A 70,640-nucleotide genomic window follows, 5' to 3' on the forward strand; every position below is an offset into this window, starting at 1 on the left:
GAGGCTTGATGGAATCAAGTTGAGAGCGGAGCGCTAGGGCTTGCAGAGTTGAAGAGCTCGAGTGGCTAAGAATAGCCGGCGAGTTGTGATAACTCGAAGAAACTTTATGGAATCAAGTTGAGAGCAGAGCGCTAGGGCTCGCAGAGCTGAAGAGCTCGAGTGGCTATGAATAGCCGGTGAGTTGTGATAACTCAAAGAGACTTGATGGAATCAAGTCGAGAGTAGAGCGCTAGGGCACGTAGAGCTGGAGAGCTCTAGTGGAGGCAAAGATAGTGTTTGCTAAAGAACTTTATTGTTTAATAGACTGTGGGTGAAGACCCGAGTACATCAAGATATCTGGCTGACTAAACCAGTGTTGCACATCTTATTTCTTCCAGACTATCTAGGTCTAGGCATCTTGTTTCTTCTGATACTCCTTCATCATACTGCTCAACTGTGGGAGATTGCCACATAACGTTTGCAGAGAGGATGGCCTCTGACCCATATACGAGGAAGTAGGGAGAGTGCCCAGTAGCCTTGCATGGTTGAGTGCGTAGTCTCCAAAGAACATTGGGTAGTTCTTTGAGCCATTTGCCTCCTTTCGTGTTGTTGATGTCATGCAACCTTTTCTTGAGAGCTTCAAGTAATATGCCGTTGGCACGCTTGACTTGGCCATTAGCCCTTGGGTGAGCGACGGAGACGTGTTGTTCTCGCAGTATTCCCAAAAGTCGTGATTGTTGACGTTGGAGCCCAAATCAGTGATAATCTTGTTGGGGAAGCCGTAGCGATGTACGATCTCGTCCAGGAAGTCGAGGACTCAGTCTGCCTACGGGCAAGTGATGGGTTTGACTTCAATCCACTTGGTGAACTTGTCGATGGCTACGAGTACTCAATTGAACCCTCCTGGCGCAGTTGGGAGTGGACCGATCATGTCAAGCCCCCAGCATGCAAAGGGCCATGTTGGAGGTATTGTGATGAGCTTGTAGGTGGGGACATGCTGTTGCTTGGTGAAGAATTGGCAGCCTTGGCATCTGCGGACTAGCTGTTTTGCGTTGGCCAATGCCAGGGGCCAGTAGAAACCTACTCTAAAAGCTTTGCCAACAATCATTCACGAAGAGGCATGATTACCACAAATTTCTTTGTGTATTTCTTCCAAGATTTCTTGACCTTCTTCTCGGGTGACACATGTCATGAGTATCCCTGAAGATGCGCTCCTTCTGTAGAGCTTGTCTCCGATTAGAACATAGCTCTTTCCTCGTCGTGAGACTTGTTCAGCTTGGTTCTTGTCAGATGGTAGCTTTTGTTCTTTGATGTAGTCGATGAACGGTGATCTCCAGTCAACTTCGATCATCATGATCTCTCGGTTAGGTTCTAGAGGTTTGGTATTGTTAGTTGCTAGGGTAACCGTTCTGGTATAGAGGGCTTGTGAAGCTCGTGTACAAAAATGTCTGCTGGAACTTCTGCATGGGTTGAGCCCATTTTTGATAACACATCAGCAGCTATGTTGTTGTCGCAGACGACATGGTGAAACTCAAGGTATGAGAACTTGTTCTCTAGCTTGTGGACTTCCTTGCAGTAGGCGTCCATGTTTTCCTTGTTGCGATCCCACTCGTCATTGACTTGGTTAATGATGACTAGCGAGTCACCATATACTAGTAGTCGTTTGATACTAAGTGATATTGCGAGACGAAGGACATGTAGAAGTGCTTCGTACTCGGCTTCATTGTTTGAGACTTCCCAAAAGATCTGGAGAATGTATTTGAGTTGTTCACCTTTTGGAGAAATCAAGAGTACTCCTGCGCCGGTGCCATCAAGCTTGGGTCAACCGTTGAAGTACATAACCCAATGTTCGGGCCTTTCAACTGGTGGTGGTACTTGATTTTCCCTCCACTCTGCCATGAAGTCGACCAGAGCTTGGGATTTGATAGCTGTTTTGGTTTCAAGTCTAGAGATAGAGCTTCGAGTTCTACTGCCCACTTGGAGATTCTACCCGTTGCATCCTGGTTATGAAGTATTTCGCCGAGTAGGAAGTCGGTGATGACAGATATGTTGTGTTCTTGAAAGTAGTGTTGCAACTTTCGTAAGGTGAGCAGGATTGCGTAGAGTAGCTTCTGCACCGGTGGGTACCGAGTTTTGGAGTCCAAGAGTACCTCACTGATGAAGTAGACGGGTCTCTGGACTTGGTATACGTGACCTGGTTCAGACCTTTCGACTACTACTGTTGTGCTGAAAACATGAGTAGTAGAAGTTATGTATAGGAGCAAGTCCTTGTTTGGAGATGGAGCCGTGAGGATTGGTGGTTTTTACAGGAAGTCCTTGAGCTGCGTCAAGGCTTTGTCTGCCTCCTCTGTCCATTGAATCTTGTCTTGTCATTTGAGTAGCTTGAAGAAGGGTAATCTGTGTTCTCCAAGTCTTGAGATGAATCGATTGAGGGCTGCCATCCAGCCTATAAGCTTCTGCACATTCTTGATGCCAGCTGGAGCTTGCATATTTGTGATGGCATAGATTTTCTCCGGGTTGGCCTCAATGCCACAGTGACTAATGATGAATCCGAGGAGTTTTCCCAAGGGTACACCGAAACGCATTTCGTAGGGTTGAGCTTCCACCGGAATGCTCGTAGGCTTGCTAAGGTTTCTTCTAAGTCTGCGACTAGATCATCTGGATTTCTTATTTTGACGACTACGTCGTCTACATAAGCTTCTACATTGCGGTGTAGTTGCTTCTCGAAACACATCTGGATGGTGCGTTGATAGGTCGCACTTGCATTTTTTATCCCAAAGGACATTATTTTGTAGCAAAATGCTCCCAATGGGGTGATGAAAGCTGTTTTGACTTGATCTTCTTCTTTGAGAGCTATTTGATGATAGCCTAAGTAGCAGTCAAGAAACTAGAGCAATGCACACCCAGCTGTGGAGTCAACTACTTGGTCGATCCTAGGTAGTCCAAAGGGGTCCTTTGGGCAATGCTTGTTGAGGTCTGTGCAGTCGACGCACATCCTCCACTCATTGTTCTTCTTGCGAGTGAGTACAGGGTTGGCTAGCCAATCAAGGTGGAAAACCTCCTTGATAAACCTTGTTGCGAGTAGTTTGGCTAGCTCTATTTTGATTGCATTTCTTCTGTCTTCGATGAACCTTCATAGTCGTTGTCTTTTTGGGGTAGCTTTGGGGTTGATGTTTAATGAATGCTCGATCAACTCCTTGGGCACACCAGGCATGTCAGCTGGCTTCCAAGTGAAGATGTCATGGTTAGCCCGAAGGAAACTAATGAGCGTGCTTTCCTATTTAGGGTCTAGCCCTGTTCCAATCAGGGTTGTCTTGGATGAGTCACCAGTCTGGAGATCGACGGGTTTGACGTCCTTTTCGCTTGTTGGTTTCACCTTAGTCGATCCTGACTTGTTTTCTAGGATCTCGAGTTCTATGGGGCTGAGTTTCTTTGATGCTGTGAAAACTTGTTGCATGGGATTGGGTGCTTGAGAAGTAGCTGCGATTTTGCTAGTTTCTGTGTCGCACTCGTACGATCGCCTCAAGTCTCCATGTAGTGCCAACTTGCCCTTTGGTCCTGACATCTTGAGTACCAGGTACACGTAGTGTGGTATAGCCATAAACTTGGCTAGGGTTGGTCTTCCGAGTATGGCGTGGTAAGAAGTTTCGAAGTTGGCAACCTCAAACCTAATGTACTCGGTTCGGTAATGTTCCTTGGTGCCGAAAATGACTGGTAGGACAATTTGTCCAAAAGGTATGGTAGCATTGCCTGGGACAATTCCGTAAAATGGTGAGTCCGTTGGAGTAAGCACATATGTCACGTCGAGGCACATTTTCCTTAGTGTCTTGACGAAAATGACGTTGAGTCCGCTTCCGCCGTCGATGAGTACTTTGGTAAGTCCTGAGCCTGCGACGACAAGATCAAGTACCAGAGGGAATCAGCCTAGTTCTGAGAAACTTGTCCATTGGTCCTTTCTGCGGAAAGTTATGGGTACCTCACACCATTTGAGTGGTGTAGGAGCTGCTGGCTCAATAGCCATAATCTCTCTAAGTACTAGCTTATTGGACCGCTTGGACGCGGTACCCGGGATTCCACCAAAAATGACATTGATCGTCTTAGAGGTAGTTTGGAACTTGCCTTCACCTTCTTTAGCTTCGTCGACCTTGCCTTTGCCCTTGTCCTCTTCTGACCAATCTTTTCGGGAGGGGGTGGTGCAGGTAATTCTTGCATTACTCAGCGCATGCTGTAGCAATCAATCGCCGAGTGTTTGCTGTTTGGATGCCATGGGCATTGCTTCTTGAGTAACTCGGTGAAGGAGGGTCCATCATTGCGTTTGTGTGACCTTTTCTTGCCTGAGTTGGACATAGCCGCGACAGTGTTGTCCAGTTTGCGCTTGCAGTTCTGATTACCCGAGTAGTTGTTTTGAGTGTCATTGTTGTGGTTTCTATCTTGTTCATGATTGTTGTTATTGTTGTTGCAGCCGCGGTTGTGACGAGAGCCGAATCTCTCACGCTCTTTGTCTTGTTCATCTGCCCATTATTGCACCATGATTTTGAGATCTTTGATAGTGGTTGGACGACGTCTGCCAAAGTCTTAGTATGTTCAATGATCATAGAGGCCATTTTGAAAGCACTCAATGATGTCCGCTTCTAAAATATCGACTATTGTAGCCTTCTTTTTAAAGAAACGACATAGGTAGTCGTGAAGTGTCTCGCCTTCTTCCTGTTTGACTTGGCTCAGGTCAATTTTGTTGCCTGGGCGAGACATGGAGCCCGCGTAATTATTAGTGAAAGCCTTCGTCAAGTCTTCCCAGGAATCGATTGACTTGGGCTTGAGTGACTCGAGCCATGTTAATGGTGCAGGTTCCATGCATATGGGGAAGCCGATGAGCTTTGTATCATCATTACCCCCAGCTGCTTGAACTGCTAGTGAGTAGCATCGTAGCCATTGGACTAGATCTCGCTTGCCATCGTACTTGGTGATCCCTGTAGGCTTGAACTTCTCAGGCAGTTTAGTCTTCATTACCCGTGTGGTGAAGGTGGGGAAGTGATCATAAGCATTGGCTTCGCGTTCATGTTCACGGTGACGGTTGTTATTGAGTACCTCTCTTAGGTCGCTGAAGATTGAGGCTTCACGATCAGCTCTGCGGTGGCGAGGGCTTTTTGCTGAATTGGTGCAGCTAGCCTCTCCTGCATCCCTGTTTCGCCTTGGACCCTCGCGTTCATCTCTACTTTGCCTTCGGCTGTGTTGTCTTGGCTGGTTGACTACTTCGTTACTGTTTCTTGGAGCCTCGCGATTGCCACCGTGGACTGCAACGTCTTTGCTGCCATCCTGGTTCGGGTCGCTAGATCGCGTAATACCCTACGTCCTGTGTGTTGGTTGTATTGAACTTGTGTCGAGTTACACTTGTTGTTTGGAGGAGGTCCTGCTCGCACTTATATAGTCGGGGGAGTAGGGTTATAGGACAGGAGTCCTAGTTGAGTACATTACGGAGTCCTACTCTAACTGGGTAGAGTAGTTTCCTTTTGACCCAACTAGTCTTCGGGGAGTCCATGAAGCCTACGCGCCCTGCAAAGTAGTCTTCACGTGCGATTAGGTTTCGGGTATGTTCCCTTGAGAGGGTCCGTACAAGTCTTCTGGTGGGCCCAAGGGTGCTCAGTCGACACCCACTGCCTATGGAGCTTGGAGGATTCAACCGAGTACCCGTGGCGATCGACAAGTTTACCAAGTGGATCGAGGTGAAGCCAGTAGACTGCCCTAAAGCAGACAGAGTACTCAACTTTCTCGACGAAATTGTCCATCACTACAGCTTCCCCAATCGCATTATCACAGACCTAAGCTCCAATTTCGACAACCACGAGTTCTGGGAGTACTACGAGAACAGTGGGATCGACATCTGGTACATCTTTGTCGCTCATCTGGGGGCCAATGGCCAAGTCGAGCGCGCCAACGGGATGTTACTTGAGGCTCTCAAGAAGAGACTACACGATATTGGAAATATCAAAGGGGGCAAGTGGCTCAAAAGAGCTACCCAATGTCCTCTGGGGGCTTCGCACCCAGCCATGCAAGCCTACAGGGTACTCACCCTACTTCCGGATCTATGGATCCGAAGCTGTCTTCCCGCCGACGTCATGTGGAAATCTCTAGTAGTCGAGCAGTACGAGGAGGGCGCAGCAGAAGAAACAAGGCATCTAGACTTGGATAGCCTCGAAGAAGCTCACTGTGCAGCACTTGTCTAGTCAGCAAGGTACCTTGAAGGAATACGCCGCTATCACAATTGCAACGCCAAAGAACGTTCGTTCAACATAGGCGATATGGTTCTCAAGCGTATCCAAGACACCAAGGGACTGCACAAGCTGAATTTGCCATGGGAGGGTCCTTTCATCGTCTCCAAGGTCACTAGACTTGGGTCCTATAGGCTACAACATGTCTCTGGCGAAGACGTCAACAACTCGTGGAACATCGAGCACCTTTGTCGATTCTACCCTTTGTTTACATATTCATGTAAATCAGCCATCGACCGCAATTGTATAATTACAATTTAATAAAGTATAGTTATTTTTCATCGTAAAATGACTACTTCTGCATGATTATGACTTGCAAAAGTAAAGTTTGTAGAGCTATTCAGCTCCGTGGGTACTGTCGCCCAACTCGCAGCTTGTAGTCACAAGACTGCAAAAGATATTTCTGAGTTATTCAACTCGTTGGACGAAATTGTCCAAAAGCGACTTGCAAAGATAAGCCCTCACACAAATTCGTGAGCTAGTCAGCTCCTTGGACAAGTCTGTCCATCGACGGCTGTCAGAAAAGAAGTCATTAGTAGTCTCAGAGTTATTTAAAACTACTCGAGGCAATCTTATCTAGACAAGTTTGTTTAGTCCCAGCTTGTAATAACAAGTCTATAGTTCCAAGCTTTTTTGAGAAGCACAAGTATTTGAACAGCCTAGAGAGGTTGCGAATGTAGGCTCCAGTTACAAAAATCCTGAAGAGTCTACTTGTTTATGAAGTATGACTAACCAGATATCCTGAGTACTTGCACTCTGCCGAAAGAAGTCGCATCCTAAACGTACTATACACTGTGTATCTAAAGAGGCTCATAAGAGTAGCCTTGTGCACAGACACTCACGACTACCATACGAGCAATTATCAGGGTAGTTTAGGAGATGCACTAAACAAAAGATACACAAGTCGACACAATGAAATTTGTGATAAGACTTCAAATAATTTACATTTCCATTCATATCATGTTTATATTACAATGATCTGATGTCTACTTCTTTACATAAAATTACTCAAGGTCTATCTGACTGGCTACTTCCTTGGTGATAGGAGCCACCTCTTGAAGGTACTATTGAAACTGCTCATCAAAACATTCTTGTGCTATCACCTCCACAACTGGAGCCAGGTCCGCCTACGGATAGAAGGACTTCACAATAGCCAGCAGCTGCTCTGAGACCAACCCCTCTGTCATTTGGATGTAGCCAATGATCTTAGTAGGCACCTCCTTGAATACTTCTGACAGAGGGAAGGGCTCTACACCTTCAGCAGGGGGCTCCACCATATCAGCTATGGTCTGAGCGGCTTCAGTTAGCTCCTTCAGAGCAAGCTTGGTGGCCTCTAGCTCAGCCTTGCGCTCACGGAGGGTCTACATGGTGTTCACCAAGTCGACTTCTCCGTCGGCGCGTATTTTTTGCTCTTTCTCCAAGCGGTGCTCTAGATTCTCATACAGAGCGGATAACTTATCATGTTGCTCTGTCACTCTGTAGTAAGAGTTCTGCCAATCAGTGGCTCAGCCTTGGAGATCTTCTTTTATCTTCTCGAGCGCTGCAAGAACAACACAAGAAACGATTCAGTATCGTCAAGCACAATCAGTACTCGAAGACTAGATAGGGAAGACAAGTTACCTTTCAGTCGATGCTCCAACATCTTGTTGCACTTCCGGAGGCAATCTTTCTCTTCCGCGGCCTGCTGGACAAGGTTGTGGTACTTGGCGGCTTAGCCGTTGTACTTCATTAGCGACCGGGAGGAGTACACCCGCTCCTTGGCAAGCTCTTGCTCAAGTGCTTGAGCTCGCATCGTGGTGTCCCTGTAGCCTTGGAGCATCTCCGATTTTCAGCGGGAGTGCTTGATTAAATCCTGCAAAACGGAGCAAGTACTCGTGTAAGGACCGAGTAACGATTTCAAGTTATGGACAACACAGAAGGAAACTTACAACTGCGTATTCGCCTACACAGTGGTACTTTTCCATCATCATGGCCTCCCTCTCTATGGTGAAAAGTGGGTTCGCGATGAGTTGGATGTCTTCCAGGTTCACCCCCCCCCCAGCTATCCAGGGTTCCTCATGCTCTTCGGCGATTGGTGCACCAAGCGGAACCAAGGCGCGGCTGGATGACGGACCTACCTCGGAAGGTGAGACGGAGGCCAACACTTGAAGGACCCTAGAAGCTTCAGCCTCTACCTCTAGCTCGGGGGCTACAAGTGTAGCCATGACGCTAGAAGTAGTCACCTCTGCTGCTTCGATCTCTATCTCCGGCTCGAGGGCTACAAAAGTAGCCACAACACCGGAGGTAGTCGCCGCTATGGCTTCGGCTACTAGCAGCTCAGGGGCTGGCACTAAAGTGTCATTCAGTGATGATATTACATCGTGCATAAGTGCAGCAACAAGGGATACAACACTTCGAGTTATTTCCGGCGCAGGCTGCTCCTCCAGCGGCGGACTTGTAGGCACCGAGATGAGGTCTTGGGCCGAGTGGCTACTGCCATTGGTTGTAGACTCTCGAGCCTCCAATTTCCACACTGGCGGATTTCCTGAAAAAGATAAGTGTCAGAAGACATATTACAAGGCAATATCAAATCACAATTAGTACTCGAATGACATTCTAGTACTTACTTTGTGGACCTCTTTATTTTCAAAGAGGGATCCCCCGCCAAGCGCATGGGATTGATAGTTGGTGACGGCTTCTTCGACGCGGCATGTTGGATCGCAGTCTAATCCTCACCAGGCTTGGTCACTGTCTCCACCTCTCGGGTTGTTTGTGCGCCGACGGGGTTGACCCTAGAAATGGGAGGTTCTTTGTCATCCTCGATTTTGATGACCTCCTCGATCGCTGGCAGCTGTTGCTGCACGACTTCTGTAGTTGTTCTCTCCACCTCAGTTACCTCCCCGACTACCTGCAATCCACCAATGTTTTATTGAGTAGACATAGTGGTAAAGAATTCACTTACTACGACTTGATCCTCAGGATCTTGTCCTTCTTCGAAGGTAATTACCAGAGCTGGCACATCCTCAGCGGTGAGAGGCTTCTTCACCATGCGTTTCATGGCGATGGTGTGTTTCTTCTTCGACGACGGTGCTAGTACAGCCTCCAGATCATCCTACGCCGCTCGTTTGGATGACCCGGAGGAAAACCCATCTTTCTCTGATGGCCGGGCCTTGATTACAAACTCTTCAGTAGCCTCAAAGTCGGAGCTGCTGAAGGATAAGAACCCCTCTAATTCCTCCTCCTCGACTACCCCCTACACACTAGCAGTCATGTGTACGCGGGGGGCAGTGTCAGAGCCATCTAATCCAGGAGAAGAAGGAGTGGAGCAGAACAAGTGTACATCTTCCTGCATGCGAAGACAAGTCAGAACATTAACAGATACAAAAATCAGTACTCGGGGGCTACGGCCACGGGTACTTGCACTTGTTGGCAGGTTGGCGGCAAAAACTCCCGCACAATAGTCGGGATCTCACTCGCATGCTTGACAAGCGCCTCAATCGCGCCATGACTTCATCCACGGTCAGGTCTTCTGGTGATATCCGGGATGGATCGTTGAGGTCGAAGTAGTCATACCCCCACGTACACTACAGTTGTAGGGGTTGGATCCGCCTCTTCATGAAACTAAAAGCCACTCCTACTCCTGTAAGCCCTTGCTACTTGAGTATGGCTATCTTCTCCAGGAGATTGGGTAGCTGCAAGCTATCTCCATGGGTTGGCTCGTCCAACCACCTATTATTCCAGATAGGCAGTGGCCTGTCACCTTGGGAAGTTTGGGCTCATGGTTGCCGATATAGCACCACCTCTCCTTCTAGCCAGAATGCGAGTCAATTAACTCGTAATCCAAATACAAGCCCTTGGCTTTCTCCCTCATTTGAATCCCAGCCCCGCTGACTACTTATGTATGCTCCATTTTGGGCTAGGGCTTGACTCTGAAAATCTTGCGGAAAAGCTAAAAATTCGGCTGGATTCCAAGGAAGGCTTTGCAAAAATGAACAAAAATTGCAATATGCAAAATGGAGTTGGGATTGAGGTGAACCAATTCCAGCTTGTAGTACTCCAAGAGCCCGTGGAAGAAATCGGAAGTGGGCAAAGCCAAGCCGCGTTCAATAAAATGGGTGAAAATTACCGTCTCGCCAGCATATGTCTCTATGCGCCAGGGGTTGCCATGTGCAGCCCTCCAGTTGATGACGTCTTGGCCTTGGAGAAGATTTGTTGCCACCAGTTCCTTGATGTCCGCCTCCTTCAGCACTGACTTCTTCTAAGCACACGCAGGCAATGGCGGGGCCATCTGGCTAGTCTTGCCGTACTTAGGAGCTGGCAACTAGATCTCCTTATTTTTCTCTATCTTCTTCTTCCTGTCTTCCGCCGCATTGCTTGACATCACTTTATTCCCCATTCGTGCTGCCACGAGGGTCTTCTTGCGCATGCACTCGGGGGCTAAGCGGTGGGGGATGGTGGCACTCGAGCTTGAGAATCAGGCAGCGGCGATGCTAGGACTACAGTACGGAAGTTGAAAGAGCAGATGGCTTGGGTGAAATGGAAGGGATGATTTCCTTCATTATTTATAACCGCAGCACAGTTAAAACAGTGGCGAGATTAATGGGAATATTTCATTTTTAAAATGTTCGAGGATTTTGCCCTTGGCTGATAGTTTCTAATATTTTTGGAAGAGATAAGGTCACCGTTGGCGAACGGTCACGTTGACTAGTGGTTGACCCTTTTACCCAAACGGCTCGAGGGCTACGTGCCACGTGCCCATCGGCTAAAAAGTTTTTTATTTGGATTTCAAGGAAAGCGAGATGCAAAATTACAAATTGACCCTCAGCCTGATTCTTTGATTCAACCTAAGGCTTAGGGGATACTCCATATGGAGTGCGACTTTCGTCGCACTTCCATATAAAATTCAAGATTGAAGATTCAAGACCAAGTTAAATGAGGCTTAAGCACATTCTTACTGCATGGCAGTACTCGAGTACGTTTGAAGACTCAACCCAATGGAGTACTCGAAGAGCACCAAAAACTAGTTGGAGTCGCCTACAAAAGTACTCGGGACTGCTGCATTGACTAAAAGGTACTTGGGGGTTTGTCATACATACATCTATGGGCCCACCAGAAGGTACACCAGACAGTCCTAGATACATGGCTATACACCGGGACGCGTCAGACATGGAGACTACGGTGCAGGACGGCGTGGTCTACGTGGAGGATAGAAACTAGTCGAGGATTAGGAAACTACCCATAGCAATTAGAGTAGGACTCACTAGTTGAATCCGACTAGTATTCTTGTAAACAACCAACCTATAACTCTACCCCCGGCAATATAAAGCGAGGTAGGGACCTCCTCCAAAGCAATCCAATACAATCAATACACAGGACGTAGGGTATTACGCAATCTAGCGGTCCGAACCTGTCTAAATTGTGTGTTCGAGTTAACCTTCGAGTTCCTGATCTCGGCAAGCCCCACACACTAAGCACTACCTCGGGCACCCCCCTCGGTAGGTTGCCGGGTCTAAACACCGACAGGAGGGAGGCGGCATACTTATGTTGCTCAGCCACCACCACCGGTTGTGCCACCGCCGGATCTGAGGGAGAGGTGGCCACTACTACAAGATCCACGCGCTCCTTGCTCCGCCACGCCTGCCGACGCTCTATCGCCGCTCCTTGCTCTGCCACGCCCTGCTGACGCTCCGCCGCCTCGCCGCGCCCTCCCTTCTTGCTTCCGCCGCTCCTTGCGCCGCCACCGCTCCTCGCCACATGTAAGAGGTGAGGGGCGAGCTGAGGGGAGAGGAGAGGGACGGTGACGGGAGGGGCGGCGAGGGGATCGATCTGTGTGCGGGAGAAAGGGAGGGGATCGATCTGTGCGAGTGAGAGACCGGATGAGAGGGACAAGCGGATAAGTACGTGTGGAGAGGGGGCTGGGTGAGCGTGGGGTGAGAGAGAGAAGGGGGGCTGGCGCGTGAGGGGAGGTACCCCTTTAGTACCGGGTGGAGGCTTCACCTGGTACTAAAGGCCCTCAGGCATATTAGTACCGGTTGAAGCTAACCGGTACTAATGGATGACCTTTAGTACCGGGTGAAGCCTCCACCCGGTACTAAAGGGGGTTACGGGGGCTCCTCAGGGACTAGCTGTTAGGCCCGGTACTAATGCTCATATTAGTACTGGATCAAAATGCAACCGGTACCGAGCCTCGGGACGAATGCTGAGTTTTGCAGTAGTGTATTTTTTTCTTGTGGCAGTGGAATGAAACTTCGCAGTGATGTATAGTTTTATCTACTTTTATGCTTTTGGCAATGAGACCGTTATTTGCCTTTTGTCTGTCGGCATCATTTGACTAGCGTATATATACTCCTATATTTTTCCAACCCACTTGAATGATTCCATGTCTGGCCAATAATGTATCCTTGGATAGTTGCATGGCCTGGCTTTTTAGTTGTATTTTTCACGCACCAAGCTCTCTTCAAGTCAAATGTAAATTTCTCAAAACTTTTGCTTCAAGGCATTTGTTCGGCTTGTACCCCCTCCTACGCGTGGAGGATAAACGGTAGGCGCCGTGGCCTTTTTGAGGCTGCTTGCCTGGGCATCCTTTGCCGAGGTTCTGTGGCCAGCAAAAAGGCCACATTTCGGCTGAATAACGAACGAAATCCTTGGGTCTTTTCTGGGCAGTGGCGACGCCCATTCCTTTGTTATCTGCCGGCGCCAATTGGCAGATGCATATGCATATCGTGTCCGCGCCAGTACTTTTATCGCCATGGAACCTAGAGCACAACGCGAAAGTGGACTCGGAGGTAGCCGAGACGACGCCGGAAAGGCAGACACCTTTGTACTTGTTCGCTGTAGCATGTGTGCCTTTTCTGCGAGGAGACGAAGGTCTGGTTTGGTTCACTTGCTTATTTTTAATCACCCGTCACATCGATGTTTAGATACTAATTAGAAGTATTAAACATAGACTATTTACAAAACCCACTACATAAGCGGAGGCTAAACGGCGAGACGAATCTATTAAGCCTAATTAGTTCATAATTTGACAATGTGTTGCTACAGTAAATATTTGCTAATGATGGATTAATTAGGCTTAATTAGACTTAATAGATTCGTCTCGCCGTTTAGCCTCCACTTATGTAATGGGTTTTGTAAATAGTCTACGTTTAATACTCCTAATTAGTATCTAAACATTCGATGTGACACGTGCTAAAAATAAGCAAACGGAACCAAACAGCCCCGAAATTCTTTCGTGACACCGCCCGTACAAGTGTTCGCTTGATCGGCATGTTGTAGACGTGTGTGATGATCGAAGCAATCTTGGACTCTGCTCGATCCATCAAAAAATGCCAATGGAGATAGATGCCATGAAAATGTGTGTCCACCTCAATGTAAGTTAAATTTAGTTTTATTCTAAGTCGAACCACTTACAACAACAAAAATTATATATTATTGACATAAGGTTTGCGTATATTATTATGTGGGGTAAGGATGGTATCTTCCGGATGATTACTTATTCAAGATTCATAGGCGCAATTACCTTCTCAATTTTTTAACTTTTCCAACTAAACCACAACATGCACGTACATACGTTTGCCGGGCTATTGGCACATGAACATGAACATTGGCGCGTGCTATTCCAATCCAATGCATGAATGAAATATCTCCTGGCCAAATGTTTGGCTGCATTTAGCATACGAAAAGTACATAGGCATGCATCTAGCCTTTTTGAACAAAAGTACCTTAATTATTATTGGCTTTCAGAAACATTCTCTTGTCCCCATCAAGAAAGCCGGCACTATCTGCTGAATACCCTACCATGCATACCCATATGCACACAGCTTGTGCAGTGGAGTCAACTATCCCAAAGTGCATAGCATATATAGCCTTTTAGAGGTATTATATAAATATCATCGTTATTCTTTTCTATCTCCGTACAAGCAGGTTGATTATTTAGGGTTAGAGAGACAGATGACTGCCATTATAATTTCTGAACGTTTAATTTCTTCGTTGTCGGCAGCATGACACTGATGAGGCGCATGCATGCGTCAGCAGGCTCTATATAACGCGCGGCAAGCTGCTAGTAGGTTGGGCCATAAGGCTTCGTCTAAATTAAACCATCTGTCGATCTTGCTTGTGTCGATCGAGCAGATGTCGACGTCGTCAAGGGACAGCCTGGTGCTGGGGCGGGTGATCGGCGACGTGGTGGACCAGTTCTCGCCGGCGGTGGCGCTCCAGATCTCCTACAACGGCCGCCGCCTCATGAACGGCGCCGACTTCCGGCCGTCGGCGGTGGCAGCGAGGCCGCGAGTCGAGATCGGGGGCACCGATCTCAGGCAGTCCTACACGCTTGTAATAAAGTGTTCAAAACATTTATTTGCACCTCGATCCATCTCTATTGTGCGTGATATATATACTACTTTTTTTACAGCTTGCTAATTAATTTCTTGATCATTCCATGGCTTTTGGATGATGCAAGGTAATGGTGGATCCTGATGCCCCAAACCCCAGCAATCCGACGTTGAGGGAGTATTTGCACTGGTGATCGATCATTGGTTTAATTAGCCTGCTTTCGTTTTACGTTACGTACATGGAGAATGTTTCAAAAGCCATGCATGATTAAATTTGGATTCCACCATCCGTTTGCAGGTTGGTCACAGACATTCCTGGGACAACTGATATTGGCTACGGTGAGTAGAAATCAAGTTTTTTTTTAAATATCCATCTATAACATGAATAATAGTATAGCTTCCATATAGCTGTATTTTTACATATAGGTCCAGTTCGTCGCTATACTAGATGCAAGTGGAATGGCTCAAATTGCTCTGTTATTTGGCTAAGCTCAATGGGCCAAAAAAACATGCTAATTTTGAAAATAAAGCTTTATTGCATGGCAGAAATGCATCTTCTAATTATCAAAGGTCCAAATTACTACCTAAACTACGAGCAAAGTCTGAATAACCTCCTAAATTATCAAACCGTTTATTTAACCCCTCCAATTTGTAAAATTAATGCACAATACACCTTTTGCCTCTAATCAGAACCAGTTTTGCTTATGTGGGGGTGATTTAATGCCACGTGGGCTGATTAATGGATCCACGTCATTGGTTCTCTTCTCCTCCGTTCCTCCTTCCTCCTCTCGCCTTGCCGCCCCCTGCTCCCACCGCTGGAGCCGGATTCGCTGGCCAAGTCACACCCTAACTTACCTCTCCATCTCCATCCTACGGCTCATGAGAATTCGAAGCATTCGACTCACAGGTCCCACGCACGCACGCAACTAAGCTGTCGTCTTCCCCAATTTCTCCGTGCTTTCTCTCTCTGCTTTGCTTAGGAAACCATAGCGCTGGCCAAAATCGTCACCACGGTTCTACAGTTGGCACCAAGAACAAAGTAAAATCGATTGCCCAAGGCCTACTCTTCTCTCATGCGCTCTCAATTTTGTTGGAGATAGCTTAATTTTTTGTTGGTTGCTGCTGCTCTTAACTTGCAAGGAGCTACGTCTGCTCTACATGCGCCCGTGGCGGCAGCTCCAAGATCTCCAGGTCCTCGTCGTCATGCTCCTCTCGTCCCTCGACTTCCTCCGATTCCGCGCTGCTGCTGCCACTGCGTCACTATGGGAAACAGGGAAGATGCCGAGTGCCCGGGGCACTCGGCGAAGGCCTAAAAACACTCGGCAAAGGCTTTGCCGAGTGTAACACTCGGCATCTGACACTAGGCAAAAATTTTAACGGCGAATAGAACTTTACCGAGTGTCAGTAAACACTCGGTAAAAAAACACCTCGGCGAAGACGGAGAAACGGCGCGGCACGGTAACGGGCGCTTTGCCGAGTGTTTCACAGAAAGGCAATCGGCAAAGGCCAGAAGTTTGCCGAGTGCCATACTGCCAGACACTCAGCAAAGGCCAGGAGTTTGCCGAGTGCCAGGGGCGAAGCACTCGGCCGCCGGGGGAGGGCTGGCCGGGGGAGAGCTGGCCGGGGGAAGGCCGCCAGCCGCGGGCAGGGGAGGGATGGCCGGGCCAGGAAGGGAGCCGGCCGGGTGCAGGGGAGCGGTGGCGGCCGGCCGGTGGAGGGACGTCTGTGGAGGGGCGCCGGCGGGAGGGGCCGAGGCGGAGGGCCGGCCGGCCGGAGCTGCGCAGGCCAGTCGAGGGGCGGCCGGGCCGGCGCCGGTCGCGGGCAAGGGAGGGTGGCCGGACGGGGAGCCGGCCGCGGGCGGGGAGGGGTGGCCGCACCGAGCGGGGTGGCGGCCAAGGGGAGCCGGAGCAGGGCCGCCGGAGGCGCGGGGCGGCGGGTGCGGCGGCAGCGCGTACGAGGCAGGGCGGCGGCGAGGAAACTGTTTGCAAATGTGGCTCACCGAGTGAGGAGACTGTGCCGCCGGGTGGATAGGCATCAGGGTTTGCCAAGTGCCCGGATCCAGAACACTCGGCAAACTACATTTTGCCGAGTGCCCAGATCCAGAGCACTCGGCAAACATTTTTTTTATATTTTTTTACCCAACTGGGGAAACGGTATATGCGCTGTTGGTGGGCCCATACACAAAGTTTTTCGAGTGTATTTTCAAAAACACTCGGCAAAAAATAAAACACTCACCAAAGTCCTTTTATATTTCATGTATAAATACCTTCTCTAACGTGCTTTACTAAATTTTTTCGATGTACTTCAAAAAACATGGTCAAATTCACTTAACAATACATATTTAATTTTTCTATGAATATTGTTCCATTATTTTAGGCAGTTATAGCTCAAATTTAATTTATCTTAATTTAAAATCTATAATTGGAGTTAATACATTAAAATTATCAAACGGATACGAAAAATTCACAATATTTGAAAGGAACCCATTGCCTATACAAAAAGTTTTGAAGTCCAACTCTAATTCAACTGTCACTTTGACTCCAAATCTTAACAGTTCATTCTGAACTTCTAGACTATTCTCTCGAGATGCTCCGATTTGTTAGCGTCGTACGTGACAGAAGGTGCGAAACCTTCTCAATTTTTTTCCAAAGTCTCCATGGATGACATCATGAGATCTTGACAAATCTCGTGATTTTCAGAGTTCATTTATTTTTTATAGAATTTATAAATCATTGGACCACACGTTTGTGATCGTGTTTTATGACCAAGATGTTCGAAATTTCTTTTCATTTTCTAGGTAAGGCCCCAGAGTGGACTCACTAACATGAATAGGATTTTTCCACTGAACTTATTCCATTATTTAAAACACTTGCAGTTCAAATTTGCCCATAACCGAAAAAATCCTATATGTGCTATAAATTTATTAAATATAGCAAACTGATCCAAAAATATATGAAATTTGAACATGTAGTATCACATGTTGTGTGTGGAGAGTGGAAAAAGTTTGGAGGGCAGGGAGGAAAAAATTACTATTTCGCCGAGTGTCTACAGAAAACACTCGGCAAACGGTTTCCTTTGCCGAGTGCCGCCGGGAAACACTCAGCAAACGGTTTCCTTTGCCGAGTGCCGCTGGGACCGACACTCGGCAAAGTTACGGTTTGTCGAGTGCCGCTAACGGGCACTCGGCAAAGTGCAAACGCCGGCCACGCTATGTAACGGTGGCCGCGCGTGCTTGTCATGTGATATAGATTTGCCGAGTGCACCGTTTTACCGAGTGTCATCGTCTCTATTTGCCGAGTATTTTATTTGTGGCACTCAGCAAACGTGTGATTTGCCAAGTGTTTTTTAAATGCCGAGTGTTTATTTAGATACACTCGGCAAACATGTATTTTGCCGAGTGCCCGATAGTTTGCACTCGGCAAATGTAAAAACACTCGGCATTATCTCGGTTTCCGGTAGTGCGTGATGCAGGGGTGGAGTGTTGCGGCACTGCAGCAGCCAGCGGGTACGGGGGAATGGCGTGCCGAGGACCGCGGCGGAGGTGAGAAGATGGAGGAGGAACGTAGGAGAAGCATAACGGATGATGTGGATCCATTGAACAGCCCGCGTGGTATTAAACCACATCCACGTAACCAAAACCAGTTTTGATTAGGAGTAAAAGGTGTATTGTACACTGGTTTTGGAAATCAAACGGGTTGGAAATCAAAGGGGTTAAATAAACAGTTTGATAGTTTAGGGGATTAAATGGATTTTGCTCATAGTTCAGGGTAATAAATTGAACTTTTTCCTACATTTTTAAAAATGTAGGATGGCATCGTATTTTCCTTTTTTTCCATGTACACCCACTAGCATTCATATGTGCTTCCTACGACGTGATACTTTCGAGAAGAATATTGTTATTTATTGTCTTAGATATATTATCTAGTATATATTATAAACCACAACAGTTTTATAATTTCCTTTAGATGCGGGTTATATTATGCATATTTGCTTAGATTTTAATTTTAAAACATGACAAAGAGGTAGCTTCTGCATTAGCTAGCAATAGTTGTTTGTATAGCTCACTATTAGGGAAGTGACATTTAATTCCGATCAGTAATCCCCCTTCAGTACCGGGCGCCTGAGTCAGTGGGATTCGAACTCACGACCTCAACTCTCACGTGAACCTTCCTTACCATCTCACCTACAGAGCACATATAATTGAGTTAGATATGGTTTTCTTTTGAAGTAACCCGTGGAGAGGCCTTTAGTACCGGTCAATAACACAGACCAGTACGGTGTTATTGACCGGTACTAAATGGTACTCCATAGGGTACTGGTGTTATTGCCCGGTTCTAAATGGTCGAGGCCTTTTAGTACTGGGCAATAACACCGACCGGTACTAAATGGTGACATTTCACTACTAGAAATATGAGCATTCATCCTCGGCCTTAGTGCCGGTTGCATTTTGACCCGGTACTAATGTTAGCATTAGTACCGGGTCCAAATTTTGGGGGGGGGAGGGGGGGCAGGAGACCTTTTAGTACCGGGACATAACACCACCCGAGACTAAAGTTACCGGGTGGTATTATGACATGGTACTAAAGGTCTCTCCACGGGTTACTTCAAAAGGAAAGTATATCTACCTCCATCACATGTGATATGTAGGTGAGATAGTAAGAAAGGCTCGCGCGAGGCTTGAGATGTGAGTTCGAATCCTGTGAAAATCGCGTGACTGGTAACTTGGGACGATGTGCATGTGCGGGCGCCTCCTGGCTGTTTGCCGATTTTTTTGGGAGAAAAACACATTATAAATATCCTTTAGTACCGATTATTTGACCCGATATTAAAGGACCTCCTTAGTACCGACATAGCAGTACCAGTTCTGCAACTGGTACTAAAGGGGGGGTTAGGGACCGGTACAAATGGTCGTTTCCCCGGTAGTGTTTAGTACCGGTCGGTGTTATTGTCCGGTACTAAAAGGTCTTTGAGGATCGAAAATTTCTATCCGATACTAATTTTGCGCGTTAGTACCGGACGAAAAGTTGTCCGGTACTATAACATCAAGGACGAATGCTCATATTTCTAGTAGTGGCTGTTTTCCGGATGATGACGCAGCTTGGCAAATGAGGAAGTCATGATGTAGAATTTTGGTAAAAATTTGTTGTGTCATCAGCGCAACATGATGTCAGTCGCCATCCACTTTCGATGCAGAGGAAGATAACTTGAACTAAATATATTTACTTACTGCAACATATATGCGCATAAACATAAAAAATGTGTCATGCCTCATGCTAGGTCTCACATCTATTTTGGTCGTCTTGTCTAGGCACTCATCAAGATTTAAAGCTAGCCTCTTCTAGAAAACCTAGATACATGTTATGTTTAATTATTTGCTTTGTGTTATGAATGAATTGAGGTCAAAATTTCAAAAATGCTTGACATCTCTTTTTATAAATGATTTTTCTAAAAAAATAGACTCGTATAAGTACCCTACGTATAAAGTCATTTCAATGATATGTAGCTCACTATATATCGACCACTGTTCCTGATCATTGAACTCTGTGTAAACTTGTACTAACTTCTGTCATAACTTTCTACCGATACAAAGTTATTTGCACTAACTTACGGCAACACAACACCTACTTGAAGATTAGTTAATTGAAACTTAAACTGAGATGTACTTCTAAAATTAGAAGTGCCGCCCCAGTTCCAGATATATACCAGAGGCACGTATAGGGTGATGTCCAGCGCTATTTCACATGACTAAATGCATGCATGCTTACACAACATCCATTTGCAGTATAATCAGGTTGTGCAGTACATTATTATTTTTTTTCTTTTTGAGTGCATTCTATTTGCCTGGATTTTTTTATGTTAACTGTAAAAGTATTACTATATAGACTTGTCACCTGAGGAATATATGGATAGATATTTAGACCTGTCACATGAGGAATATGTGCATAGAATACTGAAATTCGTAGATGAAAAGGTAGGGAATAATAGTTCATGAAACGAACACGTGCACAACCTGAAATGATAGCGTATAACCTAACATGCATCAGACATGTTCTTATAGGAATATCTCATGCTTTTGGAACCTTGATTAGTAAGTACACTCAACAATTTTTGGAACCTCACAACAATTCCAGAACTCCTCAAATATTAACAAAAACACTAAGCAAAGACACTGCGTGGATTTGGTTGGACAACATTCTTCTAGTTACGTAGATAGAATATTTAAATTGTTGAGTTTCAAATATATATACCTGCATATATTTCTCAAAAAAATTATAGTAGCTAGAATATATGCGGCATGAATTGTATATGAAAATATGGTTTTTATTTCATTTAGTTAATTGTGAGCAGCATTGTTCAACTCATTATAAAAATGGATACATGGTTACGGTTTAAATGTTTTGCATTCTTACTTGAAACACCAAGCCCTCCCACGCACAAAAGGATTCGAACTGCATATTTCTAGTTGGTTTAATTAACTAGTACGCTAGTCTACGTAGTATGGACACGGGTAGAAAAAAGACCTTCCATCCAACGTTTTTTCCATCCAACGTTTTTTGTCCAAGTTATCTTTGAACCCAGGACTAAAGGGCCTTTAGTCTTGGGTTAAATTTCCACCACCGACGACCACCGACGGGGGGAGCTTTAGTCCCGGTTGGTAATATCAACTGGGACTAAAGAGACTCTTTAGTTCCAGTTGTAACGGCTAATGGGACGAGGGGATCTGGTGAGGCGTTTAGTCCCGATGGCTTTCAGTCCCAGTTGGTGTTTTCAACTCGGACTTAAGGGGGGGCCTTCACTCCCAGTTGGCGACTAAAGGCCTCGCCTCACCAACCGGGACCTTTAGTTCCCCTCTCTCTCTCTCCACCTTATCCTCTCCCCTCCCTTATCTCGAGTTTCTTCCTTATTTCTCTCCTCCTCCTCTCCCTTTCTTCCAGGCGGAGCGGGCGGCGCAGGGTGGGCGGGTGGCGCGGCCGGGCCCATTTTTTTATTTTTTTGAACCTTTTTAGTCCTGGTTAGTATTACCAACTGGGATTAAAGGAGGTCTTTAGTCCCGAGTGAATGATCTGGAACTAAAGAAGGGGCTTTTTGTCCGAATAGTTAGTTCCAGTTAGATTTTCGAGACCTATGCATCTCTCTAACCGGGACTAAAGGTGATCCAACCGGGATTAAAGGTGAGTTTTCTACCAGTAGGAGTGCTTTTCAGCAGTAATAAGAAAAATAGAAACTAAATTTCATGATACAAAATAAGACAAAGGTACAAGTTTTGGCATGAGTGCTAATAAAGAGATATAAGATTATTACCACATCATTAAGCACATGTATGAAAAGTTAATCTCTACAATGCATGCTTAGATAGGTTCAGCTTTCTTGTGAGCAGATCTTAGCAACTGGAATAAACTTTTAGTTTTTACAAGCATCTGCACCTGGTGCATATGTATACACGCAGGCCGCGAGGTGATCTGCTACGAGAGCCCCCGGCCGCCGGCGGGGATCCACCGCGTGGTGTTCGTGCTCTTCCAGCAGATGGCGCGCGGCTCCGTGGACGTGGCGCCGCTCCTCCGCCACAACTTCTGCACCCGCAACTTCGCCGTCGACCACGGCCTCGGCGCCCCCGTCGCCGCCGCCTTCTTCACCTGCCAGCCCGAGGGCGGCACCGGCGGCCGGCGCCTCGTCCTCCGGCCGCCGCGGACGACCTAGCAGCTAGCTAGCTGCATGCTGCTGCTGTCGCGCTGCTGACTGCTGCTGCACAATGGCCGTCGGTGGTGAGCCCATGGCTCAAATTATTTCAGCTGTCGATGCTATGGATTACTTAATAACCGTAGAGCTGGGTTCGTTGTCTTTCGATGTGAACCGAAGCAATACGAAGGAAGGAGTTATATCTACTACAGCCACTTTGCTAAAGAAGCTAATATTTAAAGGAGATAATTTTCTCAAGAAAATAGAAGAGAAGAAGGAAGTAAAACAATATATTTGTGTTGGCCGCATGCAAGTTGAGATCACACAGGAGGCACCAAGTTGATGGACTAGGCGTGCTGCACTGCATTGTGCTAATAAAAAAAAATTGGTAATGTTGCCGGCTTAATTTAATCACTTGTATTCTTGCCGGATTATTATATTACTTCCATGCATTAGATTCCTAGCCAGGTTGTGTTAGTCGGTCTTTTAATTAGCAAGTCTATAAAGTCTGGTGCATTTGTGCATGCGTCCAGAGGTTTGGTCGAACCAGGTTGCGGCCTTGTGGCCGAATCCAAGTCCATGCCTGCGCGCATATATCAGGGAGTCCTTGCTCCTTGTAAAGGTTAGACTGGTTTTTATTTGTGAGCTTCTTGTCGAAAGACAGAACCCAAGGCGACCATCCCCTCCATCTCGTGAAGAGAATTATCATTGGATCCCTGCGAGGATTTGTGTTGGTGTGTAATCAGGAATCAATTCTTCCTGGGCTCGCATTGGTTCCTGCTGGAATCTCCTCTCTGGATCGTGCCCTAATTGGTGCACGGGTTGGAGAGTTTTGCTCCTGTGGATTGCATCTACAATCAAGTATTTGTAAGATAATTCTCATTATCGTTGATACTCAGCTGTTTCTGACATTTGCCCGATACCCTACTGCTAGTACTGAACCGCGCGCTGCTATATTATCTTGGTTTGGTCACGTAAGATAAATCTGTTGAGGCTTCTGTTTACGGCTGCTGGCTTCGATTGCCGTGGAATCCATCTATACTAGCAAGTTATGGCTGCTGGCTTGCACTAGAATATAATCTTTATTTACGTGAATTTTCTTTGGTTGTGCATGAGTCTAATTAGCAGCAAGAAAGTTCTACTTGTTTGTGTGATTACTGCTGGCTGATAATTGAACACTCAGATATACAGTCGTGATTAGTCTGTACTATCAGTTATCTCCCAACCTGAATATATTATTGAGTCAGCCACACTGTATACTTTGCTGTTTGACTCGACTGAAATTCAGCGAAGAATAATTTCTGTTGCTGCCTGTGCCATGAAAGATTGGGACATATCTCGAGCATCATAAGCGTGTCCTTATCAGGCTCGGGCCGGGCATCATAAGCGTGTCCTTATCAGTCGGTATGTACGTGACACGTACAGACCGGTATTCGATGACGACGTACTCATCGATCATCAGTTAATCAGCAAGATGGTATGTATACAGTATACACATACGGCATATAGGTGTGTTTGTGATTGATCATGGTATATGATGAATTAAACTGCTGTATTTCTCATGGAGCTGCATGTGCTAGCTTTTGTAGATAGCGTGTGTACTTGTAACCTGTGTACGTAATTAACCTGTGATCGCTGAGAAATGAAAAGGTGGGATAATGCCCCAGTTTATCACTAAGCTGTCCTAAATCAAACCGAACTATCTGGCTGCAGAGCTCTCTAACTCAAAGATCCAATCAAGATTAGTTTTTGGGTTGTTTGAATAAAGTGGTTGAAACCAGTGTGCTTAATCGAAAATAAAATAAAATGCAATGATTCAGTTATCTATGCGAAACTTCCCGACAATTTTTTTTGAACGAACATCCATGAGAGAGAGTGTCTATTTCGTTGATAAAGAAAAAGAGTAACAACCGGGTATACACCAGTTCGATCTGCCAACTGGTTCTGACAATTTATGAAGCTAGGGTAAAGGACGGCAATCGCTCTCGTACAGTTACTACCAAGTAGGAGCCTATATATTCTTTTGCTGGTAGGAGTTATAGATGTACATTCGGGCCGCCCGGCCCGGTCAGACCTGGGCCCAGCATGGCCCGTTAATTTTTGTGCTGGGTCTAGCCCATCACGACAACCCCGTCGTGCCACGCCATGCCAGCCCACGGCCTCCCTGGCGGCCCATGCACGGGCCCGTGAGGCCTTTTTCGTGCCGAGCCGACTCGAAGAGCCCGACCATTTTTACGTGCCGTGCCGGCCCACAGCCCGTCAAGAGGAAAAAGACTTCACCGAATAAGGGTGAAATACTGATTCACAATCTAAGACTTTCAAATTCATTAAACATTCAAGAAAACAAAATATAAGGTTAATCAGCAATCACACATTCATCACATGCACACAATCACACAGAAATTCATAATAAAGGAATTATTAGAGCCGTTAACACTTGATCTATGTGATCAAGTGTTGCCTGCCTCATTAAAAACCTTCCTAGGTAAAAACTCACCCTTGTGAGAAAATCCTAGGAAGGGAAAACGAGTACAGCCAGCTCAAGACTCAAGTTCAATTCAACATTACAGTTTACAGACATTGAGACACACACAGAGATATAAAAGTATAGAACTAGAACACCCAACTTGCCAAGCCAACACCAACAAGCAACAGTCCAACAGGCTTCAGCTTCATCCTCCAACCCTCCAGCAATTCAGCTTGCTCCTGGGGTAGGCCTAAAGGTGCACAACAACATAAGTGTTAGCAATTGAAAGTGTTTAACAATTGAACAAAAGATGAGTTAGTAATGGACTTACTGACTAGCTTGGCCTTCATCTTGATCTGGGTAGGGACTTTTGTAAGTTTTCTCAAGTTCATTGACCTCCTTCTCAACATCATGTTGTGCCCTTGCATCTCCCAACTCCCAATCCTTGAGGCAGGTCAGCATCTCCACCATCTCCGGCAACAACTGTCGGTGCCGCTCCTCAATCACCCTGCCAGTTAGACTAAAACAAGATCCGAAGAAACAATAAAAACTGGAACAGACATAACATCTTTAGCAAGTATGGACAGAATAGGATAGGATAGCTTGAGCTCATGCCACCAACTAAATATGTTGAAGTCATCATCATAGCAAGTAATAGTATCATTGTCCAAGTAGAATGACAGCTCAAAAGCAGGAGATATAGGAGGTGTAGATGAAAGAACAGGAGAACCACACGAACCAGATGGACCAGGACCACCAAAGATCTTACCACATGCTGTTCTTTTCTTACCAGTAGCAGCTGTAGGTTGAGAGGACCTTTGCGTCCTAACTGCACCAAACTTGTTTTCATACTTGTTAAACAACTTATATAATTCAATTCTTACCTCAGTGAAATAAGAAGAGTAATCAACAGCAACTGTCTGAGAAAGAAGTTGGAGAACATTATGAAAACCTCTCACCTTGGCTCTAGGATCCAAAATGAATGCAAAAGGAATACAATAGAGGTATGTTCTGCTAATACTTGAGGAACTTAAGCTTCATGGGAACAACAATGTTTCTGAGCAATGGATCAGAATCTTAGCCATGCAAATGACCAGCAATCTCAATAATATGATGCAACATCAAAGGACTTGTTAGATAGTAAACACCAGATAAAGCAACAGTGGAATCATAAAACATTTCAAGGAACAGCAAAATTTTCTCAGCAATTACCCAATGGCTTTTAGTCAGAAGTGGTTGGCCATTGTGCAAACCATAATGAGCAGAAATAAAGACAGAAAAGACAGTCTTATATGGTAGTAGATGTTTGAGCATGAGATATGTAGAATTCCATCTCACATCCATATCTAAACCAAACTTACGAGGGCGTACCCCCTTGACAATGCAGAAGTTATGGAAAGCTGCAATGCGTTGATTAGAAGAGTTCAAAAAAGAGATTGCAGTCCTAAAAGCCTCAAGATAAGACTTGATCCTCTTCAAACTGGACTTGACTATGAGATTGATAATATGACATGCACAGCGTTGATGATGCAAAAGACCAACAAGTGCTTTATCAGAATCAGAATCAAGAGGTTTAGGATCTGGACCTAGATAACCAATAAATTTGGCAATAAGTGTGGACATGGCAGAAGTATTAGCAGAAGCATTGTCAAGTGTGACAGAGAAAATTTTATCCTGTAAACCAAACTCAGAAACTACTTGTTCAATACACTCAGCAATGTTAACACTAGAACGGGAGCAATCAATCAACCTAACAGCAATGACTCTCTTCTCTAATTCCCAATCAGCAGAAACAAAATATGCAACAACACTAAGGTAGTCCTCCTTAGCATTGCTAGACCAAATATCAGAAGTAAGACTGACAGAAGAAACATGAGAATTCAAAGTATCAATAAGAGAAACATGACGCAAGGTAAAGTACTTGGTAATATCTCTAGAAGTAGTATGTCTAGTAACTTTAGCAAAACGAGGGTTATGTGCACGCTAGATGTACTCCACAAATGCCTCTGTCTCACCAAAGCCTAGGGGTAGATCAAGTCTAGCAATCAACCAGCACAATTCTTTACGAGCAAGATCAGGCTTGTATTCCCAATATCAGAATTGAATTGCAGTTGCGACTGAACAAGAGAAGAATGGTTTTGTTTAGCCAAGCACATCTTCTGGTGCCGGAGCAAATGCCCAGTACCAGCACAAGACCGACCAGTAAGAATGTGAGAACAATGACAACACTTGGCAGTGTACCTTACCTTCTTACCGTTGGCGTCTTCCTGGAACAACTCCTCAAAGTCGTTCCAGGCAGCAGATCGCCGCTTCCCCTTGCGGACACTTGTGCCCATTGATGTAGTCGCGGTAGAAGATGGGGTAGAAGATGGGGCAGAACCTCCAGCACCGGCAGCATCCACATTGACAGGAGCAGCAGAACTACCGAAAAGTGCCACGGCTCCAGTAGCCACGTCGTCCTCATCGTCGCCTGGCAGAACAGAATAAGAAAAGGATCAGGAAGATAGGAACAAGAAGATGAACAAGAAGATGATAAAGAGAACAAGAACAAGAAGAGGATCAGAAAGAAGTTACCTGGCAGGCCACAAGCCCTTAGGTTGTCGTTGATGGTGTAGCTCTCATCCATCAAGACGACCTCCTGTGGCAGGCGGCAGCCGGGGCGTCTCTCAGGCCTCAACCGCTCTGTCACTCAACGACACGCAGCACCCGACGGGCGACGAATACCTGCAAGAAAAATAGGAGAACAAGATCAGGAACAACAAGAGGATCAGCAGAACAATAAGGGGATCAGGAGGACAATAAGGAAGAAGACAGTTACCTGCGACGCCGGAGCCCGGAGCAGGAGAAGAAGACAGTTACCTACAAGAAGAGGATCAGGAAAACAAGAACACGATCAGGAGGATCTACATCAAGAGAACAAGAAAAGGATCAGGAGGATCTACATACCTGTGACGCCACAGCCCGGAGCCGGAGAGGACGATAGGAACAAGATCAGGAAAACAAGAAAAGGATCAGGAGAACAAGAAGAGGATCAAGAGGTTCTAGATCCAGATATAGGGAGGCGGGATGGGAGGAGGTGAGGAAGAGGGAGCAGAGAAATCGAGGCGAGGAGGCGGTGCCGGTGGCAAGCCGGCAAGGCACCAGGGAGGCAGGGAGCCAGAGGGGCGGTCAGGCGGAGGCGCGGAGGAGGTAAGCCGGGAGCGAAGGAGTCGAGGTGAGGAGGCGGCATGCCGGTCGCTGTTGGCCGTCGCCGGGACGCGGGACTGTGGGTGCGGGACGGGACAGGAGGAGCCGAGGAGGCGAGAAGCCTAGAGCAGAGGAGTCGAAGTCGAGCTGTTGAGGCGAGGAGGCAGCGGGCAGTGGGGAGAATGGGGTAGGCCGGTAGGGTTTGCGGAGAGGGGCACGGCCGGCCACGGGGGGTTTATATATGCCCCCCTCCCGACCGTTGGTGGAATGGTGGGCTGCCTAGGCCAGCCGGCTGTTCGCTTGATGGGCCGGCAACGGGCCAGCGGTTCGCTTTCGTGCTGGGCCGTGCCGCCCGTCGGGCCAAGGCACCGGCCCACGCCCGGAACTAGCATGCGGGCTGGGTCAGCCCGAGTCCGAAGAGTTACAGGCCGGGCCGGACTAGGTTCGGACCAAAAAGACGGGCTTCGTGCTGGGCTACCGGGCTGCGGGCTGCATGTACATCTATAGTATGAGTTGCACTCAGTCTTTGTACCTGATTTATTTCTCCATATCCAAAAGAAAAATAATTGCTCGCTCTCTTATGATGATACAGTGCTCCAGGGCAATATATATGAATTCTGGATACTATTTTTACTCACAAATTAGCCAACACAAGAGATATAAGAGTACAGAGTTTTCTTGTTGGGTGCTTCATGCTTCTAGCAGCAACTGCGTTGGAAACATTACCGGTTACGCGCGCTTAAGTATTGCTTTTACTTGATGATGCGCGCGCTCCTGAGGAACGAGCCGCTCTTGTTGATCTCGCGCAGCGGCTTGTCGGTGAAGCGGACCAGGTTGTAGGCCCACGCTCCCGCCACCGTCCCGCACACCGGCCCAACCATGTACACCCAGATGCTCTTGTACCGGCCTGCCACGATCGCTGGGCCCAAGGTCCGCGCCGAGTTCATCGACGCACCCGTAATGGGCCTGCGAGTGCGCCAAGGCAAAAAAAAACCCAACTAAGAACGTCTCAGCCCAATCACCACGAGCCCCCACACGGCGCAGATGCCCGGGAACGTCACCGTGCCCTCGGTGCTCAGGTTCACCACCACGGAGCCGCACCCAGCGAAGATGATGAAGTAGGTCCCCAGGACCTCCGCCACAATCTGCATGCTCTCGTTCGTTCCATGCACCCATCAATCAAAGAACACATCATTCATCCTCATTCGAATTTCGATTCATATGTAGAGTACATTGTGAATTCGCATTTATTTTCAGCTCTGTGCTTCCAGATCGGTGTTGATTGTGCTGAAAATCTGTCGGGAAACTTGTCTAGGGGTACAATTTAAATTTGCACTACTACTGTGCAGTGCTGAGCTTTGACAGCTGATCAGTACTGTTACTGTACATTGCATCGCTACTACTGCTTCACTACCCCTAAAATTACAGCCTCCACGCCACGAAGGATTTAGCACTGACAGCTAGTGGTAACCAGCAAGCAAAGGCAAGTAGGCAACGGCATCACTGATGGTACTGAACAGTGAACACTGAGCATAACGAACAGAGCAGATATGCTCGGAGCACTTTAATTTTGTAACAGCATTATCAGCCATACCTTCTGCATGAACTGGACGGAGATCATCTCGTTGCCGCCGCTGCATCTGTCGCTGCTACCGCCTCCATCTTCTGAACTCTGGTACCTCGCCTGCTCTCCATGCTGCCGGCCTTCTTCCATGGTTTCCCCGGTTGTGCTTCCCCCGCCGTCCGCTCTCCTGGCCATCCCCCTTCCCTTCCTACCTCATCGCGATCCTCCTGAATTTCTGTTGTGTACAAGTAGTCAACTACACCCTAGTCCTCTCTGCTAGTACCCTGTAATCCGTATTTAATAGAAGCATGGCTGTGCATGGCGTGCAAAATCTTCTCGGATTGGCCACCTACTCTACGTATGTGTCGTGTGCCAGAACGAAACCAATCAACAACCGGACCGAACTAACAGAGATAAACCTGAATTGTTTTCTACGAGGATTCGGGTAAGCTCGTCGTGGCAGCTTTTTTCCCACCAAACTGAACTCACCTCAATACAGACAGATTTTGGAATTTTGCTGTCCTCTTCAGCCAGTGCGACAAACTTCTGCAGCTTCTCTTGATCAATCGATTAGCTAAGGCAGCCCATCGTCACAAAATGGAACCTTTCTGACGCGTCGCCAATCAACGTTCTCTGCTTGGGCCAAACTGACGTGCAACGGATTTTCACGAATACTCAAGATGCTCGTAGTGCACCGCAAGTCTAGACCAGCATCACCACCATACCATTCAGGAACGTCGCTCTCAACATAGACTCACCCGGACACGGCCGACTGAAATCCCTGCGCAAGTTTGGCCAACGACTCCGTGTCCCCAAACTTGCTTACAGCAAGCCTGGTTGGTGACCAGGGCAACTAGCACATAGCCAAGCCGCCTCCTCTTCCTCGTCTCCAATTTGATCGGGTCAAACAATCCGCGCCGCGTCATCGTTTACCCGCACGTAGCCATCAGCTCACCCTGATCGGCGACAGCCCACTTGGTCCTGATTCAGGAAACGCACGAGAGCAAGCGTGTCGTGTGGTGGCCTTGAAAGAACGCGTCGTCCGGCCGCACGAGGGGCAGGGTTTTCCGGGCGGACGGGGGAGGGAGGGGAGGACGATCGCCGCGGGAGAGTTCACGATCACACGCCTGCTCTGACTCGGTGCCATCCGGTCAGTTAATTCGGAAAGCGACGGCGAGACGCAGCGCGTGCGGCACCACCAGCGGGGTGGAATGGTCAGGCCGGAGAGAGATGAGATGAGAGACCCCCCGCCAGACGCCACAGCGACCGGTCACTACCACGCGCCGGCAAGGCGGCAGCCCCCGGCGACCTTGCTGGGACACCACGGGGCACGCGGGGCCAACCCGTCGCCGTCGCCGCGGTCGTCGCGGCACGGGGGGGGAGCACCGTCATCCCGCTGACAACGGCAAGCGGCGAGCGACGTCCGGGCTCCGGGAGGTCAACACTATGCGTGGTGTTGCCGAGAACAGGATGTGTTGCCGAGAACTAAAAATGCTTCACAGGTTTCTGAATGACTTCTGACATTAATTTACAATTGTCACGACAACAGCACAGGGGGAGCTTATGCGACACCCAACCGAGATCACCGGCTGTGCAGGGCACCGGGCTACATCTGAGCTCATTTCGCCCGAACCAAGCCCTTCACACCTCTAGGCTCTATCCCTCTCCCCTTGCATAAATAAACACCACAATTATCATCACAACAAGTGAAGCTATCTGAATGGAACCACACAATTGGTCTCCATTACGAACTAATCAACAACAATAAGAAAATACACTAAAAACAACGGCAACAATTCCTCCAAGTTAGCGATGTTAAGCATCATCAGCGCCTGCCCTAGAGCTTCAGGGTCAGCTCCAGGTCGTCCGATCCAGAGTCCTCATGGATCCGCTCGCCTTCCCACGCCCTCACCAGCCCAGCAGCCTGCTGCGCGCCGTTCGTGCTGCTTCCGAAAGCAAACTCGTCGGAGACGGCATCCATCATGTGAACATCAGAGGGTCGTGGCATGCCTGGGATCGCGGGAGAGCATGTGCCGCTTTGCCCCGGCGTGCACATCCTTGATGAGTTGCCACCAACTGAGATAGATTCTTTGAAGACGCTGAACGGATTAGTGGATACTAGGCTGAAGGTAGGGGAATTCGGACTGGTCGATGAGATTTGGATACTGGCAAGCCATGCAGGGTCAGGCGCCATCGACCGACCAGGACTGGGCGGGGTGGAGTTCACTATAGAGGGGCTGTTTGCGCCGTGCCATGGAGGCTGGACAGCTGATTCATCCCAATCTGTCTTCATCCGAGGTGTCCGGGCAGATGGTGAGCTTAGTGGGGGAGTTACTGGAGCACTGATGGAGCCACCATGGATCAACAGTGGTGGTAGAAGCGGGTGCTTCTTTGATGGAGTACCGTTGGACAATGTCTTGAGCCATGGTAGGATAGGGTTGCCATCGATACCATTAGCCATTTCATTAGGAGGGAGGAAGGGAGAAGATGCACCGCTGGGGAATGAAGAGGAAGTAGGGCTCGCATTGTATGATGCCCGTGGACTTAGTTGGTAGGATGAACATGGGCTTGGTGATACGGAGCACCCAATTGCATCCACGCGTTCTTGAGGCTTGCTTCCCTGTGGGAAAAAAGCAAAGACTCGATCAGTTCTAATGCCACACACTAGAAACATTCAACTTGTGCAGAGCAAGATGAATAAAAATAAAATAACAACAGAACCAATCTTCCAGCACTAGCAATAATCCATGAATTTATAATCATCAAGCACGCCCATTGCGTAATATTGGTACAAAAAGGCTCTTAGTCTGTATAGGTCATCAATTGGTTCACACAACAGCATAGTTGAAAATGCCATGGATCAAATACTATCTACCCAGTAGTGGCAAGAACAGTTCAGTGTACAATCACACATGCAACAGCTTGTGCAAGGCTTGCAATGTAAATACTAATGAGTTATGAGAAAAAAAAGGAAAAACTATTCTTCAGTCTTGATTGAAACACATATATGCAGATAGTCATCACTTGCTTACGCTGACCTCTCCATAGATGAAAGAGCATCAACACACGAGTGCCAAGCATCGAAGCAAGCAAGCAATGTTCAACATTTGCCTCAGTACAGTCCATACATAACCAAGTGGCATATGACTTGTGAGCTAGTTCAAAGCAATGGCACGGTGTCATCTTGTTCGTACATACTAGTGGAACCCCAACAACCAATCGAGCAATTCGGAATTCAAACAGATTCAGCATATTGGGCTATTGGCTACTGGTGGCTACTGATCCGAAGCGCTGCTAAACAGGACTGCAGGACCAACAGCGAAATGTTGCATTATCAACACGAACTGTCGGAGCACTAGCAGAATTCGATGCCCCAATCCAAGTCCGCCTTCCAATGACCACTCCACTAACGAGCCCCGGAGAACGAGAATCTAGCACCATCTCCGTCAAAATTTCCAGCGGCGAGAAGGGGGGGGATTCCACGAACGCGTCAACACTCCACCCACCCACCACCCGTGCGCGGTCCAGACTGGCATCCCGCACCTTTTGCCCCCCCTCGCCACGTGCAGAACCCACCCACCCACCAAAAAAAATGGAGAGATAGAACAAAAAAATGGAGGAAAATACCAGCAAGCTAGCTAGCTAGCTAGCCAGCTACACAGTTCACATCGTACATCAAGCGCCACAACCTCACCACCCCCACGGCTCACGCCGGCGTGCGCCGACGAGCTCGCGCGCCAAACCGCAGCGCGGAGGGCGGATCGATGGATGGAGGGGAGATCGGGAGGGAAGGGAACGAATCGGCCGGAGCTGCGGGTGGGGGGACCCGCGGGGAGACGAGATCTGCCGGGCGCGGGGAGCGCGTACCTTGCGGTAGGTGGTGCCGTCGGGCTCGACGACCCATCCGGCCTCGTTGCAGAGCGCCTTGAGCACCTCGTTGTTGTCGCAGTGCTTGGGCAGCTTGTACCCGCCGTGCGCGCGGAGGCCCGCGAAGATCTTGGCGGCGATCGCGCGGCGCCGCCGCTCACGGCGCTTGTTGTTCTCCCGCTCCCTCCACGTGGGCATCCGCCCCGCGCCCGCCACCCCCAGCGCCCCTCCTCCTCCTCCTCCTCCCCCGCCGCTCGCCATGCCGAGCCGAGCTGAGTGATCTCCGCTCGCTGAGGAAGGGAAGGGGACGGGACGAGACTGGCCTGGTCCCCGCCTCGTTGGGGTGGGGAGGAAGCGAGAGGAGCTAGAGAGCGAGGAGCCGAGGAGGGGGGGGAAGCGTGAGGCGAGGCGAGAAGGGATCACACGGAAAGGCAACGCACGCTGGGAGCGAGGGGTGGGTGGGGTGAGGGGAGCAGTGGCGTGAGCCTTGAAAGGCTCCCGGCCCGCGCTGGCGGACGACAAGGCCCCTCGATTTCCGGGGTATCCACGCGCCTGCCACCGGGCGGAGCAGGCTAGCGTGCGGGCGAAGCGAGCGAAGCCGATCCCCGCGGGGGTCTCGTCTCAGGGGCAGAACGGGGAAACCGGGCAGCGGCCACCAGCAGCACACTAGCTAGACTAGACAGCGGCAGCCCACGAAGCGTGTCCCCCCGCCCGGCGCGGCTCGGTCCACGTCGAGCGGCGCTGCACGTGGGCGCCAGTGGGCTGCGGGCCCCACCTGGCGGCCGGAGGCCCCGGGAGATGGGGGTGGTGCCGTGGTGGGACCTTGGTTGGGGTTGGAGTACGAGAGCGAGCATACCCGGCCCGCGGGGCCATAGGACGGGCCCACCGGCGGGAGGGACACGTGAGCGGGCCCACCGTTGCTTTAGGGATCACGCCTTCGTTTTCTTTTCCATTTTTTCAGTTTTATAAAAACACGATTTCCCGTCTTATTTTAGTCCCGTCTCGGCGTGCGGGCAGAAAGAGCGCAGCGGCCGAACGCCTGCGGGCGCGCGAACAGCAGACGCCGGGGAAGGGAGGGAGGGACCCCTCGCGCTGTCGACACGTGGGGAGGTAGGAGTAGCAGCAGGAGGGCGCGTGCGGTGCGGCGGAGGCGGGGCGTGTGGGAACAGGGGCAAGCGACAAGCGAGGTCGTCTCGGATCGGGAACGGCGTGCGCGGCGCGGGGCCGGGGCCGGCCGCCGGGCGGGCGCGGGCGAGTTTTTTCTACGCGCACCCGTCGCGTGGGACGCCAGTCATAAAGCGTACCTGACCTGTATTTTCTATTGCGAATAAATCCGAAGAAAATCTTAGCTTAGACTGGGGCAGTAAGCACACGATTTTTTTTTTTGCAAAATAAAGGTCCCTTCTCACAACTGAAACGATAAACACGAAGTATCATTACGATTTTCTTTATTGGACAACAATGGTGCAAGTATAAGTAGGAATGGATCACATGTGTCCTCCTGGTGCTAGTTGTTTCAAAAAAAAATGGCGTGCTTGGCTGCTACTGCTAGGCCGGGGGACAGGCCCTGGTACGCCTAGCGGTGCTCTGGGGCGGGGCGTACGCACGCACACTGTCGCGGAACAGCGCGGCACTGCTGGTGGTGGCATCTCGCTCGCGTCAGAGCGTCGGTGGGACCCACCCAGTCACCACCCCATCCAGCGCGGGGTGAGTGACGACAGGAGGGGACAGACGCGGTTGCGTTACGGGCGTGCGGTGCGGCGACGGGGGCCGCCGGGCCGGGGCACCGTGCGGGGGCTCGCGGCGGGTCCCGTCGCCATCCCCCTGCCCTGACCCCCTCCTCCTGTCCTCCCTCCGCGGCAGCAGCGCTACCAACATGGCACCACGTGATCACGGAAACCGGAGGCCCCCGTCTCCCTGCGGGCGGGCCCCACCTCGCGTGCTCCCTCCCTCAATCGTCATCCTCTGCGGCTCGGTCCCTGTGGCCCTGGCCTGCCAAGGACGGACAGCGACTGGAGTGCCACTGCTTCACCTGGCTCTGGCTGGGAGACTGACCTGCTGGCTGCTGGTCCGTACCCGGAGACTGGCATTTGTTTTCAAAAAAAAAAAACTGGCACTGCCCTGTGGCTGTGCACGCCACGCCTGCTGCGATCCCTGCGCCTATCGATGTGGAATCATGTGACGCCGTATTTGTGTCACGCCCCTCATGTCGCTGGCCTGGCTTCCCGCCAGGCCACCAGCAGCACAGGCGCCGCAGCGGGCCGCGGGTGGCGGGCGAGAGATGCTCTCGAGCCGCGCGCGGCAACGCCCCTCCCCTCCCCGGCGTACGTGGGGATCGAGCACAGCGCGCACTGATGGGCAGGGCTCGCAGTGGGCCACACGCCCACACGGTAGCAAAGCTGCAAGCAGAAGCAGAGCACGGCCGAGCTCTGGACGCGGCCAAGCCAGACCCCAATGCAGAGGAAACGGATCAGCTCTGCTGATTTGATCTCCTCCTCCCAGCATTTCTGCATTTCTACGGTAACATTTCCTGACCTTCTAGGCCATTTTTGCTAGGGAGGAAATGCAGCACATATGATGAACTCAGAAACTGACTTGAAAACAGACGAAAGCCTGCCGCAAGGCTACAAGTTTCCCTACAAAACAGACGCCGCTACTGACGAACCTACTGTGTACGTACTGTACAAGCCAGAGCAAGCACGGGAGAGACGCGATGGACTGTGCCTGCTGCAGTGGTGCTTGCCTATTTCCCTCCGGTGGCCGTGGCTGGCTCCATGAGAGTGAACCCGAAGAAAAGCCAGGGTCACCTGGAAGCGGGAAACGCAACAAAGATGGATGGCTGCAAGTTTCAACGCAACAAATCGAGGAAACCCATCGGCGCGAGCACGAGGCTCGGGGCCGGGCCATGCTGAATGAGGTCAGCCCCCAAGACGAAACTATAACCAGCTGGGAACGGACGGCCCCGAAAACTGGGGGGAAGAAAGCGAAGCATCGCGTGCCGTCCAAGCTCTCCCGTTTCCCTCCCCTCGTCACGCGGAAACGAACGGGAGCGAGTGACAAAGCAGTCAGGCAGGCGGTCATCCATCCAGTTGGACTCCATCGCCGGCTCCCCGCACCGGTGGTGACCGATCCCAGAAACAAACTGACCAGTCTGAAACGGATCTCAATTCTCAAGGACGGCGGCATACCGGTCGGTGCAGAACTCCACGAGCGCAGAGTCCAGAGCACGCACAGGCCAGTCTGAAACCGAGCTAGTAATGTTCAAAAAAGTCTGAAACCGAGCTGCTGCTCGTCCAGGCACGCCAAGCACTGGTGTTAATAAAAAAAAATAGGGCCTGTTCCAATCGAACCAGTCCAGAAATGCACTCTTGAGTCTTGACTTGAGGAGCCAAAAAAAACATCACGCTGCACTGCTACATACAGAATCCAGGGTTCCACGATACGAGTACGTAGCTCGTAGCAAGTAGGATACGGTGTGAAAGGCATCCACATCTGACATCCACCCGTGATGATCTCGGTTAATAAAGGTGGAAAGTGACGGTGCATTATCCTGGAGAAAGGGCGCGCCCAGCTTTCCGGGGTTTCCTGTTGACGAGTTCCTCCATTTCGGTTTCTAAGATCACGATTCAAATGTTACGATCTTTATCAATAATTTAGCCAATAACTTTTTATTTCTATAATTTAAGTATGACTTGGTTAGATTTGTAATTAAATATACTCTCCAATGATTATAAATATATTCAAATGTTACAATCTTTGACCAACAATTTAGTGTCCATAAGTAGTGTCAATCGTGTCAAGACATCAACTCTATAAATTACACCCCGAACCCATGATTTCTTGACTAGGAGCTGTAATAAATTCTCTCTCCTCTCTTCCCTCTCTTATTCTTCATTAGAGATCGTGTCAACACAATGTCTTACAGGAGACTCAATTTCTCCATATTTTTACATCTCTTTCTGTTAACTCTCTTGTTACCTCAGTTTTATGCCTACATAGCATCATATTTAATGCTGTGAAAACTAGCTAAGGTGGAGGGTTAGAATTGTATAATATAAGGGGACGTTTGGATACCAGGGGCTAAACTTTAGCCCTGTCACATCGGATGTTCGGATACTAATTAGGAGGACTAAATATAAGCTAATTATAAAACTAATTGCAGAACTCCTAGGCTAAATCGCGAGACAAATCTATTAAGCCTAATTAATCCATCATTAGTGAATGGTTACTGTAGCATCACATTGTCAAATCATGGACTAATTAGGCTTAATAGGTTCGTCTTGCGATTTAGCCTACAGGTTGTGTAATCAGTTTTGTAATTAGTCTAGGTTTAATACTCCTAATTAGTATCCAGCATTCGATATGATAGGACTAAAATTTAGTCCCCTCCTCCAAACACCCCTTAAGATAAATGAATGGTCTAAGTCTGATTCAGGAGACTATACCACACCCTGTAAATAGGAACAGATAGAGTACTGTGTACAGGGATAGGACAGGGCGGGGGCTCCATTTGCCAATTGGAGCTGCCGGAGCACGCCGCCGACGGCAGGCGCTGCTCCCGATCTAAAAATTGTTCGGCCAAACCCATTGCCGCCTTTAAGAACACACAGAGCATGACAGTTTTTAAAAAAGAACAAACGTCAAGGTCGTTGATCGTAAGGAATAAAAAGATCGATCGAGGTCGAAATGTCCTTGGCCTTGTTTACTTCACTCCCAACTTCCAACTTTAGCACTATACAAAAAGAAGATTCCCCATTACATCAAACTTGCGGTACATGCATGGAGTACTAAATGTAGATAAAATTAAAAACTAATTGCACAGTTTTGTTGTACTTTGCGAGACGAATCTTTTGAGTCTAATTAGTTAATGTTTGGACAATAATTTACAAATACAAACGAAATGATACAGTGTGCTACAGTGCCGGTACAGTAATTTTGGCACTCCTAATTTTAATATCTAAACAAGGCCTATCAGATAGGTCTAGTGTGACAGTGAAATCGTGCCTTGTCCGGTCCAAGTGACCTGCAGGTGGGTAAAACCACGTCACATGGAAGTCACACTGATGCTGGACTACTGGTGAAATGCTGAACCTTTACCTTCAGTCCGTCAGGCCCCGGGGAATATGCTTCTGCACTGCGCGAGCAGAATCAATCAGTTCCATTTCTGACAAGAAAAGAGTAAAACAAAGGGGGAACATCATATCCTTGTTGCAAAAAAAGAATTCACATCTGGGGAGTTCAGCGAGATAAGATAGGCAGTAGGCGACTAAGGTCTTAGTTCTCAATTTAGGAGTGGTAAAATTGATATTTTGCCATAAATGCGCAACTGTAGCGTTTCGTTTGTATTTGTGAATTATTGTTCAAATAATGACTAATTAGGCTCAAAAGATTCGTCTCGCAAAGTACAACAAAACTGTGCAATTAGTTTTTGATTTCGTCTACATTTAGTACTCCATACATGTACCGCAAGTTTGATGTGATGGAGAATCTTCTTTTTGCATAGTGTCAAAGTTGGGAGTTTGGAGGGAACTAAACATGGCCTAAAGCATGGTAACATTGACTTAGGTAGTGTTTGGTTGCTCGCATGGAAGATGATCCTGTATGGGATGGTTCAGCTGGATGGGTTGATCCTGGATGGGTTGATACAGGTGGGGATGATTCCATCCTGTACCGAGTCGTTCGGTCGATTTTGGCGCCCAGCTCGGTACGGCATCTTCTCGGTATATTCCAAGAATCTGAACCATCTCATCCTGGATGAAGTGGTGCGATTCAACAAACCAAACACTTGGTCGTGCTCAGATCCCGCACCAGTTCATACATGTATCGGTTCATACGAGGAACCAAACACTACCTTAGAGCCTGTTTGGCTCACGAGGACTAAACTTTAGCTCCTGTCACATCGGATGTTTGATACTAATTAGGAGTATTAAATATAGTCTAATTACAAAATTAATTACACAGATGGAGGCTAATTCGTGAGACGAATCTATTAAGTCTAATTAGTCCATGATTTGACAATATGGTGCTACAGTAACCATTTGCTAATGATGGATTAATTAGGCTTAATAGGTTAGTCTCGCGAATTAGCCTAGGGGTTCTACAATTAGTTTTATAATTAGCTCATGTTTAGTCCTAATTAGCATCCGAACATCCAATGTGATAGACTAAAATTTAGCCCTGTATCCAAACAGCCTCTTATGTTGAGCAGCACCATCTGGCCAAGCAAATGATGAACAAGTCATTGCAAATAGGATACACTATCCTCTTTTTATTTTATATATATGCAAAGGGTTATTGGAATACTGCAATTGACACAGTTGCTTCCAATGGAAAGTAACCTTAAACAAGGATTATCATCTCGATGAATGATTGTCAAACATGCGGTGCTTCAGCGATAAGGAACTTGACAAATGTGCATATCAAAATTGAGGGATAAGGGTACCCACGGGTTCCCGCCAATCAGGATACTGGTTAGCCTTTACAGGCGGGCCCGTCCGACCACGCCGTGCTAGCCAAGACATGAAGATACGTGAAGCACGAGCTCGGAGGCCGGGCGAACGGATTCCGCCCAGATATTGCGGGATACTTGTTGTAGTCCGACTCAAATTGCTTTCCATGTAACAACCGACTAGGATTAGATCCTATCCGATTATAACCCTAGGTCGTCAACCTATATAAGGCATCTAGGGATGCCCCCTGAGAGTGCCTCAACTCAACCCAACGCATCTCATACCAGCAATACAATCCATCAAAACATAGGATGTAGGGTATTACTCTCTGAAGGTCCGAACCTATCTAAACCTTACGTCTCTATGTTACCATTCGAGTTCTTGATCTTACAATCTCCACCGCCTACAAATCTACCACCTGGGTAACCCCCTAGTGGACTGCCGATCACTAAATCCGACAGTTGGCGTGCTAGGTAGGATTGATCGTGAGATCCTCCCTAGCGACTCGATAGTATCTCGCCCTGGCGTCATCTTCCTCGAGAGCATGAAGGACTTCCTGGCAAATCCGATCCAGCTCCGCTTTGGGAGCATGCCGGTGTACTTCGACTCCGCCGCCTCCGTCGCCGACTCGGTGTCCACCGCCAGCTCGGCATCCGTCGGACCTAAATCAACGGAGCAAGACCTAATCATAGAGGATCCCGCACATCCTCGCAGCAAACCGCCCACCAACATTCTCCGATCTAATCACGGAGCTAGATCGCATCAACAACACCATTGCTAAGTGCATCAACCTCTCCGAGGTGGCACTACGTCCTGGAAGGTTGGTGCAGTACTCTCCCCGCGCCCCTTTTGGCATCAAGAACACGGCTGCTGTGTTTTCCGAAAAACTCATGCAATCCTTCCAGATCCAATTTGACGACCCATCCGAACCCACCCAATTTCCGGACTGTGGCGAGTTCCAGGTCCGTCTCTTCGCCCTCACCCCAAACCCTATGGCGAGGGTGACGACGGAAGCTCTACGTCACTAGATCAGGGAGTCTTCGCTGCCTCCGTCGACGAACCTCCTCGTGATGGTGAAACTTCCTCCCAGGAGGAAGAGCGCAACGAGAAAAATCGAGACCGCGCCAGACGCCACCAACAGGAATGATTCGAGCAAGTTCCTCAGCCGCCTGCTGCCCTCATGGCGGTTGGTGCGCCTCCCGTCCCACCGGTCCGACCCAACGGCAGCGTCAATGGTGGCTAGGATGACGCAGAAGGTCGGCAGAGGCACCCTAACCCACCACGTGCTTGCAATCTACAGGCCGACTTAGAACATGCCGGTCACGATGTCTTCACCACACCCCAGGCCAACCTGGGGGCTGTTTTTACTGACTTGGAAAATCTTCCAGAATCGGAGCAATTACAGCGGATCCGAGCACGCATCCACGTCGCTAATGCTCAGATCGAGGAAAAGGCCCAGGCCCCAGCATGCTCAAAAAGCCGATCATCACACTCCAGATCTACATCTACCCAGCACTTCCGGAGCCGATATACTAAGCGTAGATCCGATTGCAACCAATCCGATCACAACCGCCGCAGGGGAGGTCGGCTGGAACCCATCCAGGAGGAGGAGGTGGACCAATCCCAAAGCAATACTACTACCCCGACGACGACGACGACTGCCGACCAGATAATCACCACCGTGACAAACCGTCACCGCGATGGGCGAGGAGACGGCGAACACCACGGTTAGCGTGGTCAACAACCTGATCGCGACCTTCGCGACAACCTCCACGACCTCCATGGTGAGCTCAACAACCGTCACCAGGAGCGGGATGTGGCGGAGCTCCACCGGCGTGCCCAGTACAACCGCGACTTCAACTCTCCAGTTGTCGGCAACCAACCAAACCGCGACATGGAGCAAGAGGCCCGCAACCGTCGGGAAGAGGAGCTGCGCTGCCATGACGATTACGACCGTCGCTACGGCGTCCCAGTGATGTCTACAACCCACCCCAGTGTGACAACGGGGCACGTCCCTGGACCCCACCAGTACACTGCCTCATGGAAGATGACGACATGGACATCAACAGGATTGCCACGCCTCAGGGCTGTCCAGTGGCCACACACCTTCAAGCCAGCCATCAATGAGAAGTACGATGATCGCTCTGACCTGAAGATCTGGCTAAGACATACTGCACCGCAGTTCAAGGCTACGCACGGCACCTACCACCAAATGACTGCCTACTTTCCGGTGGTCATGGGAAGTGCAGCTCTCCTATGACTCGAAAACCTCCCACGAGGCTGTATCGACACATGAGGACAGCTCGCCCGAGCCTTCACCCGAAACTATCATGCTACATACACTCGACCTGGAAACACAGAAAAACTCGACCAAGTCCGCCAGCGGAAGAATGAAACTCTCCGCGAGTACGTTAACCATTTCTTCGACAATCGCAACGGGCTTGCCAGCATTGAAGACCGTGACATCATCTGGTACTTCCGCACTGACCTCAAGAACCGCTTGATGTTCCGCACCATGTTCCAAGCCGCTCCCAAGATGGTCGGACACATGATGCAGATCGTCAACCTTCACGCTGACACAGATGAGGCCAAGCACGTCCAATTCCAGGATGGCAAGAATCACCACAATGATGACGACGAACCGCCAACCCATCAAGACCACCAGCACCAACCCCGACCAAAGCCCTGCCGACCTCGGAAGAGGGCCCCTGAGGTCCTCGCCGCCGAAGCCAACTTTGCGAGGCAAACAACATTCTTCCAGGAGGAGTTCGACGATACGTAGAACGTCCCGTGCCCCTTCCACAAGGACGCACGCCACAACCTTCGGGACTGCACGGTCCTCAAGAAAGAGCTCGCCGTCCCGATTGAATACAAGTGGCCTCATCAAAATGACTACCACAAGGAATATAATTGTCATGACAACTGCCGCCGCAACGACCAACACAAGAAGAGCGCATCGTGACCAGCGCAACCCCGACACCAACTAGGGCACCAGCAATGACAACGATGAGTTTCATTGTCCCGAGCGAGAGGTGAACATCATCATCGGCGCCCCTAAGCCTTTTTGCAGCTATCGCAAGCACAAAATGCAAAAGCGGGAAGTGCACTTCATTTGCGTCACACCAGTTCAGTATCTACGCTGGTCGGAGATGCCCATATCCTTCTCCAGGGAAGATCCTTGGGTGCACATCCCGAACCCCGAGTCTTACCTGCTGTTAGTTTGTCCCACCATTGATAGAGTCCTCCTCTCCAAGGTGTTGATCGACAGCGGCAGCGGCCTCAACATCATCTTCACCGAGACCCTGAAGCGCATGAACTTTAACTTTGAGCAGCTCCTTCCCTGCGAAGACCCTTGAAAGAATCTAGAATGTTGACTAGAGGGGGGGTGAATAGTCGAACCGTAAATTTTTACAACTTCAATTAATTTTATCAGCGACTTCCAGAGATTTCCGAAGATTGTTCTAGAAATTCCGAAACTTTCAGAATTTCCAGAGAAATCTCCGAATTCTTCGGAGATTAGAGGATTTGAACTACAACCTTATGAAAAACTTGCTAAGAAGTAAATCGTCGAATATAGGTTATGCAACAGGTTATTCTAGGCCTTTGGCACAAGATAGAACAGTTGAAAACTTGCTAGAAATGTAGATCGAGCACAAACTCTAGAAATATGTTCTATGCTTGAATATGAACAAAATTAAAAACAACAAGCACAAGAGACACAAGGATTTGTTTCCCGAAATTCAGCTTCACACCTTGAAGCCTACGTCTCCGTTGAGGACCCATGAAGGGTGAGATTTTCACTCCTAAGCCACTTTGCTCCCTCTAGCGACCACAAAGATCAAGCTAGAGTCACTTACTCAATCGTCAGGGTAATACAAACTTCCCGTGGGAGCCCACACTCCTTGGATGCTCCACGGGCAACGCCTAGCTGGCTAGGAGCTTCAAGCTCCAAGAGTAACAAAAGCGGAAACACCAGCTTGACGAAGAAAAAAGGTTGTCAAGAGATGAGAAATCGGCTCACTAGCACTCTCTCTTTCCCTTCCCTTGAATCCCTCCTTAAATCCCCATCAAATCTCACCAAGAATGCTAATGGGGAGTGCAGAGGGGAGCTTGAATGCTATTCAGAAGTTCAACACGAAGTTAGGTCAAGAGAGTGACTGTGGGAGGGGGTGAGAGGGTATTTATGCCCCTTCACCCCGAAGCTAGCCATTAGGGGTTAAGTTGTGGAATTTTTCGGAATTTTTTTTTGGAAACTTCTGGAACCTTCGAATTCTTCCGAAAAGCTCTCGACCTCCGGAAACTCTGTAAACTCCGGAAAATTCCGAAACTCTCAAGTTAGCACCAATCTAAGTATCCCCATGTGATGTGCAGGTGCAAAGATGTCTCTCATAGGTTTGTTAGGTCATCTTGAGCACCTTTTTCAATGTAAAGATCAGAGATTACGCATCCCTCTTAATAGTGCGGCATTTCTATACTCAAATTGAAACCGAAAATAAATTTAGTCTTCAAAGTATGTCGTTTATCTATTCATTTCCTTTCGAGTGGTCAATCACAAGTGCTTCATGTCCAATAATCCTTTTAAACCTGCTTATGCACTTGAAAATTTGTTAGATACTTAAGCTTGCATCAGTAATTCACCAAAACCCACTTAAGGGGCCAAGATACTATTCAACGATATAGTACCCGGCAAAAGATCCTATCCTATCGGGAGAGTCGTCCTGCCAGTCATGTTCGGCACCCCCAACAACTACCGCACCAAGCACCTCACCTTCGAGGTTGCCAATTTCAAGGCCTCCTACCATGTCATCTTTGGCAGGCCAATGCTAGCGAGGTTCATGGCGATCCCCAACCAAACCTACCTTATCCTCAAGATGCCAGATCCAAACAGCGTGGTCCCCATCTTCTGTGATGTTGAAACGTCCTACAAGTGCGACACGAAAGTCGTGCAGCTAGCCAAGACCCTGGAGTACTCGACTAATGCCACCATGATGCTCGCCGAGTCCAAGAAGGTAGACCAGAGTCAGCTGACGATCCTAGAGGTGGACCCGACACCTATGACGCTGCAGCCCGACCCGCAAGCCAAGAAGATCTGCCTCGGCTTGGAAGACCCCTCCAAGATGGACCTCATCGGGGCCGGCCTCACCCCCAAATAGGAGGACGCGCTCAGCAGCTTCCTCTAGGACAACTTGGACATATTCACGTGGAAACCATCTTATATGCCCGGTGTCCCACGAGAGTAGGCTGAGCACTCCTTGGAGCTAAGCAAGACAACAAGGCCGGTCAAACAGAAGCTTCGTCGTTTCGCTCAAGATCACAAGAAGGCCATTAAGGTAGAAATAAATAAGCTCTTAGCTGTCGGTTTCATCCGTGAATGTAAGTACCCCGACTGGTTAGCAAATCCAGTCCTTGTAAAAAAGAAGATTGGTGAATGGAGAATATGTATCGACTACACCAATCTCAACAGACACTACCTTAAAGACCCCTTCCCTCTTCCTCGCATCAACCAAGTCATGGACTCCACGACCGGTTGCATCCTGCTGTGCTTCCTCAATTGCTACTCAGGCTATCATCAGATCGCCCTCAACCTCGTCGACCAAGGTAGAACTACATTCATAACGCCCTACGGCATCTACTGCTACAACACCATGACCTTTGGGTTAAAAAATGCCGACGCCACCTACCAGAAGGCAATCCAGGGTTGCCTCAAGAAACAACTCGACAAAATCGTAGAGGCCTACGTCGACGACATAGCTGTCAAGACCAAAGACGAAGAGAACTTCATCACCAACCTTACCCAAACCTTCGATAGTCTCTGGGCCTATCGATGGAAACTCAACTCGGGGAAATGTGTCTTCGGTGTCTCGTCCGGAAAGCTCCTAGGCTTCATGGTCAGCCAACACAGCATCGAAGCCAACCCTGTCAAAGTGGACGCCATTAGGAACCACTACAAGAAAACCTTCTTTCTATGACAAAAATCCTCATAACGGGGCAAATTTTTGTCATATAATATATCATAATATGACGCAAAAGTTTGTAGCGTCATAAAATCAAGACAGTCAGAACTAGTTATGACGACACTATTTTTTTGTCACATAAAGGTACCAAATGTCGTCACAAAATGTAAATCGCTAGGAGCCGGTTGACGACGGCGTTTCTATGATGATATGTGTTGTTTTTATGTGACGGATGTGGAGCGTCACTATTTGTTATTTCAAATATGTGCCCAGCAGCGCGAGCAGGCGGCCCAGCTGCGAGCTAAAATGCAAAAAAGGAGAGCAACTGCTGGAACTGGGAATCGAACCCGAGACATTACAATGGAGTCACGCATGGCTTACCACTAGGCTACTGGCTCAGTTGTGTTTTGTCTTTGCATGGCCAATTTTTATATAACATGATACTGATCAACTGATTTGGGTTGAAGAACACATGAATAGTTGATCTTTCTCTTTTTAATCTAGAATCAAAATCTGTAGCTGGTATTTCTCCATCATACATTATCCAAATTTGATGAGGTTTTGTTCTAAATTTTCCTAAAATCACCATCTTTTCTTTAATGGTGTTCGTTTGTATGTTAATTACTATTTCTTAATTTTTTTCATTTGACATGTTTTCTTCCAACTAAATAGAGAATAGATAAAACATGTTTTTTGCGTAAAAATTGGTAACATAACTTCATATTTTCTAATGTCATGGTAAACATAAGGTTCTATCCAACTTTGAGGTGCATACGAGTTCGAACATGTAAAGTGCTACTTAAATCTCAAAGTTTAACTTGAGTTAGTAGAAACTATGTGAGAGATGTGTCCATTTGTAAACAATATACAGTACAACTTTACTAAAATCTTATAAAACTTTTATGACACGCTTATAGACGTAAAATATGTTGTCATGTCAATTTGTAGAATTTTTTTGACCGAATTTAGATATTATTGTAATTATTATGTGGTAATTTGGAGATAGAAGTTTGAATTGTCCCTAGAATACAATTGAATTATTATATATATCTCCAAGGCATGGGTTATAATTGAACATAGAAGCCTAAATATAATTTTGTGCATTTTTTGAATCTTATAGGAGCACACATAGTTCAACTTGGAATTACTTTTGATAAGAACGTAAAAAATCATTTAAATGATAGAAAATACTAAATCTGTTAAAAAATTCTTGAAACTTCTACATGACAACTTAAATGTTGTCTATTACATGTAAACAAATAATAGGGTATATAAAATAATGATTTTGCAAGTTACTTCAAAGGGTGTATTAATTAGTTAGTTAAAAATAGAAAAATAACTTTTTTGCACAACAAGTGGCAATGTAAATTCACAAATGTCAACAACAGGGTAAAGGTAAGGTTGTGTCCAATTTTGAGGTGTGTACGAGTTCGAATATGTAAAGTGCTACTCAAATCTCAAAGTTTGACTTGAGTTGTGTGAAATAATGTGATAGGTCTATCTATTTTGTGAACAACATACACTCCAATTTTTGTAAAATCTTATGAAACTTTTATGTCAAGCTTATACGTCAATAAATTGATTCTATAGCAATTTTCAGAATTTTCGAAAAAGTTTTAGGTATTATTACCATTATTTTATAATAAGGTTGCAAGTAGAAGTTTGAATTATCCCTAGAAAAAATTTGAATATATCATCTATTTTCAATATATGAGCTATAATAGAACAGAGATACTTAAAATATATTTTTGAAGAATTTTTTAAATATTATTTGAGATACATGTAGTTCAAATTGTAATTACTTTCAATAAACCTGCAAAAAATTATTTAAAATGTTGAAAATAGTAAATGCATTTGAAATTTATTGAAACTTTGACGAGGCAACTTATATGTAGTCTATTGTATATAAAAATATATCAGTGCATATTAGATAATTATTTTTGTGTGTTACTTCACAATGGTGCAATAAAATCAAAAAAGGAAAAGAAAAACATTAAGCAAAGAAGGAATGCAAGATGGCATGTTTCGGCCCAAATGGCCCAATTATCTGCGGCCGTTCATCACCGATCCAATGGCTCTAATTGTGCTCCCATAGTATATATTCCAGTGCCCAAACGCCAAAACCTACCTCGCGCCTCCCTCCCCAGCCACCCCTGCCCCCCCTCCCCAGCCACCTCCCGACGCCTCCCTTTCCCTCTCCCTCACTCAAATCCTATCGAGCGAGAGCCAAGCCGTCGGCCCCAGCTGATCATGTGGACCTCTACTACCCCACCTTGCTAGTCACCACCACCTCCCCCTTTCCCTTCACGCTCCCTGCTCCTCCTTGCTCTTGGAATTCGGACTGTTGCCCGACACCCGGTGCGAATTTCTACCTACAGGTGTTGAGGTGCCTCCCAAAACGCGACTCGGGGAAGCTGCCACCGCCGCCGGTTGGAGGAGGCACTGGGCTGTCGATTCGGAAGGTAGCGGGTCGAGGAGGGTTCCGAGCCGCGCCGTTCGACGCATCGTGCGGGCTCGCGTTCGTGACGGTGGCGGGGGTGCTCATGCTCTAGGGGGCGCAGTAGGTGATGGCCACTGCGCAGTTCGGGGGTATGCAGCCGGCGGATGTGCTAGGGGATCTCGGGGACATCAGCACAGGTTTCTCTTCAGTTAAGAGAACTGTCTCTACTCTTTGATGATTTCCGAGCTCAAAATTTTTTAGTTACCGGCAGGTTGATTGCGATTTCTTATTCTAGTTTATAATAATCTCTCATTCCCTAATCTTTGTAACGACATTTAATCTGCATTTCAGGCTTTCCTGTTGATCTTCTTTTCTGAGCTAGGAGACAGAACGTTCTTCATTGCGGTAAGTACTCGCTAGTCACAACTCACTCCACAAACAAAGTGAGGTTATTCTTATGTAGTCAGATCTATTTACGAACGTTCATTGTCTAAATTGCACTATTGAATATTGATAGAAAGAGAGTGCTTTTATGAAACGAATGAAACATAAATTTAACTTGGTGTCCTGGTACAGACTTTTCCAGTGTCCACCTTGAGCATTCAGAGTTCATCTGATTACACAAGTTTCTGCAGAGCTTGAAGAGCGTATACTACAACATCTAGCTGTTGCCGCTGCAATGGGAAGGGCGTATCATCTTGGAAGAAGGGATGGGCATAGGGGCTGATCTAACTGTTGGACTATTTGTAGCCGTTTCTGGAAGCAAAGAAACATGAAGTATTGTTGTTTTTGAATGATTTGAATGTAATTGCTGAATGATCTAAATTTATTTGCTGGAATCTGAATGCCATTTTGGTTGATGGGTTGATATAATTTGGTATGTATTTTCGGCTGAAACGATCATTGTGATATATGGGCTAAGATTGCATTTGGTGTTCAAGGCCTATTTAGTGGGTGTGGGCTGAAAAATGGCCCAACTGAGTGGCCCAGTTCTAAAATGGGCAATGAATGCTAGGGTATTCATTGTGATGGTTGGTGTATTAGGTGACGAGTTGACCTACCAATATGTGGCAGTTGCAGTCGTCATTAAATTACAACAATATATGACGACACAACAAAACCATCACAAAAGGTCATGACATTTTGTGATGGTTTTCCATATTGTCGTCACAAGGTACATTTAGCGATGGTCGATATATGATGATCTTCATGACGATGGTTTGTTGTCATATCATTCTTTTTCTGACAAATTATGTACTTTCTATGACACTTTCAGTTTGTTATAAAAGCCCAGATTTTTTGTAGTGAACATGGCGCAACCGGCCGGCAAAAAGGACATCATCAAGCTCATAGGCATGATGGCAGCCGTTAGCCGTTTCATCAGCAAGCTCAGTGAAAAGGGACTCCCCTTCTTCAAGCTGCTCAAGAAGGCGGACATTCCTCTCCACTCCTCCCATCTTGACAGCCCCGGCCGACCAAGAAACACTGCAGCTATACATCTCCACGACAACACACGTTGTGAGCCCGGTGCTAGTTGTAGAACGCGAAGAACCCGGCCACGCCCACATGGTGCGAAGGCCAGTATATTACGTTAGCGAGGTCCTAAACGACTCTAAGATCCGCTACACGCAGGTCTAGAAATTACTCTACGCAATCCTGATCACCTCCCGTAAATCGTGTCACTATTTCCAAGTGCACAAGATCTGAGTGGTTTCCTCCTACCCAATCGGCAAAATCCTACACAACAGGGACGTCCACGGCCGAGTCATCAAATGGTTTGTGGAACTCTGGGAATTCAACATCAACTTCTGCCCACGTCAAGCGATCAAGTCCCAGATCCTGGCTGACTTCATCGTTGAGTGGACTAAGAGCCGCCCTCCCTAGAGAGGCCAGAGCACTGGATCATATACTTCGACGGCGCCCTCAACCTTGAAGGGGTCGGCGCTTGGGTCCTCTTCATATCCCCAAAAGGCAAGCAGCTCAAGTACGTTCTCCAGATACATTACAAGGCCACCAACAATGGCGCCGAGTACGAGGCCCTCATACACGGGCTCCGCATTGCCGCCTGGCTCGGCATTAAGCGCATCCTCGCGTTCGGCGACTCCAAGGTTGTCATCGAGCAGGTTAACAACTCCTGAGAATGCACCAAGGAAACCATGGATGCCTACAATGCTGAGGTCCGCAAAGTCAAGGCTCACTTCGACAGCCTCGATTTCCATCACGTCCCTAGGGAACACAACGTCGCCGCCTACGTCCTATCCAAGCTCGGCAGGAAATGCGCCCCAAGTCCCGGTCGGCGTGTTCGTCCAAGACCTACGAAAACTCTCTATCAAGATCCTGGACTCAGACCAAGCTGACAGCAACGCCCAACCTCAAGCCGACCTAATGTCCACCGATGTCCTGATGATCGAGGTGGAGGAAGACTAGCACGCACCCTTGATTGCATTTATCACCGACAACATGTCTCCCGAGGACAAAGCCGAGCATGAAAAACTCACACAATGCAGCACCAACTACGTTGTGATCAGTAAGAAATTGAACAGGAAGGCCGCATCTACTAGCATCCTGATGAAGTGCATCCTCCACAATGAAAGCCTCGAACTCCTCCACGAAATCCACTCAGGTTTGTACGGGGATCACGCCGCCTCGGGTAGCCTGGTTGGGAAAGTGTTCCAATCAGGCTTCTACTTGCCAACCACTATCGCCGATGCAAAAGAGCTTGTCCAGAGGTGTAAAAGATGCCAGTTCTTTTCCAAGCAGCAGCACCTCCCAGCCCAAAACTCTACGCATCATCCCACCATCCTCGCCCTTTGCATGCTTTGGGATGGATATGATCGCACCCTTCAAGACTGCTCCGGGTGAATACACCCACATCTTTATGGCAGTCGACAAATTCACCAAGTGGATTGAGATCAAGGCTGTCACCAGCACAAAGTCAGCCAAAGCCGCCCAGTTTATTAAGGAAATCACCTATTACTTTGGATTCCATAGGATCTGAGTTCTGGGATTTTTGTCAAGACAACCTAATCGACGTGTACTACTCTTCAGTAGCTCACCCACGCTGCAATGGTCAAGTTGATCGTGTGAATGGGATGGTCCTCCACTCCCTCAAGTCTCGCATCTTTGACGGCGTATCCAAATACGCCACCAGGTGGCTCCACGAGTTACCCCATGTCATTTGGGGCCTGCGAACCCAAAAGAGTCAAGCTGCCAGCTATACTCCCTTCTTCCTGGTATACGGCTCCGAGGAAGTGTTGCCAACGGACGTGGCCTTCGGCGCCCCACGGATCCAATACTACGAGGAGGGTGACATCGACAGTCTGGAAGAACACCGCGTGGCGGCTCTTATCCAGCACGGGCGGCACGAGCAGCAGATTCGATGATACCACAACAAGAATGTCTAGGAATGCTCATTCAACGTTGGCGACCTAGTGCTCCGCCAGATCAAGTCCACCAAAGACATGCACAAGCTGTCGGCCCCCTGGGAGGGCCCCTTCATCGTCAAAAAGGTCATACCACCCGGTACATACCGGCTGAAGTGGGTGGACGGCTCATGCGTCCCCAACCCATGGAGCATCTAGTACCTACGATGCTTCTACCCTTAGAATATAAAAGCTATGTACTCTTTCAACTTTCTCATATTGAATAAATAAAACCCCAGAGGTTCTTTGCGTACCTACTACCTTCTCGCTTTCTTAGCCACGCTTTTAATCATGCTCGGGAGTTGTCTGACCTGTTCGAAAGACCACACCCTTGCCTTTACGCTCGGGGGCTTCCCCCACTATGCGTTGACCTCCGAGTCCGAACTTTTTTCCTACCCCTCTCAAGGTTGTGTGACTAACTTGTGTGGACAGCGTCCTAGCATGCGAAACCTAGACAACCTTGCGTTCACCTCCCCTACAAAGATCGAGATCCGGCACTCTGCTTGTGTGGACAGCGTCCTAGCATGCGAAACCTAGACAACCTTGCGTTCACCTCCTCTACAAAGCTCAAGATCCGCTCTCAGCAGAGTGCCGGTCAGGCAAGGCTAGACGCTTAGTGGATACAGGCCTAAGCCACACGGTGTTCTGTCAAACATACCAAGGGAGGGAAGGAGTTTTGCCTTTACATAAGTTAATCAAAAAAATTTCTCACCCCACGGCACATATTGATACATTTTACAGTTTTTTCATTACAGGTCCAGTTCCTTAACTATGTCCTCTACAGCTTGTTGATATTGCTCGGCCAGCTCCGGAAGGTTATCAGCATCATAGTCCTCAGCAACGCCCGTTCCGACACGCTCCACAGCCAGTCGGGGGAAGTGCGTCTTAAGAAGCGCCATGACATTCTTGGCGCACTCCACGACGGTCTCCTTCATCAAGGTCTTCAGCTGACTTGGCACAGTCTTCAGGTGGTCCAGTAGCGGTGTTGGCTCATCAGGGTTGACCTCGGGCTAGATCATGTCCATCATGTAGCCCGCGACCGACTTCAAGTCCTCCAGCCCTGCAATCACCACCTGATCATGCTGAAGATTATGCATTGCCGCAATCAAGCACCGGTCCATATCCTTGCGCAAGTCAGCCTCATAAACAAGTTTTTGTGACATGGCATACTCACAATGCACGGCAATATCATGATCATGCTGGAGTCGGGCGCTGGCTGCTTCGCACTCTTTGAGGTCTCTCTTGAGGCTCTCTTCTTTCTTCTAGGCATCTGCAAAGCAATGAGATTGAAAAATAGGCATTGGTCGCATCTAGAAGATCTGGACTCACAACAAGGATCGAAGCCATTACAATTCAGCATGACGTCGAGGTTGCTCTGGACGTCCTTGGTTATCTGTTTTTGGTCTGCAATCTCCCGATCTTTTTGTTAGATCTGCTCTGCGGTGTCCTCCTTGGCCTTCCTGAGCTTGGCCTCATGGCCTCCTGCGCTCCTGCGCTAGAATTGTCCTGGAAAGTCTCTCTTGTCCTCAGCAGCCTCCTGCGCTAGAATTGTCCTAGAGAAGTCCAGCATGAAGGGATCGTCTTTTTCGTGGGCATTGACGTTGGCCTCATGGCCCACCACCTCAACATCAACCTACGCCTCCCTAGGGTCTTCCTCCATCTGGACCTCGATTTTGGCATCCGTGTCACCGGGTGCAGCAACTACAGCATCTTCGGCAACGTCTTGGCGCAGGGGCGACTGTTGCTCGGGCCTCTCAGGCTTTGTCACTAGGCCACTTTCACCACCGGCTTGAGTAGCAGATGCCAATGCAGCCTCCTGGGGTGCATCAGATGTCCGACCCTCTGCTTGGGTCTCGACACCATCATCCTGCGAGTTTGGCTCGTCCTCGATCACCGCCTTCTTGCTCGGACGGCAGGACACTGAGTTAAAGTGACGCAACATACAGACAAGCTTTCAACAACAAATGACGATGTGAAGACACTTACATCGTGCTCTTCTTCACTTGGAACTTTGGGCAGAGAGGCGCTGGTTGTGGCAGGGTTGGCTCCTTCTGCTTTCCCCCGTGGATTTCTATCTTCAGCTGCTCCTTGACCTTTTCCACGTCGGTCGTGGTCCTCTAAAGGAGCTCGGCTTTCTTCTTCTTGGCGGCCGGGCTGGGCGACTCGAAGTTGTCGCTTGGCACCCCGGATGAGGTCTCCGCAAGGGATGTCGCCGCCATAGTAGGTGCCTTCGGCTTCGTGGCACCCCTCTTCTTCTGCACCGGCTTCTCTACCTCCGGCACTTGGGACTCTACCACCTTGCAAACGGCCTGGCGCGTCTGCCGCCCAGCAGGAGCCGTGCCCTCGGCTTTGAACCCGCTGCTTTGGACAGGCACGTCCTCGTCGGAGACATCGATAGTTGACTCCAACTCCCAATCAATCGCAGCAGGCGGCTGGTCGGTCTCGGTGGTCGGGCGGATTTTGGGTCGCTGCTGCTCGGCCCCTCCGGGAAGTGGCGCCGAACAAAAGAATTCAAACTCTCGGCTCTGGTCAATCAACAGGATCAGTTAGAGAAGGCGCAAAAGCAAAGCAGGAAACCCAAATGATGCAATCAAGATCTTACTAAGTTGGCCGGCCAATTGAGGGAGTACGCCTTGGGGCAGCGCTTGTTCTTGATGACACTACCAAAGAACTCACAGACCCAGCCGGCAATCTCTTCTTGAGTAACCTTTTGTTGTATTTCCCGGGTCGGATCCAGTGGACCTGAATACTCGTACGTCAGGTGGACCCTGTCCTTGATCAGTTGCGTTAACCTTTAGTGAAAATTGATGCTCATAGCTCTAGCTGTGAGCCCACGCTTCTTCAGCTCGGCGATCTCCTTCAACAACTGGTTGACTTGGACCATCTCCTCGGAGGTCGGCTGGTTCGATCATTCCATCCTTGTCACGGGTGCGAATCCGAGGCGAGGCGGCAATCCAGCTTCTGATTGGCAACAAGGCACCATTCCTTGTACCACCCCTAGTTCGAGTCCTTGAGCATCAGATCAAAGTACTCGGCGACCTTCTTAGGCCCCAATGAAAACCCACAGCCACCGATCACCCTCGGTTTCCCCTTGGTCGTCACCACTTTAAGTTGATACAGATATCTCCAAAGATTAAAATACGGGGGATTCCGAGAAATGCTTCGCACAAATGGATGAAAACTGCAATGTCCAATATGGAGTTAGGGTTGAGATGCACTAACTCGATCTTGTTGTAGTCCAGTAGTCCGCAAAAGAAATGCCCGGTCGGGATCCCGAATCCGCGCTCAAAGAATGCCGCAAAGACAACGGCTTCGATCTTATCCTTGGTGGGGAACTGCTGGCCCGTGGTCGCCTTCCACTCAAGGAGGGACTTGGTCCAAACAGGTCGTGGTCGACGAGGGCCTGGATCCGTTCCTCAGTCATCACGGACTTCATCCAGTAGGTGGATGGGTCCGGTGCCTGCTCCGCTGTCATTTTTTCGGTTTCTAATCCTCGCGGAGCAAATCGGATGTAGGCGGGCCTCTTGGTTTGCATACGACGGGGAATGGTGGTGTGGCGGCGGTGACTACAGCCTTCAGGCGAAGGAACGATGGATGCGGCTTGCGGACGCGGCGGCGTGACCTAGGGCTCTCTGTCGCGGAGGCTATGGCATTGGCGACGGCGGCAGCGGCGGCGCTTGGGGCGAGTGGAGTTGAAATGAAAAGGAAACCGCGCCTCTTTGGCTTTTGAAAGTATTGATGGCGTAAACCTAGCGATGGAATCCGCGGGTCCTCTGCTACATCGCAAGCGATTGACAGAATCTGCGGGTTTTTTGTTAAGTCTCACGGTGTGCCTCCTTGGCTCCGCTAGTCCTCGCGCTCGGGGGCTGGGCGCCTATTTCAGGTCGGCGTGCCTCCTTGGCTCCGCCAATCCTCACGGTTGGGGGCTGGACGCCTATTTCAGATCAATGTCCTCTGCGGCTCCACCAGTCCTCGTGCTCGGGAGCTGAGCGCCCTCGCGCTCGGGGGCTGGATGCCTACTTCAGGTCGGCGTGCCTCCAGCTCTGCCAGTCCTCGCGCTCGGGGACTGGGCGCCTATTTTAGGTTGGCGTGCCTCTGCGGCTCCTTCAGTCCTCGCGCTCGAGGGCTGGGGACTATATTTGGATCGTTTTTACGACAAAAACAATACGTGAGATTCTTAACCATTGGACCAATTACTTTAATCGCTTTAATGCTCGGGGGCTACTCCATATGGAGTGCGTCTTACGGCGCCCTCCATATGCTTCCCTTCGATCTACAGGATGCCAGACATCTCGTCGTATAGCCATGCGCATTTGGTCATGCACCTACGCAAGCTTCAATATTTTTTCTTTTTTGAGCATTGCGCAACCTCCATCACTATGACGACACCGCAACTTTAGCCGAGTACATTACAAGCTTCATTGCGCACCCGTCAAGCTCCTGCTCGACTCCACATTGCTCGGGGGCTTAAGAAATAAGCGTACCCACGGGTCCCCACCGACTAGAATACCCTGACAAGTGGGCCCGTCCGACCACGTCGTGCGGGCCAAGATATTAAGATACGTGGAGCATGAGCTCGGAGGCCGGACGAACAGATTCTGCCCAGATATTGCGGGATACTTGTTGTAGTCCGACTCAAATTGCTTTCCATGTAACAACCGACTAGGATTAGATCCTATCCGATTGTAACCCTAGGTCGTCAGCCTATATAAGGCAGCCAGAGACGCCCCGCGAGGGTACCTCAACTCATCCCAACGCATCTCATACTAGCAATACAATCCATCAAAATACAAGACGTAAGATATTACTCTCTGAAAGCCCAAACCTATCTAAACCTTGCATCTCCATATTACCATTCGAATTATTAGTCTTACGATCTCTTCCGCCTACAAATCTACCACCTGGATAACCCCTGATGAACTGGCAATCAAGTCACTAAATCAGACAAGGATCTAAGGGGGTGTTTGGATACGAGGTGCTAAACTTTAGGAGTGTCACATCGGATGCTAATTAGAAGGACTAAACATGAGCTAATTATAAAACTAATTGCAGAACCCCTATACTGAGCCTAATTAATCTATGATGATCTAAGGGGGTGTTTGGATACGAGGTGCTAAACTTTAGGAGTGTCACATCGGATGCTAATTAGAAGGATTAAATATGAGCTAATTATAAAACTAATTGCAAAACACCTATACTGAGCCTAATTAATCTATGATTAGCACATATTTACTGTAGCATCACATTGTCAAATCATGGACTAATTAGGCTTAATAGATTCGTCTTGCGAATTAGACTCCATCTGTGCAATGGATTTTGTAAATAGCCTACGTTTAATACTCCTAAGTAGTATCCAAACATCCGATGTGATGGGTACTAAACTTTAGGAGGTGTATCCAAACACCCCCTAAGGGGGAATGAACTATTATGTCATCAAATTGTTCCATCTTGCCATCACTGTCAACGACCAGAGTTCCTATACATCATGAGGCATTCAAGCTAATACAGCAAAGCTTGTCTATGCATCAATCAGCATGAATCCTGATGCTTATCCCAGATTGCTGGATGTTAGCTTTGTCTTCACTCCTCAGAAGCCCGAGTCCGACTGATAGGTGTGAATTTCACTGCTTAGCTGCCGAAAAAAAGAAAAACAGACTTTTAATGCCAGAAATAAGTAAAAGCCAGAAGTTAAGCCCGATATATATCTCTTATTTGTTTGATTGAACAAGAATTCTAGAAAGTTCAACCAAGTTAAGGCAGGATAACTTTTTCTTGAACTAAAAGGCAGGATACATCAACATAGCTACTTCCACCTTCATAGGATTGCAGATTGCACACAAGAAAAAACAAATGACACGAATAATGGAGGTCAGCACTCTAACCTTGAGAGGTCACTGTGACTGAAACATCAAACATAGCTTCAACTATTTGCTCCAAGTAAATGCAGGCAGTACTGTGTTAGAAGGACCAGAAAAACTGTCGAAACTCTGTTCCCGATTCTCAGCAATTAACTGCTAAGATTTATGGTGTCCTTTAGCACCTTGCAGATGCTAGCTTTTAATTCAGCTGTAACCTGGAGTTCCTTCGGGCAAGCATCCAGGACAAGCAAACTAATAATTCTCATTGTATCCGACAGAATCACTTTATTATGCCTAAGGACTTCCTGGTTAGCAAACTTGCAAGAACTTCTCAGTTTACAGGAGCTGCATATCTGAAAGGGAACAAAATGTCAAAAGTTAAGAGTTGAGTGTGTATTAAGAGCACTTTACTTCATTTTTTCTCTGAGTACAATGTGCTCAGAGCGCTGACCCACCAAGCAACTGAGTATGGACTTACTTTGTCTTCCTGGATGTTGAAGAAAGCTCGTAATCTTTTTGATGCAAAAACCGTTCTTCGTTCAACAGTCGGGCACCCAAACAAGGCTAACTTCTTCAAGTCGCTCCCTGACAGCCATCTGCCAGCAATTCACAAAATGTTCAACAACAGATAGATTTAGTGAAAGGAAATAGTTCTGCCACTCCACATTATTTTCCTTTCTTTTTCACTGTAGCTAATAGAAAATATTAAGGAAATACATGACAAAATAACTATCCAGGCCTTGTCACCTATTAGCTTGTCACTACAAAATCGGACAGTAACATTGCAGGCTTCCAACACTTAAGCAAGGAATCAAATCGAAGGTGGGGTGTTATCATTTACAAACAACTGGTTTCAGCCCAAAGAATGATTGGTCATAACTTGGCAGGATCCAAAGGATGAAAATTCAATGCGGCAGTTTGCAATAATATTTGATGCACTGCAAATAGCTTGCTTAACAAATCCCATATAACTATATAAGACATACGCATTCAAGCTACAACCAGATGGATTGAAGTAACAAATGCAATCAATTTATGAAGCAGAAACACAAATGTTCTCTTCCAGGGTACAAATTCCAAGGGATTTACTTCCTAGCATGAAGAAAACTACATACAAGTATATTTTCCTTTGATTCGGTTGTTTCATGGCATTTCCTTAGTCTAATTACTAGCAACATGAAGCATTTGCTCGCAGTGATGCCTCCCAGGCTACAAGTCGCCACTTGCAAATAATCCACTTCAGGCATTGCATAACAAAATCATGCCATTTTCCAAGCAAATTACAAGTTAAAATGCAGTACGAAAAAGCAAAAAAGCCGTCTCACCCCCATCGCCAGTGCATAACCAACACACTAGCAAATTAGAGGTTTCGAATACTGGAAGAAACACAACTTGCGAGATGCATTCAGTGCCAATGATTCGGAGCCTATGGGTGTAAAATCTAAACGCTTCAATTTACCAAGCGATGGTAAGGGATCGACAGTGCGAAGTGGGCAGATCCAACATCGTCGTCTAAAGTAACTACCCATTTCGAGAAACTGGACCCCGATTGTTCTATACAGACCCACAAATCAAACTTTTCCTGCAGTGCTCTGTCAACAAATTCGGGTAAACTAACCGACCCAATTGCGCAAGGGTAGGTAGCAGCACGAGAGGCGGCACTCACTTGGCGACGACCTGGTTGTCGTGCCCGAACCGCTCGGCGGCGGCCTTGACGACGTCGGGTGAGACGGCGTGCGGCGCGGACGAGAAGTCGGGCCCCGGCAGGTACCTCCCCTCGTGGAGCCGACGGAGCAGCGCCCCCGCCTCCTCCTCCCACGGCTGCCTCGGCCTGGGCCTCCGCGACGGCGGCTCGTCGCCGGAGCCCGGCCGCGGCGACCGAGGCTCCTGGCCGAGGAAGCGCGGGGAGAGATTCGTCGGTCGGCGCTTCGGGTTGCGGAAGATCGAGGAGAGCTTCGGCGCGGCGGAGGTGGCTGTGGCGGAGGAGGAGGAAGAGGACAAGGAGGAGGAGAGGCGGCGAGCGGCGTGGAGCGCCATGGGTTTAGGGTTCTTCCTCCTCGGCCTCGGTGGTTCGCCTGGGTGGGGGAGATGGGGAACAATGGGATCCGATCTGCGTGCTGCGGCTGCACTCCGGACCGTCCGATCGGGGGTTTGCGGTGTAGATTGGACGGACGCGGAAGACTCTTGGGCCGTCTAAAATTTGGAAGGACTCGAATTTCACCCGACATGGCCCATATAGGCCACAACAACGACACAAGGCAAAGATCCAGAGTGAAAAACACAAGTGCAATTCTGTTTCTGAACAAAACCAGCATCAAACGTGGTATCACTACCGATCAGTGTTGCAGACACGCCCAACAGTCGCAAGCCAAGCCAAAGGTTGTGTCGGCCATGTCCAGCGAGAGAGAAGCGCATCAGCATCAGCAGGGAAGCAAAAGACGCTGCCAAGGAGGAGGAGATGTTGGACTCCAAGACTCGTTCGCTTCCTCGTTCTTAGCCAATGAGAGCAGAGGCGGCCGCTGGCCGAGTAAGTGACAGCAAAGTTAAGATGAGCGACGGCGCCCTGCTCTGCCTGCTGCTGAAGTAGCTTCAGATTCGATCGAGAGCTAGGAGATCACCACCACATGTTTACTACCGTGAGCGCGAGATGTTCAGCGGTTCAACGCCGGCTGCAGCGATCTGATCGCTGCCGCTAGGAACATTCCGAGAGGGAACTTTTCTGCCTGCCCAGGATGCCGTCGGCACAACAACAGAGCGAGTCGCTCCGTCTCCTCCTCGGATGAAAACACAACGGCAAGTCGCAACAGTGACCCGTTCGTCCGTTCTGAATATTGTGTTCTCTCCTGCTGTCCTGCAACCATTCGTCCTTCCTTCCTCATGGAATCGCGTCAGACAGGGATGCGCGAAGGCGACGGGTTTTTCTTTTTCCTTGCACCTGAGATGAACTAGCTAGCCCGACCTAAAAGCAGACTGTTGTATGTGCAATGTCATGGGCAACAGTGAACACTCTCGCCTCTGCGCACATGGCGATGATTTCTTTTTCTTCCAGGAGTCGGCAAGCGGGCAGGCCGGTGTCTGCATCCAAGGCACTGCAACTGCATGAACAGCCAAAGGGACTCCTTCCCACAAAGGCTTTACCTTGAATTCTTGAAAGGAAGAGCAAGCCTTACTTTCTTTCTTCTGATCCACACCAGCACGTAGTATGAGATAAGGCCAAACCACCGGCATCAGGTCAGGTGCTTAATAAGTGACATTAGCTGCTCACAAGGACTAGCAGTGTGTTGAGAATGTAACCGTTAACAACGAACCAGCTTAAGAAGTTAGTAAGGTTCCGGGCTTGAATGGTCATCAAGGTAGCTAGCTGCTAGATTCCATGAGTTTGCAGTGAACTACTGCTACTTTCCATAGTAGCACCACTGCTAGCTGCCAAGCAAGTTGGAGCGTTCAACGCTTCCGTTTTTCTGTTGAACGTTGCCGCTGAACACGGCAAACTCGTACTACTGCTGCTGAACATGGTTCGATCCGTAATACGAGTTCCATTGCTTCACGTCGTACCTGCATGATCCTAATTCTAAACCAGGTACTAGGTATAGGTAGGTCAACGCATAGCAATGCGCCATGCAGTCCTTGCAAACCCAGCAGAATCAGGCCGTTTGTCTCCCTACGTTTGTCTTGTCTTAGCTTCAGGGGAGAGAGAAGAGCAGTAGGGCGCCTGGAAAAATGGAGAATCCGAAGCTGCTGTTCAGATTCTTCTCATTGCCGGCCTGGCACTGTCAGGCTACGTAATGGCGTGCTGTTTGCTCAAACTTGGAAGTAGGACGTGGTGTGTTTTGCAGCGTGTGCTACCAGGTGGTACTCCTACTTGACAGCAAGATGCAATGACGATGACAGTGGCGCTGAGGACGGAATTGAACCGGGCCGATTAGCTAGGAGGCGCGTGGGCTGCGATTGGCGTTTGCGCCACGACGACAGCGAACAGGAAAGCAGAAGATGCTGCTGAAGGAGAGACGTCGCCGGACGTTGAAGGCTTTGCTCTCGTTCTTCGTTCCTAGCCAATCAGCAGCCGCGGCGGCTGTTGGCCAAGCAACATTCATTCCGAGTGAGATCGACAGTGCCCCGCGCTGGCTGCTACCCCTGCAGGTTCAGGCTCCAGGGCTAGAGAAAAAGCGAGAAATCACAACCACATGTTCAATGCATTTCTGGTGGATGTTCATCAGCGCCGACCGCTCCAATTCGATCGATCGCTACTGCCAGGAACATTCCGAGAGGAAGCTTTTTTCCTCTCCAGGACACCGACACACCGTCGCCCGTCGGCAACAAACAGTGAGTCAGTCTCATCTGAATGTACTAACTACAAGAGTTTACATCTTTCCCTACAGTTTTGTTTGGTAATCGTCAACAATTTAATTCCTTCAAAACTCAATACCTACAGTTTTTGTGCAAAACAAAAGAGAGAGACAGTCTTGCAGCCTTGCAGGGAACTCGAAAGTCGGGGGAATTAAACTGAAACGAACCACAGGAAGCAGTGAGTCTTCTGTCCCCTGATTTGTTTCTATAGAGTCACAGGAGAGAAGAAAACACGTACCACGCTCCGCGTCATGCATTACGGGAGAGAGGTTGCTTTGCTTCCAAGAGTGTGCACAAGTCGCCAAGCAAGCCACTGCTTTGTCTAATGCAACATTGCAGTGTGCAAGCAGGCAGGCAAGCTGTGGCAGTATAGCACGCAGAGAGGAGCAGAGGCATTCAAGCCACTGCAACTGCAACCTGAGAACACACAGAGGCTTGCCTTGAAAGGAAGCGCAAAGCCACGCTTTTTCTTTCCCCTGAATTAATATGATCTAGCTAGCAGATCAGACAAGCCCCAAATAACAGGACGAACACATTGTTTCGTAATCATATTTGTCGATTGTTAAACAAAAAGATCTTCTTCTTTTTACGAAGGAGTAATTATACTTTTGTTAGAATTTGTTACCTCATGACTTCATGAGGCCATTTGGGGTCACCACTCAAGTGCACGGGACAACAAGCTTACCTTGGAACAGTGTCGTACGAGCTGTAGTTGTCAGCTTAACGCTTCTCTGTTCATAGAAAATTGTGCTGGACATTTTCTTTCTTCCACTAGTATCGTTTGAGTCAGAGTTGTACTTTACATAGAGGAGAGTATACTAGTGGTACCAGGAAAAATGGATACTATGTAGGTCAGCACATAGTCATGTGCCGATAGTACGCGAGGCACGGTAAATCAGGTGGTTTGCCTCCCAAGTGTTGTGTTACCTCCATTGGGCCAACAGCGCAAAATGTGACTTGGACACCAGCAGCTGGGATTCTGCTGTTTTCAGGGGCCGAAAAATGCAGTTTCCGGTAGTAGTAGTCCGGCAGGCAGAGGAGTTGGATTCCGATGCGGCCAGCTGCTGCTGCAACTTGCCCCGTCGTGCGTCCACCATGTACGCGGACGTGAGCTGTGTCTGACCTGACCTGCACGACTTCTCCGGCGGCCGCTCCAGGATGAACCAGGGATGAAGCTTCTTCGATTCGCCAGTTGCCTGCATGGTAATGGTAGGACGTGCGTGCGTGTTTGACCTGACCCAACCCGAACCCTGTCCTTCTTCCACGGGGCGGCACCGAGCTTCTTGTCCTGCACCCGCACACGCACGTACACTTGGATTCGGTCCAGTCTTAATTTCATCGTCACCCGATGCAAAAGAGTCTTGGACGGCCAAGGGTTCCAGCTAATCGAGGACGCCATGTGAATCGAGTACATCCAATTCCTCCTATGTGATGACTGATGATGATTTGGCTAACCAATTTTGACTGCGCCAATGAGAGCAGACCATCCAGCCAATCAGATGCCGTTGCCCATGCCTCCTTCACCATCACAGCCTCCGGCTCTCCCCTGAAATGGTTTCAGTTGCAAGCTCTCTGTCTCAAGTCTCAGCTCATCAGCCCCACCACCCGGCTCTCTATCTAGCTGCGCAGTTATAAATACGCTGCGACGTCGCTCACATTCCTCCCTGCAAATCGCAACACCCAAGCCACTGAGCGAGCTAGACACACACAAACCCAATCCAGAGCTAGCCAAGAAGCAGGGAAGCTAGAGACGATCCATCGCGCGCTGCCATGGCTCCGTCGTCGCAACGCACGGCCGCGGCCGCCTTCTTTGTCGTCCTCCTCGTCCTGGCGTCGCCGTCTCTGCTGCAACTGCAAGCAGCCAGGACGACGCCGAGTGACGACGGACAGGGACAGCAGCAGCAAGTGCTCGCCGCGACGGCGACGACGATGAGCAGCAGCAGCTCCACTACGCCAGCGGCCGGGCCTGCGTCGGCATCATCGGCCTTGCAAGAGAGGCCCGCGATTGCGCTTCTGCCGCCGCCGCCGCCGCCGGCCACCACCATTGCGGCAGCTGGCCGCAGCCGGCTGCTCGGCTCCGTGCCCAGCCCCGGCGTCGGCCACTAGCTCCGCTCCAGAGTCCAGACACCGCCTCTTCGCAGTAGCGTGATACTACTGACCATGAGTCTTACTACTAATTCCTAGTTCCAATTTCAGCATGAGAGTTGAGACATCTCCACATGCTACGACGCATACATGTGGATCAGAGTTTCAGGCAAAGATCAGTTCTATATATGTTAATATACATATAAGTTAAACTGGAAAATCTTTTTTCTTTATCTTCGATTTTAGTTTTCATTACGTCGCTGTCTGCTGGATGGTTCTGATGTGTTTGAATGGAATGTTGCTAAAAATTACATCAAATTCTTTGACGTTTCACGTGGGCTCCCTATTGAGTTACATCGACCGAAAAGGGACCTGATTGGACGCCGGCCAAAGCAATCCGTCGTCTCCTTGCTCGGGTTCCCTTCTCGCGGTTGCTTGCCTGGCATCAACACCTGTTGCGTGCATTGGCGCATTGCTGCCGATGGGCGATAGATCCAGCGGCAATGGCAAAGCTGATGCTTCTTCCGATCCATTTGCTCCGGCGACATATGGAGTGCTGAAAACTAAAGCCATTCATTCCCTTTTTAAAATGCTGCAAAGTCAACGCACTTACATTCCAAATAAAACGCTTGAGTTTCACACCATACATCACTTCAATCTCTCTGAAAGATATATAGATAGGACGTAGTGGTCCTATAGACGAGTTATTTGATTTGATTTGAGCTTAATTTTGATGTCTCAAAAAACCAAGTGTTTTATAGCCTTCTAAGGGCCTGTTTGGCAACCAAGTGTTAAAATTTAACACCTGTCACATCGGATGTTTGGATGCTAATTAGGAGTATTAAATATAGGCTAATTACAAAACTAATTGCACAGATGAAGTGTAATTCACGAGACGAATCTATTAAGCCTAATTAGTCCATGATTTGACAATGTGGTGCTACAGTAACCAATTGCTAATGATGGATTAATTAGGCTTAATAGATTCGTCTCGCGGATTAGCACAGGGTTCTGCAATTAGTTTTATAATTAGCTCATATTTAGTTCTCCTAATTAGCATCCGAACATCCGATGTGACACTGTTAAAGTTTAACACCTCGTATCCAAACACCCCCTAACATTTTTTTGTCTATATTGGGTTTGCAGACATTTTTTTTGGGTGCGATATTTATATGATGGACGATTCCAGTAGTACTTGATTTTTTTTTGTCAGTTAAAATTTAAATTTAATCGAAAACCAAGCGTTGAAAGCTTTCTACAATGCTTATGTGTTGTATAGTCACTGTTTCTGATAATAACATGACCGAGTAGGGTTAGATGTGTTCAAATAGTGCCTTGTTAATTGCTTATACAAATAAGGGCCCATTTGTAATGCGAATGATGTTTAACAATAACGAATCCCTTTTCCTAAATTAATTGGCCTATGATTTACCGAAAGTTCAAAAAGTTATATTGCTAAAAAGAGAAAATTCAACAGTTGTGTTAGGAGTATGTAATAATTATTGCATGAAACTGTCACCATCTCAGGGATGATGATGCTATAGCTAGTTCCCTCTTTGTGCGTTCATATAAATGCACACTTGGTCAACCAGCTCAACACCTGGAAATCTTATCCTATTATTCTGCTTCAACGCTTTGCAAAAAGGGGGGGAAAAAAGAACGCTTGATACAAACAAATCAAAGAGCTAGCATCAATAATTGGCACATTTGGCAACATTAGAAATTATCTAGGTGTCAAAAAACGGACAAAATATATGCAGGGCACATCACCATCATATTAGCCAATAGCAACGGTAGGTTGCAGTGAAAAGCGTCTATCTAGTGTGTAGAAGTAGAACCGTCACATCCCAAACTTTCTGCACGGAAATGTCCAATCCTTAATGGATAAACATGGCAAGAATGCAGCATGACTTCTTTTGCAAATGCCGGGGCTAAGTGAGTGTAAGTGGGAGTTTCATGAGCATTAATTTTCATGTCATATCATCAATTTTGCTGATTTGGCAAGATATTTATGAAGAGAGATAAAGAAAAGTGTCATCCTATGTGAGAGAAGTTTCATCCACATGACACTCAACAGATACAATTACCTAGTTTCCACTTTTGGTAACTGTGCATCGAGACTGGCAGAGATGTCCATGTCGAGTTGACACACAATTCGTGGCAATCCCATCGAGAGCCATTCAATGTGGTCACTGTGCACTTTTGAGATTTAAGCCACTGTACCAGATAATTAGCACGGATCAACCGCTGTCTTAATTAACTGTGACAGCAACAGTGACGGCCACACAGGATTTCAGGGAACTGGAAGGTCCGTCTGGGCCATACTCGGCCATTTTTCCTTGAACGATCCCCCATGTGTTACTGACGAGATCTCCGGAACGGAGAGTGGTATGCCCACCCACACGTCCAGCAGATATTTCCAGGCTACTCTTGCACTTTTCTCCCTTTTAAGTTGTGCTGCATATCATGGATGATCATCAGTTCAGTTGCTATCGCCGAAGAAAGGCAAGAAAGGGCTTTCGAGTCCGCGCGAGCACTGACCATCTCTCGGAGTTTCAACTCTCAAAAGTGCATCGCGATCGCGTCGTCGTTTTCCTCTGGAACGAAATTCATCGAGATCAAAAGCTTCAGTTCATTCCTGGTGCGGCGGCGGCAAATCGTTTTTCCACACGTGGAGGTCAGGTACGGACGCCATGTCGCCTCGCGACAGCCGACGGCACCGATGCCGTGGTTTCCTACGCGCTGGCTGACCGACTCTTTACAGCAAGTAGATCGGCCAGCCCAAAAAAGCCTAGCTCGATCATCACCCTGACCCTGAGTGGCGGGTCGGCGCAGGTCATCTTCAACCTTCTTCCTTTCTAAGGAGAGGAGACCCTTGAAACAACTCCTTACCCGAAGAACCGTACCCCGATGATAACAACCACCAAGGGCGCGATAAGATTAGGTTTGGATGCATAAGGACGTCGGAGTGAGTGACTGACGGTGTGAGGGTTCTTTTGGCTCCTAGCATGGTGACCTACCATGTAAGTTGCAATGCGAACAACAATCATACAAGGCCAGGGCTGTGGACGAACAGAACTCGCTTGTCCAGTCAAGTTAAAGCTGAAACGAAATATCGTGCTGCATTTCCAATCCTCATCAAGAATCGCCAACTGATGAAACTCCATCCACGTTTTTGCCACACGGTGTTGTAAAAAAGCATGCACGTTGATTGGAACTTGCCAATAACATATCGAAAGGTTTCACGTCAGCGCGTGTAAGTAGTCCCGAGTTTTCGTGCTGGACCAGAGCAAAGGTTCGTTTGACATGAGCCAAACCCACTGTGCATCTCACTTTGGAAAGTGAAAAGGTGCCATAACGCGTGGTAACCACGGCCACCGGAGGAGTGTCAGCTACTGTTCCTTGAACATGCATGGCAATGAGTGCTACACCTCTACACCACACTATAGAGGATTGACCACAGGTCCACAACTAGCTATTCTTCTTCAGGAATTGCATTTCATCATTGGTGACAAGATGACAATGGATCGACATGCAACCCCCCCCCCCCCCCCTTTTTTCCTTTTGAGCGAGAATAGGTAAATGTGCACCAGGAATCGCCTAGCCTGCACGCGCACCATACACTCCAATCCCTCTGTTCTAAAATAGTAATGTTTTAATTTTGCCATAAGTTAAACTTTTCCAACTTACATTTGTAATACAGTATCAAGATATATAAATTTGAAGGTAGATCTTTAATAAACAAATTCGATATTGTAGGTATTGTCCTATTTTTTCTATTAACTTACAAGATAATATTGATATAAGACAACTAAAATACCTTAGAATGGATGGGTTACTTTCTTTTTCCTTATGGTATTTTTCACCTCAACTTTTTAGATCATTTTCCGCACGAATCATTTAGGACGTCTTTAATGGTATGAGCTATACTACCACTAAGTCAGCAAATGTGGGGGAGTAGGCACCCTTGAATAGGTGCTATGATAGTGAAGTGCATTGGAAAACATTCGAAATGGTCTTTTAACTACACGCTAGTCTATGCTTTTCTCACTGTTCTAAAATATTTATGTTTTAATTTTATCATATGTCAAACTTCTCCAACTTTTACATCTACTAATATCAGATAAATGCAGTGCCAAGATAAATTTGAAGGTGAATTTGAATAAACAAATCTGATGCTGTAGGTGTTGTTTTATTTTCTGTTAACTTGCTAGATAATAGTGATATAGGATAAAACTAAAACACCTTAAATGTTAGAACGGACACTTTCTGGTATTTTCACCTCTATTTTTTAGATCATCTTCCACACGAGCCAATTAAGCTCGCCTTAGTAGAAGTGGGCAGCGGCACTGGGTGGACGGTGTATCCGCCCTTAACTGAGGAGGTGTTTGGGAGATAGTGGCTAAACTTTAACCCTGTCACATCGAATATTTGGATGCTAATTAGAAGGACTAAATATAAGCTAATTACAAAACTAATAGCAGAACCCCTAGGCTAAATTGCGAGACGAATCTATTAAGCCTAATTAATCCATCATTAGCGAGTGTTTACTGTAGCACCACATTGTCAAATCATGAACTAATTAAGTTTAATAGATTTGTCTCGCGATTTAGCCTAGGGTTGTGCAATTAGTTTTGTAATTAGCCTATGTTTAATACTTCTAATTAGTGTCCAAACATCCGATATAGTTTAGCCCCTGTCTCCCAAACACCCCCTGAAATAACAAGCTATTCTAGAGGAGCAGTTGATTTAGCAATTCTTAGTCTTCATCTACCAGGTGTTTCATCAATTTTAGGTTCCATCAATTTTGTAACTACTTCTATCTTTACTTTTATTAAAAATGCACGAGCCATTTACTAGCATGCAGGAGAAATCTTATTTCTCTTCTGTTTGTTTTTTCTATAACAAAATACTTCTGACTTGCGACAGACCGACAGATTGCCTACTGCTGGCCCAGAAAATATGGGCCCAGCCCATCCTATTCCTGGGCCGATATACGAAAATAAGGCTGGTTTGTATTCGTGTTAGTTTTTGACAAAAGTTTGCAGCTTTTTTTTCACTTTAGTCCAACATAAATCAACGTCGAAGAAGAAATACAAAAACAGAGAAGATAGAAGAGCCGATTTTGATCTACAAACACACTGATACCACGCATTTACATGATCGATCGTATATAAGTAGTAGTAAGTACAGAGCTTCAACGTTAATCTGTATCATCTATAGTAAATCAAAGATAAACATGTGTGTGTGTGTGTGTGTGTGTGTGTGTGTGTGTGCGTGTGTGTGTGTGTGTGCAAAAGTATGGAGATATATACTCGTGACGATCAGCTGATAGCAGAAGCACAAACGATCAACGCATGCCCGGTGCGAACTCCGATCCTGGGAAGCACCCGCCGCGCGCTACACGTGGCCCCTGATGCTCGGGCCGGATGGCGGCAGCGGCACCACCTGCCGGGGCTTCGCCGCCACGCGGTCCGTCGCCGGCGCACCGTGGCTCGTGGACATCGATTCCGGCGCCGCCGGCGACAAAGCGGCACGGCCGCCTGGCGCCATGAGGAGGACAGCCGAGCGGCGGTGGCCACCGCCGCTCCACGGCCATGGCGCAACCCTTGCCGCGGACGACGGCGACGCAAGCGCTAGCGCTACAAAGATGAACCCCAGCGACATGATCGTCATCTTCAACTTGAAAAGCCGCCGAGAAGCTGAAGGTGGAGGAGCCATGGCTCTGGGCCTCTGGTCGATCGATGGCTCGGCCTTCAGATTGGTATGTGTGTGCACGTATGTGCTGTTGGTGGAGGAGCCATGTGAGCTGGAATCTATTTGATTTGATTAGATTTGCTGATAAAGAAGGTTTGGTACGTGCTAGCACCGAGTCTCTATCTCTATATCTCTTCATGGACTCTTGACAGGTTTGTGTAGGCATCGCATGCGTTGTTAGGATGGTAGGGGGCGCATGGTTACGCATGTCAGTGACATCTGATAGGAATCTGGGTTTCAGAATAGGCTAGGGCTTTTCAGATAGCGAGGGTGAGAGGCGTCACAACTCTAGACGACGTAGACCAAGCAAACTGCCGCCCAACTGCAATATTTCTTGAATGATGGTGACGTAGAAACATGAGAAACGCTATTTATCTGTTCGAACAAATTTGTTGACAAAAAATCTGCCAGATTTGCAATGTTCTAGGGTAATGTAAACAATATTTGCCGGTGAAATAAAATATTCTAGGTAGAGCATTTAAATTTCTTAAAAAAACAGAGGTGACAGGCTTTAGATTTGCAATGTTCCAGTCTAAGAAGAAAAAAATCCAAGTAGCAAATAAAATATTTTAACTCTATTTCCCTTATTCTGTAATAGACGGATGAATATAATTACATTGTTGCATCTGACGGAGATTTCACTCATGAAATCTGTCAAAAGATAATTAGATAGTCCCTAGAAATAAACTATACAATTGCGATGCAATAGTATGCCTAAACTTTTGGAGTTCATTTGTCAATATGAGTGTTCATTTTCTAGACTTATATTTAAGTCGTTAACTACTAAAATGATGAATGTATTAAATCATGAAAATCCAAAAAAGTACAGATGTTAAGGCAGCCTCGGGTAAGACAACTATACTAGTATCACTTTTTTGGGTAAATTATTTGTAGTACCTTTTACTGTAAAATAAGTTAAAAATCATAATATAACAACAACAGTAGTTTCAAGCCATACAATTTCCATATGTCAAACAAGAATGTTCACAACCATGGTCATGGTTAAAAAGTTG

At 47.9% G+C, this 70,640-nt stretch overlaps 5 protein-coding genes and 1 non-coding gene across 6 annotated transcripts; 3 read left to right on the top strand and 3 right to left on the bottom strand.

The window, feature by feature from the left end:
• The first annotated feature begins 14,354 nt into the window (after positions 1–14,354).
• On the top strand, positions 14,355–23,428 carry LOC101774503 (protein FLOWERING LOCUS T). The gene is made up of 5 exons (XM_004971695.1): positions 14,355–14,555; positions 14,683–14,744; positions 14,853–14,893; positions 22,002–22,220; positions 23,415–23,428. The coding sequence occupies exons 1-5, from the start codon at positions 14,355–14,357 to the stop codon at positions 23,426–23,428; spliced, it is 537 nt and encodes a 178-aa protein (XP_004971752.1).
• A 1,186-nt stretch (positions 23,429–24,614) lies between these two features.
• LOC101785530 lies at positions 24,615–30,267 on the bottom strand. The gene is made up of 5 exons (XR_002677781.1): positions 27,645–30,267; positions 27,517–27,557; positions 27,273–27,422; positions 25,030–27,168; positions 24,615–24,948 (listed from the first exon to the last, which is right to left on the bottom strand). It is a non-coding gene; the product is annotated as an uncharacterized LOC101785530 (transcript).
• A 667-nt stretch (positions 30,268–30,934) lies between these two features.
• Positions 30,935–33,774, bottom strand: LOC101784740 (protein BZR1 homolog 2). The gene is made up of 2 exons (XM_004968505.4): positions 33,316–33,774; positions 30,935–32,068 (listed from the first exon to the last, which is right to left on the bottom strand). Exons 1-2 carry the CDS (start codon positions 33,574–33,576, stop codon positions 31,286–31,288), a joined length of 1,044 nt encoding a protein of 347 aa, XP_004968562.1. The 5' UTR covers positions 33,577–33,774; the 3' UTR covers positions 30,935–31,285.
• A 14,511-nt stretch (positions 33,775–48,285) lies between these two features.
• Positions 48,286–50,296, top strand: LOC106804332 (GDT1-like protein 1, chloroplastic). The gene is made up of 3 exons (XM_014805194.1): positions 48,286–48,378; positions 48,510–48,563; positions 50,030–50,296. The coding sequence occupies exons 1-3, from the start codon at positions 48,286–48,288 to the stop codon at positions 50,294–50,296; spliced, it is 414 nt and encodes a 137-aa protein (XP_014660680.1).
• An 18-nt stretch (positions 50,297–50,314) lies between these two features.
• Positions 50,315–51,541, top strand: LOC106804333. The gene is made up of 2 exons (XM_014805195.1): positions 50,315–50,444; positions 51,150–51,541. The coding sequence occupies exons 1-2, from the start codon at positions 50,315–50,317 to the stop codon at positions 51,539–51,541; spliced, it is 522 nt and encodes a 173-aa protein (XP_014660681.1).
• A 5,409-nt stretch (positions 51,542–56,950) lies between these two features.
• On the bottom strand, positions 56,951–59,565 carry LOC101785943. The gene is made up of 4 exons (XM_004968508.3): positions 59,105–59,565; positions 57,917–58,034; positions 57,463–57,791; positions 56,951–57,212 (listed from the first exon to the last, which is right to left on the bottom strand). The coding sequence occupies exons 1-3, from the start codon at positions 59,473–59,475 to the stop codon at positions 57,588–57,590; spliced, it is 693 nt and encodes a 230-aa protein (XP_004968565.1). The 5' UTR covers positions 59,476–59,565; the 3' UTR covers positions 56,951–57,212; positions 57,463–57,587.
• Between the last annotated feature and the right edge of the window lie 11,075 nt (positions 59,566–70,640).

Source organism: Setaria italica, chromosome V (assembly GCF_000263155.2).
Source record: "Setaria italica strain Yugu1 chromosome V, Setaria_italica_v2.0, whole genome shotgun sequence".
In the NCBI taxonomy this organism is placed as follows: Eukaryota; Viridiplantae; Streptophyta; class Magnoliopsida; order Poales; family Poaceae; genus Setaria; species Setaria italica.

Bases quoted from the DNA above. Each gene is read 5' to 3' on its own strand.
- LOC101774503 (XM_004971695.1), top strand. From the start codon at position 14,355: ATGTCGACGTCGTCAAGGGACAGCCTGGTGCTGGGGCGGGTGATCGGC. The intron at 14,556-14,682 runs GTAATAAAGTGT...GGATGATGCAAG, and splicing joins TCAGGCAGTCCTACACGCTT to GTAATGGTGGATCCTGATGC. The intron at 14,894-22,001 runs GTGAGTAGAAAT...GTATACACGCAG, and splicing joins GACAACTGATATTGGCTACG to GCCGCGAGGTGATCTGCTAC.
- LOC101784740 (XM_004968505.4), bottom strand. From the start codon at position 33,576: ATGGCGAGCGGCGGGGGAGGAGGAGGAGGAGGAGGGGCGCTGGGGGTG. The intron at 32,069-33,315 runs GTACGCGCTCCC...TTTTTCCCACAG, and splicing joins ACGGCACCACCTACCGCAAG to GGAAGCAAGCCTCAAGAACG.
- LOC106804332 (XM_014805194.1), top strand. From the start codon at position 48,286: ATGGCCACTGCGCAGTTCGGGGGTATGCAGCCGGCGGATGTGCTAGGG. The intron at 48,379-48,509 runs GTCTCTACTCTT...TCTGCATTTCAG, and splicing joins TCTCTTCAGTTAAGAGAACT to GCTTTCCTGTTGATCTTCTT. The intron at 48,564-50,029 runs GTAAGTACTCGC...GTGGACTAAGAG, and splicing joins ACAGAACGTTCTTCATTGCG to CCGCCCTCCCTAGAGAGGCC.
- LOC106804333 (XM_014805195.1), top strand. From the start codon at position 50,315: ATGGATGCCTACAATGCTGAGGTCCGCAAAGTCAAGGCTCACTTCGAC. The intron at 50,445-51,149 runs GTCCCGGTCGGC...TGGATTCCATAG, and splicing joins CGGCAGGAAATGCGCCCCAA to GATCTGAGTTCTGGGATTTT.
- LOC101785943 (XM_004968508.3), bottom strand. From the start codon at position 59,475: ATGGCGCTCCACGCCGCTCGCCGCCTCTCCTCCTCCTTGTCCTCTTCC. The intron at 58,035-59,104 runs GTGAGTGCCGCC...AATTGCTGGCAG, and splicing joins GACAACCAGGTCGTCGCCAA to ATGGCTGTCAGGGAGCGACT. The intron at 57,792-57,916 runs GTAAGTCCATAC...GTTCCCTTTCAG, and splicing joins TCAACATCCAGGAAGACAAA to ATATGCAGCTCCTGTAAACT.